The sequence below is a fragment of the Rutidosis leptorrhynchoides genome, chromosome 1, assembly GCF_046630445.1.
Source record: "Rutidosis leptorrhynchoides isolate AG116_Rl617_1_P2 chromosome 1, CSIRO_AGI_Rlap_v1, whole genome shotgun sequence".
NCBI classification, from domain to species: domain Eukaryota; kingdom Viridiplantae; phylum Streptophyta; class Magnoliopsida; order Asterales; family Asteraceae; genus Rutidosis; species Rutidosis leptorrhynchoides.
This window is the reverse complement of record NC_092333.1, coordinates 557738458-557799405: the sequence shown is the minus strand read 5'-3', so window position 1 is coordinate 557799405 and position 60948 is coordinate 557738458. Positions and strand designations below refer to the sequence as shown.

At 33.1% G+C, this 60948-nt stretch overlaps 2 protein-coding genes and 1 pseudogene across 2 annotated transcripts; all 3 read right to left on the bottom strand.

Annotated features, from left to right (window-relative positions):
- Positions 1-19697: 19697 nt before the first annotated feature.
- LOC139843903 (plasmodesmata-located protein 6-like) lies at positions 19698-21180 on the bottom strand (annotated as a pseudogene).
- A 1124-nt stretch (positions 21181-22304) lies between these two features.
- LOC139843896 (uncharacterized) lies at positions 22305-25117 on the bottom strand. The gene is made up of 8 exons (XM_071834083.1): positions 24965-25117; positions 24402-24491; positions 23853-24292; positions 23533-23701; positions 23241-23414; positions 23047-23147; positions 22475-22543; positions 22305-22368 (listed from the first exon to the last, which is right to left on the bottom strand). The coding sequence occupies exons 1-8, from the start codon at positions 25115-25117 to the stop codon at positions 22305-22307; spliced, it is 1260 nt and encodes a 419-aa protein (XP_071690184.1).
- A 2036-nt stretch (positions 25118-27153) lies between these two features.
- On the bottom strand, positions 27154-31856 carry LOC139843888 (probable inactive histone-lysine N-methyltransferase SUVR2). The gene is made up of 9 exons (XM_071834070.1): positions 31671-31856; positions 30428-30630; positions 30291-30326; positions 30158-30190; positions 28331-30051; positions 28158-28224; positions 27998-28048; positions 27567-27666; positions 27154-27269 (listed from the first exon to the last, which is right to left on the bottom strand). Exons 2-9 carry the CDS (start codon positions 30608-30610, stop codon positions 27244-27246), a joined length of 2217 nt encoding a protein of 738 aa, XP_071690171.1. The 5' UTR covers positions 30611-30630; positions 31671-31856; the 3' UTR covers positions 27154-27243.
- Positions 31857-60948: the final 29092 nt, after the last annotated feature.

The window sequence follows — 60948 nt, the reverse complement described above, 5'->3', positions numbered from 1 at the left end:
TTGGAAGGATATATGATGTTGGGTCGAGCTTGATCACAAAACAGAAAACAATTGAAGTTGCAACAGAAAATTTATAAGGTGATTCATGACTACAAAATAAGAGAGAGAACGAGGGAGATTATGAGAGAAAGAAGGTGGTCAATCGTTTGAGGTGGTGGTGATGCTAAATGTTTGTTTACGAAGAAGAACTAGAGAGAGAAAAGTGGTTGAACTGTAAATAAATTTGAGATCAAACGTCTGATTTATAGAAACATATGGATTGCAGTTTATTCTATCAGACAAAAAGAAATCACGGGTTTAATAGGAAAAGGAAGAAAAAAATGGCAGATAATGAAATCTAAATATCTATTTCCTTTAATATATATCAATATATATAATTACGCATATATATCTGTTTCAATCTAACGTTATATATATATATATATATATATATATATATATATATATATATATATATATATATATATATATATATATATATATATATATATATACATATATATATCTGTATTCATATAATGTAATTACTTTTATTAATTAATAATTATATTGTATTAATAATACTTTTAATAAAAATAATAACAATTTATAATAATATGTTAATAATAATACTATAAAATTTTTATATATTTCAAACTTTCTAGACTCAACATTACAGATTTTTCTTATCGTGTCGGAAATATATAGAGTTTAAGGTTTAAATTTGGTCGGAAATTTCCGGGTCATTACAGTACCCACCCGTTAAAGAAATTTCGTCCTCGAAATTTGATAGAAGTCGTTATGAATAACAATAAGAATGTTTTCATGACGGATATGTGGTAAATCATGGGGTTTTATCATTATTAAGAGATATAGATAAAACGATTCGATCATGTGAAGCGTACGAGTAGAGCTATTACAAAAGAGTGAAATGAGTAAATGTAGATTCGTTTTAATTGATGACGTAGTTATGATTAGCTTCCGGGATTTAAGGGATTTAAAGAAAATTGGTTCTTCGACGATCAGGATCTTCTTTGATTTAATGCGGCAATCTGTTTCGATTTCTCTGTCGGATACTTTATTATAAATCCACTCCTTCGTTTTCATTATTTTCCACAACTCATACCTTCTACTCTTTCTTCTTAATTCCTACTTTAAGGCATTCGTCAATATGCTCCATCCCATTCTGATCCTTGATATACTCTAAATTTTCACATCCGTCATTCTTCTCTTTCATCTACCATCAGAAGAATCTATTTACTTCTACTATACTCTTGTGTTTATAATGTTTCTAGTTCTCACGTGTCTCTATTATGCTATCTGCATTGATATACACGGTTTGAAATTTTGAGATTATTATTGAGCTTTATATCCTTCATTATTTTTCGGAGCTTCATGCTTTCGTTTCCTCCTCCCAACTTCGAGTCAAGCGAGTAATGGTTCGGAATTCGTAGGTATGAAGTTTGGAAGGAACATAGCTAATGCTCTTAGAAAGAAATGATAATAGCACGAGTTTGACTTGTCAAATTACCAGAATACCCTGGAAAAGATGGAACTATCAGGATGATATGTTCCTAATATGTTTGGGAATTGGATAGAATGTAAGAGCCGTGTAACATGGCACATGATAATGGTACTGTGAATCATCATGCTTCATTAGAAACTCAACATGACTTACTGTAATATAATGAAGTTGATCAAGTTTCATTATATTATACTAATTCATGCATCAGTTTCCAACACTGCTTCAGAGCATTCCTATTTTAATCTCGAAGGTTTTAGAACTTAGAAACTAACACAGTTTCTTTTATGTTGTAACGCAGATGTTACGGAGTGATAAATAATTTCAGATAACGATAGTTGTGAAAATATTTCCAGAAATATGGAGAACATGTATAACGGAAGATATGAAGATATCTTATAATATCTAAGATAAGATGATGATGAAGAATATCATCTGGAAAGGTTTAGAATAAGGAGTAGGGTCCTTACTAACTGTTTCAGCAGACACTGAATCGTTTAAATTCTTTGAAGTCGGGTTTAGTTTTCATGATTTGTCCATGGTCTCCTTCATACTTTGCTCAATCCGTTTTCCAGTTTCAACCCTTCTCTTTTTCTGGCCTTTTCCAACATACAGTACTTCATCGTAAACTTTTGACTATTAAGGTCGTTTACGGTTTTTGCTGCTTCATTAGCATTTCAAGAACTACTTCATAGTCCAGGGTGTTTTTCAGAAACTTCACATTCGAAATATGTAATTCTTAGGGATAGACGTTTTCGGTATAACTGGGAGAATTTCTACGAGATTTTCAAAATACTGATTGCGGATTTCGCCAAAGAGATAACGAGTTGCTGGTACATCTGCTGATGATGTTGTGAAATATAAAAGGTTCTCCGGTAACGACGGCGAAAGGACAAGGTATAAATATCGAGATTATAGTAGGAGTAGTCTCACTGAGAAGTCGAGTGGAGCTGTAACAAAATTAGCTTCTTGAAAAGGAATTGTAGGGTTGTTTTTGCTAATAAATGGCAAAGGATTCAACACATGTATGTGTTAAACTAGGAATTTGGGTTCGAGAGTTTCTCAGGTGCATAAATTTATGCAAAGATCTTTTCTTCCATAGATGAGATGCGATTAGTTCAACTTCTCGGTTGAGATGTTTTCAAGAATCATGAAAAGATTTGAACGCGGATTGTAATTGTCGAGGTACAAATGAGGTTTAAGACGAAATCAAGTGGCAAACTTGAAGAATTGTTTAGTTTCATATGTTATAATCAACATTTTTAATTCATTTTAATTGTCCAAAGTTAGCAGTCCAATAGTCCGATTGTCCAATGGTCCAATAAATTTCATATATAAATTAAATATATAATATTCGAATTAATTAATACGTATCGTTACCCATGTACCGGTCTCAGTGTCGATCACAACTCAAAGTATATATATATTTTGGAATCAACTCCGACCCTGTATAGCCAACTCCCACCTTCACATATAGAGTGTCTATGGTTGTTCCGAAATATATATATAGATGGGTCAATATGATAAGTCGAAACCTTGTATACGTGTCCCGTTATTTAAAGTGCGTAAAATAAATAAATATATATCATGACCCATTATACAACGTGTTGTCTCAGAATTAATCCGACGTATTGTTGTACATGTGTCCCGACGGTATGTAAAGTGCAGAAATTAAATAACAATAAATAAAATTGCGAGAATGTAAATTGCGATAAATTAAATGTTAGCCGGGAACAGTTAGCTAGGAACAGTTAGCGTGGATTCCTAACAATATTTCAATTAGTTAATTCGTCTGTTTCTAACCAATTTTATTTTGTCCAATGTTTTCTTCTTTATGCCACTTGTTGGATTCTGATAGGTCAAAATCCGAATATGGAATTTGAATGGAAATGGTTATTCTGGGGTGAGCGGATACGAATATCGGTAGTTGTAAGTAGGATAGTAATGATCGTTGAATCGGATTCGAAAAATGTACAATGTAACTTGTTAATGTGAAATCTAAATATTCCTCGGGTACTACCTACCCGTTAATATATTTTTCATCATTAACAGTTTGTACGAAAGAAATTTTAATTACAATCTTTATGAAAATATACTTGCATATATATTTTCTTCAGATGTAATCATGGATTTAATGAGTCAATAAGATATTAAACTCATTTGATTTATCATTAGTACTTGATTACATGATCTCTAAAACATTAGAGATTACATAATCGCCATGTCGAACGGAGATAAATGAGGTAGAATGATACGTAAAGCGAAGATAATCAATGTAGGATGATGTGTAGAACGAAGATCATACTCAAAGTACAGATGGTAATATTGAGGCGTGTGATGTTGATATCCGAGGTACAGATTGTGATGTTAAGGTTTATGACGTGGTTGAGTTCGGGGTGATAAAGGTACTGTCGGCGTTAATGATGGTGGTACGGATTATGCTGCTGGTGCTGCCGCTGGTGTTTGTAATCTTCGCACCATGTTTTCCAAAGCAGTCACACGAGCGTGAAGTTCGTTAACTTCTTCTAGTACACCGGGATGATTGGTGGTTGGAGCGAGTGAATGAACAAGATTCGTGATATGGGATATTATGTAATTGTGACGAGATAATCTAGAAATGAAAGAGAAAATGGGTTCTCGAACAGGTTTGCCGGTAAGTGCTTCAGGTTCATTGCCAAGAAAGTAATTTGGTGGATGGAAGGGATCTTCGTCGTGAAATAATTTTCGAATATAGGATGATATTCTAATTTCATAGAATATCTTTATATATAGTACTAAAGATTCCGTAGTCTACGAAGGAATTTACGACATGTGTCAGGCAATTCTATAGTAACAGGTACGCTAAGATATGAATTTTGTCTATACACTATCAATGCAGTAAATGCAGTAAGACGTGTCTAGACTTATGAATGATAAGCAGGTAATTCCCTAAAGATGATAAGCAGATGGTTTCCAACTAGAAATGATAAGCAAAACTTTTGACATGCAGACACGGTCAAAGTCCAGACTCATTAATGTATCCTAACAACTACTAGTCAGACACACTAATGCAAGACCTGGTTCACTAAGACCACCGCTCTAATACCAACTGTGACGACCCTGTCCTAATCCTCCCGGACAAAGTCTTCAACATTTGGTTCCTTTGCGATGATCGACTCCAGGTAATGTCTTTAGTATGAGCTAATGCACAGCGGAAGACTTAATTCGTACCTGACAATAACATGCTTTAAAACGTCAAAATAAAGTTGGTGAGATATAGGTTTGATGCTAGCAGCGATATAAATATAGACCACAAGATTTCATATGTAAACATTTTAATAAAAATATTCTAAGTTGTTGAGCACTTGGTAACCATACTTAACATTTAATCAACGTCGCATATTCCCTTTATTATGAAATCTCCCTACACCGTACCAAGTGTAGTAACGAAACGAAGTACTGTGCAACCGTTAAATACTGGTCGTCCAGTCCGGTTGGGGTTGTCAGGCCCGATAGATCTATCAACAGGATTCGCGTTTACAATACCCATGTAAATTGTAGTTACCAAGCTACAGGGAAAATATGCCAGTGGTACAACTCAACGTATAATATATATTTTTAGTCACTTGTGCCTATAACGTAAATCATAAAATGCATGTATTCTCATCCCGAAAAATTTAAAATTTAAAAGTGGGACTATATACTCACCTAATGTATTTTGTAGTAAAAATACATATAACATCATTGATCACTTATAAGGTTGGCCTCGGATTCACAAACCTATATCAAGTATATATATTAACACCTAATAATTAAACAAGTTTATATATTATTATATTTATTAATTTCTACTATATACTTTATTTATATGTATTTTTAATTTATATGTTATATTAATAAATAACTTAAATTTATTTATTTTCAATATTTGAAATAATTACTTAATTTTAATTTAAAAGGTAAATCATTAATGCTAATATATTAAAATATTTTAATAATAGTATTCATAATAATAATGATAATAAAAATAATAGTTTTAATAATAAAGGTAATTTTATTAGAAATGAGAATTTTTAATACAAACGATAATTTTAATACTTTTTAATAATAATAGTAGTTTTCAATAAAATAATAAGTTTAATAATAATGATAATGAAAATAATTAGTTTTGATAATAATAATAATAATAATAATAATAATAATAATAATAATAAATATATAATTAACTACCTCAAAGGAGTATCCCTTAATAATGCCCAAGTCCGGGTTTTGAACCCGCGATGTCCCGCTAACCCAATAACAACCCAAACCCTTCGTCCAATTTTATTCTTCTTCTACAAACTTAATCGTGTTTAACATTCTCGACCTCGTCTATTATCTCTACATCATCGTCATCATAATCCATCTCCGGCCCAACAAGCAATAGCCTGTTTAAGCAACCCACTTATTTTTAGTCCTATAAGTAATTTTAAAAAGTCCATGTATAAATAATCAGGCCCAAAATTGATGGATTCCATTAATTGATTCAATGGCTCAAGATATCAACCCATTTAATAGGTTAATCCAAGACTTAATGTATATCAACCAAACGTCCCAGTTTTCTACTGTCAAGATCATCACCAACATGTTATCACTGTCATCTTTCCTCATCTTCCATTATGATTATAATATATAATATATACATCGTATCATAATCATAATTCATTATCATATCGACATCATTAATATCATGTAATACTCGATCATTATCATTTAACAACATCACCAAAACATCATCTTCCACGGGCATCATCAATCCTCGTCTCATCAGCAATAAAAAAAAAATCAGTTTTTGGCCCAACCTTTAAACTCTTCTGTCCAATAACAGAACACGTTTGGCCACAGCCCAAATATAATAGCATAGGATGCGAAAGGCAGTTGGTAAAACAAAAAAAATCTTACGCATGATCTTTCAACACTTCTTTTAATCCATTATGGTAGCCCCACTCAAAAGAAAAGGAATATAAAAACAAAACGTCCCTAAATGTCCATTTTGGTCGGCTACTATCTTGCAACTAATCCACTTGGCTACTTTTCTCAAAAATCAACTAATAATGTATGTTAATATACTAGTTTATTCTCCCTCTTCGAACAGATACGAAAATGAAAAGAAACAAAAAAAAAACTTGCGGTAGAAACCGTAGCAACTGGGTGTAGGGCGACGGTTGGGCTGTAATGGTGTTTAAGTGGTGGTGTTCTTAGTGGTGCAATGGAAGGTGTTGTTTGATGGGTGGTTTGGTTGTAGGGTGGCGATTTATGTGACTTGTGGTGAATCGAAAAAAAAAAAAAAAAAACAGATAAGCTGATGGTTTCGAGCAACATGGGTGGTCATGGTTACTCTTAATAGTTCTCGAGCAGTAATAAGGTGGCGGTGATTGGTTTTTAATAGAAGTTGAGTAATTTGTGGTCATAAATAAAGCAAACAAGTAGGCTTCAATATGGTGTGGTGGTTTAGTGATTCAAAAAGAAACAGGAAACGAAGATGAGCCAAAGAAGTTACCAATTTGATGATGGTGGTGGCTCGTGATGATCTTGTAGTGGTTGACTAGAGTGCGTATTGATGTTGGTGATCGATTATAAAACATGAACAAAAAGAAGTAGAATGGAGACGAAATAGTAAATGGGTTTCATAATGGTGATGGAGATTGTTGTGTGGTTCGAACGAAGACACACATAAAATTATATATAACAACGTTTGTTTGTTATGGTGTCGTGGTGGTTGGAAGGATATATGATGTTGGGTCGAGCTTGATCACAAAACAGAAAACAATTGAAGTTGCAACAGAAAATTTATAAGGTGATTCATGACTACAAAATAAGAGAGAGAACGAGGGAGATTATGAGAGAAAGAAGGTGGTCAATCGTTTGAGGTGGTGGTGATGCTAAATGTTTGTTTACGAAGAAGAACTAGAGAGAGAAAAGTGGTTGAACTGTAAATAAATTTGAGATCAAACGTCTGATTTATAGAAACATATGGATTGCAGTTTATTCTATCAGACAAAAAGAAATCACGGGTTTAATAGGAAAAGGAAGAAAAAAATGGCAGATAATGAAATCTAAATATCTGTTTCCTTTAATATATATCAATATATCAATATATATAATTACGCATATATATCTGTTTCAATCTAACGTTATATATATATATATATATATATATATATATATATATATATATATATATATATATATATATATATATATATATCTGTATTCATATAATGTAATTACTTTTATTAATTAATAATTATATTGTATTAATAATACTTTTAATAAAAATAATAACAATTTATAATAATATGATAATAATAATACTATAAAAATTTTATATATTTCAAACTTTCTAGACTCAACATTACAGATTTTTCTTATCGTGTCGGAAATATATAGAGTTTAAGGTTTAAATTTGGTCGGAAATTTCCGGGTCATTACACGCGTGGGCAGATGTGACAGACTGGCACGTTTTCAAGGGGACACAGACTGTTGACATGACATTTATACGGCTTAAACACTCATTCTTCCCATTCAGCATTAAATGCATCAGATTTCATTTCAAACAAATTGATTTAAAACCTCAAAAATAATTTTTGCATTAAATACAAAATACTTTTGTTACATTTAATATGTCATGAGTTTAATTTAAATCATTGGAAGTAAATGAGTTTCCAGTTTTAAGGAATCATTAAATTTGGAGAGCTATTTATTATTTCATTGAAACCATTTAAGTAACCAAAATATAAAAGACCTTGCTGTGCTGGTTGTTTGACATGTAGGCAGTAAGTAAATAAATGTGACTTACTGGTTTTCCCTACACGTTGTAGAGCCAGCACACCAACAAAAGTTGTCTTTTATTTAAAGTTCAAGCATACCCCGCTCAGAGATGAGATAGTTAAAACGTTTCTCATCTAATGGCTTTGTAAATAGGTCTGCTAATTGCTGGTCGGTAGAAATAAAATGTAACTCAACGTCACCCTTTTGAACATGATCCCTTATGAAATGATACCGAACATCGATGTGCTTAGTCCTTGAGTGCATCACAGGATTGTTGGTGATAGCAATTGCACTGGTGTTGTCACAGTAGATTGGAGTTTTTGTAACATGAACACCATAGTCCTTTAGCTGGCTTTGCATCCACAGTACTTGAGCAGTACAACTACCAGCAGAGACATATTCTGCCTCAGCAGTAGATGTGGACACAGTATTTTGCTTTTTGCTTGTCCAGCTGACTAGCCTACTACCCAGTAACTGGCAACCACCAGTAGTACTTTTCCTGTCTATTTTACACCCTGCAAAGTCAGCATCTGAATACCCAATTAGTTCAAAATCCTGGTCTTTGGGATACCAAAGACCACGTTTAGCAGTACCTTTTAGGTATCTGAATATTCTTTTTACTGCCAGCAAGTGTGACTCTTTAGGATCAGCTTGATATCTGGCACAGAGACATGTGGCGAACATAATATCTGGTCTGCTGGCTGTGAGATAAAGTAGGGATCCAATCATACCTCTATATTCAGTGATATTGACTGGTTCACCATTTGGATCAGCATCTATTTTAATGGATGCTGCCATTGGAGTCCCTATGTCTTTTAAACAGGCCAGACCAAATTTCTTTAACATATCTTTGATATATTTATCTTGACTTATAAATATTCCATCATCAAGTTGTTTGATCTGCAATCCTAAAAAGTATTGCAGATCTCTTTGTAAACTCATTTCATATGCCTTTGACATACGTTTTGAAAAATCTTGACAATGTTTTTCATTTTTAGAACCATAAATAATATCATCAACATATATCTGTACCAACAAGAGATCACCATCTATCTCTTTTGAGAATAGAGTGGTATCAATTGTTCCAACTTTAAAACCTATACCAGTGAGATACACATGAAGTGTCTCATACCATGCTCTTGGAGCCTGTTTAAGGCCATAAAGAGCTTTGTCTAACTTGTAGACATGGTCTGGATATTTACTGCTTACAAAACCAGGAGGCTGTTTGACATAAACTTCTTCTTGCAGCTTCCCATTCAGAAATGCAGATTTAACATCCATCTGAAATACTCTAAAGTTCATCCTAGCAGCATATGCTAAGAACAATCTGATAGCTTCCATCCTGGCCACTGGTGCATAAGTTTCCCCATAATCCAATCCTTCTTCCTGTGTAAAACCTTGAGCAACCAATCTTGCTTTGTTTCTGATAACGACACCATCTTCATCCATCTTGTTTTTAAACACCCACTTAGTACCAATGATCTTCTTTGACTTATCCTCAGGTTCAGGTACCAATGTCCACACTTTGTTCCTATCAAACTGAGTAATTTCTTCTTGCATTGAACCAACCCAGCTAGGATCTTGAAGTGCTTCCTCAGGACACGTGGGCTCAATGGTAGACACAAAATTAACATGCATACAAAAGTTGCTGGTTGCATGCCTCCGTGTTTTAACACCACTCGCAAGATTACCAATAATCTGCTCAATCGGATGCTCCCTTGTCCATTTGGTGTTATGAACAGGTGAGCTGGTTGTAGAACACACAGCATCTTGATCATCAGCTGGTTCAGATGAGTGAGCAGCAACAGAAGGTTGCTGATCAATATCAGTAGAAACAGTACCAGCTTGTGATCTCTCAGAACCAGCAGACCTAGGCTCAAGTTGCAGCACTTCAGTAGAGCCAGTAGGTCCACTTGGTTTAGACACAGATGGAACAGAATGTTCCATTTCATCATCAGAGAACCCAGCAGCATGGTTTGGTGAGGGTTGTGCAGCTGGCTCTTCATCATCAAGAGCTTGCTGAGTAGGCTCTTCAAACAGTAACACTTCATCTTCACGATCAGTAGATGAAGCAGAGGCAGTTTCATCGAATGTTACATTAATGGATTCTTCAAAACAACCCCTTCTTTTGTTGTAGACCCTATATGCCTTTGACATGTTGGAATATCCAAGGAATATACCTTCATCAGCTTTAGCATCGAATTTGCCCAGCTGATCCCTATTATTTAGAATGTAACAGGGAGTGCCAAATACATGAAGAAATGAAATTGAGGGTCTTCTTCCTTTGAGAACTTCATAAGCAGTTTTCTGATGTCTTTTCACAATAAGAGATCTATTCTGGGTAAAACAGGCAGTATTCACAGCTTCTGCCCAGTAGGAATTCTTCAACCCAGACTCAGCCAACATAGATCTTGCTGCTTCAATGAGAGTTCTGTTTCTTCTTTCTGCAACACCATTTTGCTGAGGTGTTCTCACAGCAGAGAAATTTTGGGAAATACCTTTGTCAGCACAAAATTCTTCTAATGTAGCATTTCTGAATTCTGTACCATGATCACTTCTTAGTTGCTTCACCAGTTGCCCATTCAAAAGCTCCATTCTTTTGATAAAATTGATGATTTCTTCAGCAGCTTCACTCTTTTGCCTCAAAAAGAACACCCAAGTGTATCTCGAGTATTCATCAACAATAACCAGTGTATACTTCTTCCCACTACAGCTGGCCACATTCACTGGACCAAATAGATCCATATGAAGTAAGTGAAATGGTTTCTCAATAGATGAGATTTGCTTTGATTTGAACGAGGCATGGTGATGTTTCCCCTTTTCACAACCAGGACACAATCTGTCCTTCACATAAGACATTGTGGGTAGCCCAGACACCAAACTTCTACTGGATAATTTGTGAATGTCTTTGAAGTTGAGATGTGAGAGTCTCTTGTGCCATAACCACTTCAGGTTGTCTGCTGCCTTTGAATAGAAACAAGTATCAGTTGTTGTGACTGCTGTGTTCATGTCAATTTGATACATGTTTTCATGACGTTTTGCAGTCAGCAGTGGCTTCCCTGTCTTATCAAAAATAGTACCAATTTTCTTTCTGAATTGGACTATCTTATTCTTGCTTGTCAGTTGGCTTATGCTGAGTAAGTTATGTTTAAGCCCAACTACATATGCAACATTTGAGAACGTGACATTCCCATTTGTCAAAGTACCAAAACCCTTTGTGTAACCCAACGAATTATCTCCATACGAAACAACTGGACCATCCTTTTCCTGATAGTCCATCAGCAGGGACTTACTTCCGGTCATATGTCTCGAACAACCACTATCGAGATACCAGATTTGCTTGTTTTGAATGCCCTTATACATCATTTCAGTTTTCCATTGAGGAGAATCTCTGTTTTGATCAGCTTCCCTCATATCAGCCAAAAACGTACTACCACCATCATCCTCATCAGACTCCTCGACCTCTTTGGCCATCAAACACAGCTTTTTACCAGTAGCGTAACCAGCACCATCATCATCAGTATCACTATCAGAAGATGAAGACATGCTGGCTTCATCCCAGTCATGATGTTCAGCAACTAGAACCTTTTCTGGCTGTTTACCCTTCTTGTCAGTCTTTGCACTTTCCTTCATCTGAGCTTTCATAGCTTTGTACTTGTTTTTGTACTTATCAGCTTTTGAGAAAGAGTTAGCATGTGACGTGGAAGGTTTCTTGGACATGCATTCAGCAGCAAAATGTCCAACCTTCCCACAATTAAAGCACTCAGATTTAGGACCCTTGACTAACTTGATGTTGTACCTAGCACTTGGCTTTTTGCTCCCTTTGTATGACTTGCTGGTTCTACTACGATTGAACCTTTTGAACTGCCTAGCCAGCAGAGCCATACCTTCAGCAAACCCTTCTACATCACTTTCATCAGTACTGCTTTCTTCAGACCCAGTACCACTCTCCTCAACACTATCAGCTGACTCTTGTTCTGCCAGTAACTTTTGAACCAGTAAAGCTTTTTGAGCTTTCTTCCATTTAGCAGCAGCAATAAGAGCAGTATCATCATTTTTAGACGATTTTGAAATGGTGGGGGCAGACCTAAAGTTTTCTTTCATGTTAAGTTCAAACTTGGCTTCTGCCTTCTCATGATTCCAAAGGGAACTGTAGAGAGAAGACAGGTTAAAATTCTTTAGGGTCTGTGTGGTTCTTAATGGGTCAGTAACAGGTCTCCATTTACATGGCAGTGAATCAATGAATTTGTTCACTTGTTCAAATTCAGTGTAGGTCACATTTAAAGTGATCAGGTCTGCTATCAAAGAGTTAAACCTAATGAAGGTTTGCTTAAGAGTTTCATTCTTATAGGCAAAGAACATTTCATATTCTCTTTTAAGAGCAATCATCCTGTTCTGCCTAACTTCTCCCATACCCTCATAGGTGACATCTAGGTAGTCAAGCATAAGCTTAGCATTTTCTTTTCCCTTGATCAGTTTGAACAGTGGGTTAGGCAAAGTTATGGCTAACAGCGTTCTGATTTTAGGATCAAGACCAACTCGACGTTTATCCTCATCATCCCATCTAGAGGGAGTGAGAATAACCTCTCTGCCAGGGATGGCAGGAGTGTCAGCTGTTGCTGGTGCACTACCAACTGTCTCAGTGGGAACAAAAGGGCTATCTTTGGCAATTCCAGGCATGAGTGGGTCCACAGACTCAAGATGGAGCATGAACCTTGCCTTCCAGGTTTCATACTCATCTTCATCAAATTTAGGTGGTCTGTGAGACGAGCCATTCTCAAGGTAAGCTGAGTTTGAATACGAAGGCATAAGAGAATTCAGATCCAAGATATTAATTATCAAGACTGAAGCTCTGATACCAGTTGTTGGTCCCTTAATAACAACAGGAGTATTGTAGAGGGGGGGTGAATACAATTCTTTTCTTAATAAACTAGTCAGTTAAGCACGTTAAGTATTCTGTAGTAAATAAGATAGAGTCATAGGTAATTTTCAACGGTTATTCTTTATTGATTGAATCAGAAAGAATCACAACTATCCTTGGCGGAAATGATAGTTGGTTGATACAGATTACCTAGATTATAGCTAAGAGATAAACTAAAGCTATTACACGGTTTGGACTCTAACAGATAAACCCACACCACTAGTTTTTACAATAGTGGATACAACAATATATATAGTAGTTCTATTAACTGTGTAATTGATCTTTTGTCCACTGGTACATAGGATGTCTGTACTTGAGGGGACAATTGTGTAAGGAGGCGTGCTCCCCTTCTTTCCTCTTTAGTAGCTATTTGCAGGAACACCCCAATTCGGTTTGGCACCACTATTTGATTAAACAAATAGAATGTTGTGTTCCCTAGGTGTTGACAACGGATAACTTATGTCTGCACATAAGTTAAACTTCTGCATTCCCATGCGGTCTTGTAAGGTCACTTGTCAGCCGCCGACGCGTGTCCTTCTCTGTTCAACTTTGTCTTCGACTTAGGTTGAATAGTGCATTTGATGTAGACCACTCAGGGAAACTTACCATGCTTGTAATGGAGCATGGCTGTCTTGTGTTGTATGCTGATATCCAGACTTACTGGTCCTTCATATGCTGAGTCACTTGATATTCTTGATTTGCTGGGTGCACATCCTGTGCTGATTCGAAGAATACATTTCTACCTTGTGCTGATAGACTAGGCAGCATACTAAACACTCGACACAGCTATATTAGCTGACTATACATAAACAAACTTGTGCTGGCTGCACATAACACTTTAGTGCAAATAAATATTGTTTTGTCATAATTAAATCCTTAATTATTTTGGGGACTCAACATAGAAGGGGTAGACAAATTTGAGAGTGCATTATTAGCAAGATAAAAAATACCTGAAACAATTTCCCAAAAATAAACAGTCATACATATGTTATTTAAATTATGACAGATTCTTGAAGAAATATGAGATCATAGTATACCGAAGATGCTTTTGATAAAAAAAAAATATATGCATCTAAAGCTTCTACTGAAAATTAATGTGCAAGGTACAACATATAACTATATGGTCAAATTCATTTGAGCCTTCGGAGTCACACACATATACACCGAGACGTCAAATAAAATATATATATGATGTATATATATTACTCAATTAACAAAATAGTAAATCAAAATTAATTCATATGAATAGTTAAACGAAATTAATTAATTTACTATTCACATAAAAGACGCATATGATAAAAAACGCATATTATAAAAGCGCATGTGATGAAAAGCGCATGTGATGAAAAGCGCAACGCATATGATAAGCGCATATGATAAAAAGCGAATATGATGAAAAGCGCAGCGCATATGATGAAAAGCGCATATGATTAAAAGCGCATATGGTGAAAAAAAAAACATAGCGCATATGATTAAAAACGCATATGGTAAAAAGGATATATGATGAAAAAACACATATGGTGATTAATGGAAAGCACATATGGTGATTAATGGAAAGCACATATGGTGATTAATGAAAAGTATATTGAGAAAAGTAATCACAAATGTTAAAGAATTCAAGGTGAGATATGTGGATAGATTTATCCACCATGTGGACCATTTAGACATTTCATGGTTCTAATAGACGCATCTAACAGATGGTCTCATATTTGTTTATTATCAAATCGAAATGTGACATTAGGAAAGTTTCTTGCTCAAATTATTTAATTAAGAGCAATTTTCCGATTACACCACTAAAAGGGTGAGACTTGATAATGCTGGTGAGTTAACATCTCAAGCATTTAATGATTATTATATATCTATAGGGATTGTTGTTGAACATCCAGTGACTCTTGTGCATAAAAAGTAAAAATAAAAATTGGTTTAGCTGAATCAATGATTAAACGCTTTCAACTATTAGCTAGACAATTGATAATGAGTACAAAACTCCCAATATTTATATGGAGTCATGCAAATTCACATGCTACGACATTAATTCGCATTAGATCAAGTGCAAGTCATAAATATTCTCCTCTACAACTTGATCTTGGCCAAGAGCCAAATATTTCACACCATTAAGACATTTGATTGTGCAGTGTATGTTCTAGTTGCACAACCACAACGCACTAAAATGAGTCCTCAAAGGAGGATGGGAATATATGTTGGATATAAAACATATTTAATTATAAGATATATTGAACCCATGACGGGTGATGTTTTTACAGCGCGTTTTGCTGATTGTCATTGTTCCCTAGATTAGGGGGAGAAATGAAAAATAAAGAAAAAGATGTTTCATGGTGTAAATATAAATTAATGTATCTTGATCATTGCACAAAAGAATGCGAAAAGAAAGTTAAAAAAAAATAATGCATATGCAAGAACTTGCAAATAAATTACCTGATGCATTTACAGATACAAAAAGGAGTGACTAAATCATATATACCAGCAGTAATGCTTCAGCTAGAATTTAAATTCCAAAAGCTAGAAATAATGTCACTCATGAGTCGTTGACACGCCAGAAACGTGGTAGACCAATTGGTTCCAAAGATAAAAATTCTCGAAAAAGAAAATCAGCTGATAATGAGATAAAAGAAAGTGTTCAAGAAGAACCAAATTTCAATACTCCTTCTGCAGAGGATATTGATAAATGTAAATACATAAATTGCGATAAATTATGCAATATTATGGAACCGAAATGAAATGAAAAATCTTGATGAGATATTTTCATATAATATTACAATGACATCATGAATAAAGATGATGATCTAGAATCAAAATCTGTCATTTAATATCAAAATAGACATGATTGAGCTCAATGGAAAGGAGAAATACGAGCTGAATTAGAATCGCTCAATAAAAGAAAAGTTTTCGGATTAATCGTTATCACTTTTAAAGATGTGAAACGTATGGGATACAAATGAATTTTTATCCGAAAAAGAAATGTGCAAATGAAGTTACAAGACAAAACTAGACTTGTAACTCAAAATTTCCCACAAAGACCGAAAATGAATTATGAGAAAAACTTATCCTCCTGTAATGGATACAATTACTTATTAGATACTTAATCAACCTAGTAGTTACTTAAATGCATTTTATGGATGTTGTAACTACTTATCTGTATAGATCACTTGATAGTGATATACATGAATATACCTGAAGGGTTTAAGGTATCATAAGCATCTAATGCAAAATCTAAGGGAATGTATTCTATTAAATCACAAAGATTTTTATATGGGTCTATACAATTGGGACGTATGTGATATAACTGATTAAGTGATTACTTGATAAGAAAAGTGTATACATATAAACTTATTTGCACATTTGTTTTTATTATGAAAAACAATGATCGGATATATATCGTAGTTATTTATGTCAATGTTCTTAACATCATATGAACAAATAAAGAGATCTATGAAATCATTCAACTTCTAAAGAATTATTTTAAAATGAAAGATCTTGAAAAAACCAAGTATTACCTTGGATTGCAAATTAAGCATATGCCTAATGGTTAACTTGTACATCAAACAACTTATACCAAAAGATTTTAAAACATTTTTTTTTAAAACAAACTCATTGTTGTTAGATCACTCAATATTGACACTGATCTATTTCATCCCTGCGAAGATCATGAAAATCTTAACAGATCGGAAGTTCCATATTTTAGTGCAATTGAGGTTCTTATGTATCTTATAAATTATACAAGACCTGACATTTCTCTTGCAGTTAATTTGTTGGCAAGATTCAGCTCAACTTCTATAAAAAGACATTGAAATGGGATCAAGCAAATATTTTGATACCCTTGAGGAACTGCTGATTTAAAATTATTTTATTCTAACGCTTAAAAACAAGATTTGGTTAATTATGTATATGCAGGTCATTCATTAAATCCTCATAAAGATAAATCTCAAACTCAGTATGTATTCCTAAATGGAAGTACCACAAAATCATGGCGTTCTTAAAATAAACACTTGTTGCAACATCATCAAATCATGACGAAGTGATTGCATTATATGAAACTACTCGAAAATGTGTTTGGTTGAGATTAATGACACAAATCATTATTGATTCTTGTGGACTAGAACGCTATAAAAGACTAACAACTATCTTCACCAACAACTATATATGAAGATAATGCAGCTTGCATCATACAAATGAAAGAAGAGTATCAAAAGTGACTGAACAAAATATAAATACTGACGAGGCGCCAAAGCCATAGACGGTCTTAACGGTCATAAGTTTGATGGAAAAGAATGGTATGTTGATAAGGCTCAGAAAAGACTAAAAGGGAATAGGAATTGAAATAAGGGTTTAAGCAAACCATGAAGGAGACTGTAGACAAATCAGAGGGGCTAAACTTGTACATAAAAGATTTAGATGATAAAGTTTCAGATAAAAACCTCAGATTCTTCTCATATAAGACAACCAGATTAAAATGAGATACGTTCAATCAACAACTCTGCTGATCTTTATACCAAAGCACTGTCAATCGCCTTTTTCAGAACACACGTTCACAATATTGGCATGAAGCAAGTTCAAAATATGTGACGACTCAGCGATATCTACTTGAGGGGGAGTCAACTCTATACTGCACTCTTTTTCCCTTGACTAAAGTTTTTATCCCACTGGGTTTTTCTTTAAGCAAGGTTTTTAATGAGACAGTACTAGTTGCACTCTAATAAAATTGATCATCCAAGGGGGAGTGTTATAATATGAGTACAAAAAGTCATATGGATGATAAATTTTAGTCAACTTTGTATAGCTTGCATAGTAATATTTTACACTATAAATAGACATGTATGGTAGCCATTTTAGGTGTACCATTTCTCTTGAAATATCAATATCAATATTTCTTCTCTCTTTCTTCTCTCTTTTTTTCTCTCTTTGTTCTTATAACCACTAAAGGTAGTTATAAGCCTACTGAATTATAACAAAAATATATATATCACGGAGACATTTGAGCTGTTATGTTACTCAAAACAATCGCTTTATTTTAGAATTGAATTTATTTTTATTTGGTTTACATATGGATTATGTACAAGCTTGACATAAATATATACTAAGAAATCAACGAAGGGTAAACTAGTCATTTAAATCATTCAGATAATTAAATTATTCAGTAAAAAAAATAAACATTAATTTGTTATTTTCAGATTACTACGTATAGTGATCTATATCCATACAACCAGGGCTGGTCCCGAGGATTTTAGTGCCCCGAGCGAGATGGGAAAAAAATGCCATTAGACCATAACGAATTCGGGTTTTTTTCGGTTTTGAACCGGCTTTACGGTTCGTTTTCTTTACTTTTTTTCAGATTCGAGTCTTGATTTTTTCCCCCCTGAATTCGGCATATGGCAACATAATTATGCTTATATAAAAAGGTGTTTACAAAATGATATTTTAATAAAAGCTAATAAAGTTGTTATTTATTGTAGATGGACTAGTCATACTTTTCAAGTTCCAACTATAGTTCATTTGCATCTGACATCCCACATCGATGAACAAACAAGAATATTTATTCTATAAAATTCAAGGCCACTGGTTACAATTCAACAAGTCAAAAAGCTTAGCTTACTTTCGTTGGGCCTGATTTCACTTTGAATTTGAATGTATATGTATATATTCCGCCTGTATACTCACTTGTAGGAGGTTGCTATTTGTAGCTCCTAAGGGCTAATCCTTAAGACTCAAATTTATGTAATGACCATAACTAAGTTATTTAGTTATGAAAAGTTATACTAATACTAAAGTACAATTTATGTATATGTAAACTTTTAAAAAATAGCCCACAAAATATATTTAATTTTTTTTCTTGTATATAGTGAACAAGAAACCTACGGTTTAGCTTGCTTGTATATGTAGTAGTTTGCTTTTAGTCTTCTTTGATTGTGGTTGTTTGGCGTCGTTTTCGATTGTTAATTTTAGTTTCGCTCGGTGGTTTTGATAGTTTGTATGTTTAGGGGTTGCATTTTTTTATGAACTCATTTGATTATAAAAGTTCATTCGTTTCTTCGAAGAAAAAAATAACAAGTAACCTGGGAAAGTGAAAGTATGTTGTTTGGCTTCATGTGCAAAAAGTAGCTCATTTTTCATGTTGACTTCTTGAGCAATCAATTTTTTGCATCAAGTTAACATCAAAAGGAGTCACATACCTTCGTACTTTTATACAGAGCATAATGATCGTCAACATCAATATCAAGTATCGAATCAACTCCTCAATCGAAGTATCTAACATTGAAACTTCAACCCATTTACACATCGAAATACAAATATATCCACAACATGATAAACTGGCAAACTACGCTTATGTGATCAAGGACCACCTGAGTCGAAATTCTTCCTTTAATCCTTCAATTAGCTAAACTCCAAACATCCAGGCAATGTATACTCATAAGAATCAAAATTTGAGAACTAGACAAATAGGTACCATAAAGATCCAATATTTGATATTCAGTCGGAACCCACGTAATTACCAGCCAATGCACGTTCAGCTCTTGTAGAAGCTCGACAGGCTGCATCTGCTTTTTCACTCGCGGCTTGTGCTTTTTCACAGGCTGCGTTCGCTTTTTCACTGGCTACATGTGCTGTGATGCTGGCTGCTTCTGCTGTTTTATTGGCTTTCGCTGCTACTGATTTAACTACATCATATGTCATCCGTCCCACAAAATTATAAACATAACCAGCTTGTATCAGGCATAAATATATAACAATAACAAATCATGTATAGTATAAGTATCATACCTGGTTCTACTTTAGCTTCAGCAACTCTAGAAGATACTATTGCACTTATAAATGCTATTATAAGTGCACTTACAGAATTGCCAATTACTGTTATTATGATGGGTATAAAAACTTCTTCACGAGTACGATTATCCGAACTATTTTCGTTCTTACCTGCATTCATGGAAACATTCTATCTCATATATGATTTTTAATTGAAATCTAGTACTGCTGTGTTCCAAAATAACTATCTCATTTGACTTTTAACAGGTTTTCTTTGACAACTTTGACTTTAATTCTTTTGTTTGTTTTATATAATATCTGATGAAATTTATATAAATGGACTATGTTTCAAATTTGTTTTAATTGATATAATTTTCATCAAAATATTGGAGTATATAACACAAGCAAAAAATATATAAAGTCAAAGTTAAAAAAAAACTTCAAAAGTCAAACCAGGGCAGTAGATTTGGGACAGCATGAGTAATAACTAATGACAGACACTTACTATCACCAATATAGCGGATATAGCATTTTCCTAAGTACATATATCCCCAACTCGACTTGTCGCATTCAGATCCAACCGTCCACTTGTCACTGAAAGACAATCTTGACAATCGCCTACACTCAAATCTTGTATGCATTGCGCCACACCATGTATGCTCCCAAAATCACTCTTACGAAAGTATTGTCCATCTTCAACTATTAAATTTGTTTAAGTAGTATATATACTATTCAATACATCTACATTAGAAGCAATCGATGGCCCACATTTCTTCAACATCTCAGTCTTGTCATCAACCCCGAAAAATGACACATTGTTGTATTTCACAAAACATCCTTCTAACTGTATGGTTCCGCCTATTGACACTGGACAAATTGACTTGAGTTGACTTACATATGTGGCAACACAATCTTTGCATTGCTAGTTAAGGTCCCCTTGACATTGGAAGAGACCATAAACGACGTTGGATTGTTCGTTTCCGGGTAGGGAGACTTCAAATGTGTTGAAGTTGGAGATGGCGGCTGAGTTGACTATGGATGCAAATAGAGAGTTGACATTCAACTCGTAGGGTGTCGATAAGTCGAAATTTTGTTGAGAGCATTGGAAATATATATTGGAGGTTGTACCAGAAACTGACAATACTAACAACATTTGAGTAAATATAAAGGTAGAAACCTTTTGTTGTAGTAGCATCTTTAGATCAACCATATCTGATTTCATAACTTTGTTCTAGACTTTAGTTAGTTGGGTGACATGTGAGTTATAAATATACTCATACAGTTAGTTGTACACTTATTATCATATCAAAATCAAAAATTGTTGGTGGGGCTATCAGATGAGATAGATGAAAATATAGATCCAACTGTTTGTGTTACTCTGCTTTGAATTTAAAGATTGAGGCCATGTGGACAAGGAAAAAAGTTCACAAATATATCATAAATTTTGGAAATTAAATTCACATACAAATGCTAAGGAGATATAATAAAATAAGAGAAGGAGTGGTGACATCAGGCACGAATCATCGCTTTTTTGCATCTCGGTGACAAACTTGTTATGTTCCGACAAATGATCTGTCACCATGGCTTAAATTCTGAGTTGAGTTTCTAAGGTCTCGAAGTATTTCGTTCAGATCCAATTCGCCAAAGGGGACCGCATGTATACATATGTCGTCCTGTTGAGATGGGGGCGTTATAAGCTTTTCAAGATTATTGTATGTTGTAAAAGCACAATACTTATTGATTAATTGCTACATATCCAATAGTTCAATCACTGATATTAGTGAAAGAAGATATGGGATCAAACAAGGTACTGCAAGTCTGCAGGCCCAAGCCATAATTTAATGATAGAGTATAATAAATAGTACTGTACGTTATTATAACTACATTACAGATACTAATTGGTCCCACATATATAAATGAATGAAAATCAATGCTAGTCCCCTACCATGAGCTGATTATGGGTTTAATTTCAACTTGTTGATTCGTTCATGATTGAATTGGTCTAGTTCTTGTGTTTACCAGTACCAAATTTAAAATCTTTTTTAATTATCAGCAGCATCTATATGAACAAAATACAAGGATCTTTTAAATTAAATGTAATGTTTCTAATTTGAAAACACAAAATGTTTCATAATATAGAAAATAAGAGCTTACCGATCAACTTGACTGAATGTTTGATACATGAAAGATGTAAAGACACCAAATCCTCTCAGCAACCTCACCTACAAAAAGATTCAAACTTTATCGATTCACATCTATTGATTTGCTTGAGGGTATTTAAGACATTTTAAAAATAGTCTAGTCAAACATTACAAATTCACTACCAATGAATGATTACATTAGGATCAAGAACTCACATTCTGTGTGTTCCTTGTTATTGTCAATACAATTGCAGCAACTATTAAGTTTATTAAGACAAATCAAAAACAGATCAACTACTTAATAAAAATATATAAAACAAATCATATATGAACAAGAAAGAGGCTGAAGAAAAACAAAGATACCAAATCTTCGAAGTTTTCCCTTTGAATTGACTAAACAATTCACTTGCATACGCTTCAAAAAATCGAGACCTGCAAGTAGATATCAACCAAATCCCTTGGTTTTAACACACAAGAAAATAAGAGTAGAATTTAGCAGTGCACAAAAATCTACTCTTTTTGGCAAAACCTACTAGAAGTGGAAATTGATGTGAAAGAATGCCAAAAGCCCAAAAGAAGATTATGATTATCATGACACGAAAAGGTAGCAAACGGGCGGGTTTGGTCATGCTCATATGTCACTATTGTTTCTAATATGACTATAAATATATATAAAAAGCAATTAGAATTTGAATTATATAATTCAGAAATTTTTGAAGTTTAAATATTACTTTGGGCGACTTTTGACCCGTTTGATCTGCTAGTCGCTAGAGCAATTATCTTTTAATGTTATTTTCTTCTTTTCATCAAGTTTTACCTATTTGAGATAAAACATAACTTGAATCCACCCATTCCATCAGTAAAAAGATCAAATTTGCCACATCTATAAATTAGTGTACAACGAGTTGTAAGAACAAAAAGAATAAATAGTTTACCAAGGAGGAAGTGAGACTGCTGTAAGTATAGGCGAGAGTTCCCACAACACATGAAATTGATCACTTAACATTACTTCAAGATACTCTGCGATTTCTTGTTCCTTTTGAAAAATATCACAAAAGAATATGTTCATATTATACAAAAGAATTAAGCAATCGAAGTATCAACTTAAATTATGCAGCACAAAAACTACCTTCAAGTTCTTTGTTTCCTGCATAAAATTAAGATTTTGAAATCTTTCAAGAATCATATTGTGCACTCCTTCATATAGTGTTGAGATACTGAGAGGGTATTCATGAGAATTCAACATGAAATGTCGAATAACACGATTCCATCGGCTTGAAATACATCCTACCAGTAAGAGCTCCTGTGACAATGCAAATCGAATCATAACATTTTGTTTTTTTTTTTTGTTTTTTTTGCTGAAAATCGCTAAATATGATGGTTCACTATAAAAGTAATAAAGAAGATATCAGATGGCTCACAATTGTCTCACATAAGTTGGCATTGGCTTCTGTTGACATATTTAGGCGTTCAAAAACCTGCAGCCACTGAGCTTTTGGGGCAGAAAAAATCATGTTCGACCCTGAAACCAATCTAATAGTCCGCTTATCAAGTAGATAATTAAGGGCTCTTGTTCGCCAATTACTCCACCTGATTACAATAATCAATTAGTTTTTCATTATCAATAAAAGAAAAGTATGAAAACTAATGAAATCTATAAGACAAGACATTAAATTGCATCAAATGATAACAGATGCAACATTCTAATAAATAAATACCATAACAATAAAGCATCACTTACACAGATGTCCTTATCAGATTTTGTGGTTCTTGAAGTGTGTCATCAAGAAACTCGTTTGAGTTTCCTTGTGTCGTGATTTTAGCAACAATATCCACATTTGTCTCTATCGAAGAAACATGTGAAACTGCAAGTTGCCTTTTTTTAATCCCCTCAATAGCAAATGTTGTCAAATCGTTTTTACTCTTCTGATTTTGAATTTCACCAGGACATTGAATAGGCGAAAAGTCCATTAAATCGTCTTTATTTTGTAGTGTCAACTTGTCAAGATATACATCCAAGTAGTTGGTTTCCGTCCTCTGAAGTTCATCGATATCCATTTCAATTGTTGCTTGTAAAACAGCTTTTAAATGTGTATCCCTCATAGGTAAAGTGCTAATAAAATGTTCTAGTATAAAAACTCTCGCTTTACTAAGCGTAGCAGATGATATATGTGTAAGGCCCTGCTATACATTGTGGGTACTAAATAGTCAAGTAATTTTACATTTATCTCAAGCGAGTAACGCATAACAATAATAACAAAGTTTAAAGTATGTGAAATAAAGTTGTCACCTTTGGAAAATGGGGATCGGATTTCAGTTCAGATAATGCTGCATCAAGTTCATCCATATACTCCTGATTGCCATCTGTGTTCTTGAACACCTAAAAAAAGATTATCGTTAGCATATTTTTACCAACATTTTAATTTTAATAATCGGATAGTTCTTGCACAGTCAGAATCAGAATCAAATATTTACAAAATACAAAAATTAAAAATTAAAAAATCAAAAAAAAATTAAAAAAAATCTTGATGTTAGGTCATTTGACATTGATCTAATATATCAGTTTTCTTAGGTCAACTAACTACTGAAACACAAAATTCAACTTTTTACAGACGCACAAACAGGTTATAATAAACTTAAACACACACACACACACACTCCTTAATTGACTTGATTTGTCTTCAAATGACTTTAAAAAGCAGCAGGGGATAAAAAGTAACCATGAACCCTAAAGCAATCAAGAACGAAATTATGCATATTTATATTTATAAAAATCAAAGTAATTAAATTTATAGAACTAATATCAATCAATTTCGATGATAGAAAAGGGGGTGCAAAGTGTGGATTAGTTACATTTTCGAAGAAAAGTCCCCATTGGAAAGCTTTTTTAATGTTGAGTGGATCCCAGTGAGCAAAATGACCAGAGGATTGATACCCAGAAGCTAAAATCATGATATCAACAAACCCTTTTATCAATTTCATCACCTCTTGTACTGAAATCGACATCTTCTTCTTCGTCTGATTTTCCCTCCCGTTTTAGTTTTTACATTCCACATTCCGACCCGACCCGACCCGACCCTTTCACCAACGCTTGTACTATAAAATAAGTTTGTTGAGGTGGAAATGGATGAAAATACACTTTTTTGTTTTTTATTTTATTTTATAAGGCTTCAAACAAAATACATTTTTTTTAAAAAAATTGCCTTTTTACACCATTCGGTAGACGGGATTTCTGTCTACCACCTTTATCTGTCGTCTACTACCATTTTTACAAAGTAGTAGACAGTAACAACAAGTTAGTAGACAGTGAGAACAAAGCAGTAGACAGCCAATTACAAGGTAGCTGACCGTCTACTGCCTTGTTGTTACTGTCTACTACCTTGTTGTACGTGTCGACTGATATGTATTATTGGTGTCGACACTTACAACAAGGTAGTAGACAATAACAACAAGGCAGTAGACGGTCAGCTACCTTGTAATTGGCTGTCTACTGTTTTGTTCTCACTGTCTACTACCTTGTTGTTACTGTCTACTACTTTGTAAAAATAGTAGTAGACGACAGATAAAGGTGGTAGACAGAAATTCCGTCTACCGAATGGTGTAAAAAGACAATTTTTTTAAGGAAGTGTATTTTGTTTGAAGCCTTAAAAAAAAAGTGTAGTTTGAACAATTTCCCTTGTTGAGGGCCTGATTAATTAAACTTGGGCTTAAGTAAACTAGTTGGGCCAACTTTGTTGTGGTTCATTTTCTCCGGTTCTCCTTTATAGATCCAAAAAAGGTTTTTTTTTTTTTTTTTTTTTTTTTTTTTTTTTTTTTTTTTAGTTTTTCATTCCTTTATTTCCAAAGTTCTATTTGACACATCACAAATTCACAAGCTCTTGGCTTTTTTTTTTTTTTTTCTTTTGCTAAAAACTATAACTTTATAAAAACACGAGACCTTCGTCAAAAAAATGAAGGCTCGCTGATAGGTTACTTGGATGGCGTTTTGAACCAACCTTACATATGTATATATGGTAAATGAGTAATTTGATATTGAACACATTTTTAGTATCACTTACACATGTCATTGGAAGATTTTGTGGTTCTTGAGGCACGTCATCAAGAAACTCGTTTGAGTTTCCTTGTCGTGATCTTGGAAAGAGCATCAAAACTTGTCTCTATCAAAGAAAAACATGAAACCACAACTTTCCTTTTCGTAATTCCCTCAATAGCAAGTGCTGTCAAAATCGAGTGTCCTATCGTTTTTAGCCTTCAGATGTTTAGCCTCATTTTAACAGCATCAACCAATGTAGATATATACATCCAGGTAGTTGGTTTCTGTCTTCTGAAGTTCATCAATACCAATTTTAACAATTGCTCTTAAAACAGGTTTTAAATGTGCATTGGTACTTCGAAATAGATATTGGAGTTTGCGCCGGAAACCGATAACACTAACAGCATTTGAGTAAAAGTACAAGGGTTGAAACCTTCTACTGTAACATCTTTAGATCAACCATGTTTGATTTCGTACTTGTTAGTTGTGTGACATGTGAGTTATAAAGATAACCCATACCCTGTTAGTGAACCGTTTGGTTTGGTTAGTATAGTTGACTAGGGCTCGATTATTGGATTCTTTTGTTTCGGTTGTACTGTTTGATATTTGGATCCGTTTAATTCTCGCGTTCGCAACCTTCATCCACGCAGTCGCGAGGTTCCAGCTTCTAATTTGTTTCATTGTCTTCTTCACACTTAACAAATACATTCATCATTAAAACCTCAAACCATATTGTGTTACCAAAAGAAATGCCTCCATTGATTGCTTATCTGTATTAACGAAACGGAATATGCTTAACAATCACTTGTAAACTGTTAATTGCAACAAAAGACATGGTGACAGCATCCAAAAGTTCCATTGTACATACAATGCTAATCGTCAAGGTTTTGATTTGGTAGACATAATTAGTTAAACTAAAGACATAAATAAATATTATAATATTGGAAGCAAAGACAAGAGTTTGCAAAAGATATTTAGAACTACGCCATCACGGGTGCATATATACAAGAGGCATTATTATAACTTCAAAACAATCTGCTACAACCAAGTGAAATCATGGTGGACATAAGCGTTTTCAGCAGACCAGCAGACCTCAGTTTTAACTTGACCTTCTTTTACTAGATCCTGTAACAAAATATAAACCATCAGGTGAAGTAATAGCTTAACGATTTACTAATAAGAAAGGATTAGGATGTTCCATGTCACAATTTGTCAATTACATTTATAGCCCGAAATGGCGACATATTTATCATATTGTCACTAAAAATCTGGCCAGAACGAGCTCTACATGAAGAGATAGCTTACACAATTTATACCCGCATTTAACCCGTTATCCAACCCAAGATCAGCCCATATTGCCACCTATAAGCTCGAGTAACATATTTGCAGGGAAAAGGAAAAGAATACAAAGATCGCACTTACTAGTGGAACGTTGTTTTATGTTTCGGCAGAATTGGCTACCACATTTGCACTGAAACGCCCTAACAGGAAGAGTATCATCATCAAAATCAATACCATAATCCTGCAAGAATGTCAAATAGGTTCCATTAAGAATGATAAATGCTGTACATACAGAAGCAATCATAATATATCACCATTTACAACCAAAGGGTCCTAAAATTTACAAAGTCAATATCGATGATTTTACTTGTGGATGGGTTGATTCGGGTTATATTTCTTCTTTAATGGGCCAAACAGTTTAAGAGAAAACAATAGCTTTATGAATAATTAGTCAAACTGGTCAAATGTCATCCAAAATGCAGTTTTAATGCAAAACAATCCCTAAGTAACTTTATTAACTTTGTGTAATTATTTTTAAGACTATGTATTTATAAAAATGACAACGAGCTCACCCGAGTTAACTCTTCAAGGGCTTTCACTTCTCTTGTAGTGAACAAGGCAACCTGTTAATCAGGACCAGATATTAGATCTACTGATAAAGATAAAAGACCAGCTAACAAGAGCATTAATTACTATTATGTTTATTTAGACAAGCATGCATAAATTACATACACGATAGTAATGACGATCAGAATTCTCCACTTCCACTGATATCTCAATTAAATTTGCATCAAAACACCTACCAAAAACAATGATTTCAGGCCATTTAAGCCTCACAAAACAATAATAATCATATCAAACAGTTTAATAACTGCAATTATATAAGTATCAGCATGATACCAGACCTATGATTGATGAATCTAGCTACATTTCCATAATAGGTGGCATCCAAGCACAAAGCTTTTTCGTCTTTTATATCATTTTCATCACCCCACTCAGCATCAAGCAATACGGGATACGCGTATTCATTTTTCTTGGGAGATTGCGAAACTCGATTATAGAGTTCATAACAAGTCAACAGTTCTCCAACATACTCACAAACAAACGAACCTTTTGGAAGATCTTCAAGACTGCGTAGGCCCCACCCTGTTCCCCCAGACGTCATAAAAACCTGCAACTTACGTTTAATCCCACACTGCACAACTCGATTACCACACTTTTTGTTGCAGCCACATTTTAACCAACATTCTTTAATGAAACTTCTAGCTGAATGGCCTTTACATGGTTCTAAATCGCCCTCGGTTTTACATCTTTCTAATGGGCATTCTTTGCAATACGACAAACTATGCTTTTCCGGGTCACGGTTCATTTTTATACACTCGTCTAAAACGTCCTCCTTAACAAGACCCTCGGTTGTGTAAGCAAATTCACCATCACTTTGTACAACACAGAGACAAGGTGTGGATGATGTTAGACAATCACCGGAACAATTGGGACAACAATTGTCACTCGCAATACACGCTAGTGAAAAGTTAACATAAGCATTTTGGAAAACTGCGTTGCGAGTTATGTAATGGAAAGATGGAAGACGCTTTTTGTTAACTTCATTTACAACTGAAATTATCACACTTTCTTGTCCTTTAGCTATATCATGCACATCATCAATAGACCTTGTGACATCATCATAATCTAAATGACTGTTATTCTCAGTACCATTCTGCTCTACCTGTTTCTCAGAATCAGGTTTGACTGAACCGTTGACTTTGGATGGTGCATCACTTGGTGGTACAGCATGTTTAGATACCGGTGCTTCATTGGTGGATTCACATTGAAGATCCACAAGGCACTCACACATATCTTTCATAAATTTCTTCAGGGAAAAGTTAGGGTTGAGAACTTTGTATGATTTCATAGTTTTATCTTCGATTATTTTCAAAATGGTATCTACATTTGTGACAGAAAATTTAGGTTTTCCATGAGGAGAGGTACAGCTTACAGATATCTTTATGTCTCCATCAGATGAAGAAGCGATATCTAATTTATGATCGGTTGGTTCATCTAGAACATTCCTAGGGTCATCATCAGTTTGTTCATCAGGAACATTTTCAGGGTCATCATCAGTTTGTTCATCTAGAATATTTTTAGGGTCATGATCAGTTTGTTCATCTGGAATGTTTGTAGGGTCATGACCACTAGTTTCATTTGTTTGTGCTTGAACATAGTTGTTTACACCCATTGTCTCAGTGGGTTCGTTCACCAAAATATAATTAACCTCTGAACAAGGTGGTTCGTCTTCTGTAAGTGGCTCGTCTTTTGGTTTGATTAATGGCTTTGGTAAAATAGGTTGTTTCCCCTTGTTTTTGCTTCGTGTAAGGGGAGAATTGGGTTGTGAATCGGGTCTTAAAACAGGTTCGGTTACTACTGTTTTCACTGGTGAATGAAGCTTGGGTTGGGATTCAGGAGGTTCTTCAACCTCTAATTTTGGCTTTTTCAGTAAACTTCCACTTATACTAGTGCTTGGGTTAATACACGACGTTGAACTTTGACTTTCTTGATTTCTTGATCGTTTTAAAGGTCTTTCAGGCTCCTCTTGAATTTGTGTTTCCTCTTCAATAGCTTTCAGTATCTGGTGCAATAAAAAGTAGCACCCGAAAGGAAAAAAAAAAAAAAAAAAAAAAAAAAAAAATTGAGGATCAAGCAAAGAAATAAAGCAAATAGCAGATAAGTCTTACTTCAGCTTGTTCAAGTTTTTTTCTTGTTTCTTCCTGATGGTGGTCAATCATGAAAAAGAGAAAACTATCATTAGATAAAAAATTAACAATGATGCAAAATCAGAGCAAGTATAAGTGATAGAAAAAAACGTACTTCAGCATTATCCATTTTTTTCTTCTGCTCTGCTGCCTGAAAATTAAATACAATTTAGGAGCTTTAATACATAACAGATAATGACATATAAAAGATCAGTGAAGAATGAAATACAAATAAGGTATAGAAAAGCATACCTGTTCCTCTTCATAATCAAAAATAGCATCAGCAAGAACTCTATAATTTTCTTGTTCAATAAGCTCCCAGTTCCTGTCATAAAGTTTAACGAGTTTTTTTAAGACTGGTTTTGTTGTTTCTTCACGGATTCCGATGGCTCTCATAGCACGAAAGGCCTTGGCAACTTGTGGATTCGGAGCCATCACTACTTCTGCGCGTTTTCCTACAATATCAACCCGTTACAAAATAAAACCAAAACAAAGATTTAGACATTGTGTAATTGTTTTGTTATAAACACAAAATTGTTGTAACATAATTATGCTTTTTAGTGGTAACAATGTCATGCTACTGATTATAACTACGCATCTCAACTTCACAACTTGCTACTAGTATTTGATGATTTACAACTACAATGCATCAGTTAAGACTGGTAAACCGATACCATGCTACCATGTAAACCTCTAGTAACTTGGTCAATTCAGACTAGAACATTTAAAGATGACATCGTGTTAAGGCAGCATGCAATAAGTCTTCTAGTTGAAGAGAAACCATACATACATATAACATAATTATAAATACAAAAAAGGATCATGTGATGACACTTTCAAAATCAGGAACAATGAGAACACTTGAATTTGTACATCCAACTTCATATACGCTTTTATACAATATACTCCTAGATGTGTTTGATAGCATGTGAAGCATTAAAGTCAACAAAAGCTAAGTTTTTTTTATTTCTATCTACTATTTTTCAACTTATATGAATGTGAATCCATGGCATGCAGCTATAATAATGTTAAATTTGTGAAATTTTAGTTTATATAAATCAAGCTTAAGTAAAGCAGAACAAGTTAATGATACAGATTTACTGTATACTGATTAAATATTTGCAATTTCGCAACATATTTTTCCTACAGTTACTGCCTGCAATTTACAACCTAAGGACAAGAAACTAACTATCAATTTCAACAATGTGTTTAATAAATCAAAAATTATTTAGACTACAGCTATAACTTACCCTAACACAGCTTACACTCCATCTGTAAATACAATTGTTATGAAAATGTAAATGTCAGATGGTAAAAACAAGTGCATGTGAACAATGTGCGATTTATCAAAACCAGAAACCCTAAAAAAGTAAATTAGAAACAAAATCACGTTAGGAAACAATTTGTTATGCATAAAAAGGGAATTTTAACTACGATCAAAGAACAAAGCAAGAAGAAAAAGATGTAAGAAATGGAGAAGAATGTAGTTGCTTACCAACAATAATTTTAAACGATCTCAATTCAGAGCACCTGTCAATTTGTGAGTAAGAGTGATGAACAGATTTGGGGGAAAATGCGTTTGTGTATGGATTGTGACCTGCGAGTGTTCTTGAGGGGTTTACTGTTTTTAGAGCAAAGTCGCGTGTGTATCACGCGAGTTGTGGTGGGTTACTACCAACGCTTGTTTTTTTGTCCTTGCAACGTTTTCAAAAGAAATGATAAAGTAATTATAGAAATTGTTGGGTATCATACTTCGTGAATTCGATTTTGGATTTATTGAGTTTAGTTTGTTTAATTATAAAAATTTTTAAATACAAAATCGAAAAGCTAAGATATGATAAAGTGATGATTAGAAAATTTATACGAGTTTATTTTTTTTATTTGTATAAATTCGCTCACGATATTGTTAAGGTGAATAAAACTATAGCTACAAAATTAACGATTACTAAATTATACATGACTTTTGTGCAACTTTATAGTAACAATCTGATTGTCGTTAGAAAAAAAAAAATCATGTTTTAATTTAAATTAGTGTAATTTTCTTGTAACAATAACATCTAGTTAATCCATCCCTATTTTATTATAATATTATTTTTTTTACATTGTCTCAAATTAATCAATCATTTTCATTCTCATAAATGTATTATATAAAAGTACAAAATACTTGTGTAATAGTATACTATACGTATGTAAAACAAAAAGAATGTATTAAGAGTAAAATTACAATCTTAATAAAACCAGAGTATGATAATTATTTTATTCTTAACTCGTATTTTTTGTTTATAGATAACAAAATTATCTAATATATTAATTATGATGAGATAAACACTCTTCACAATGTCCAAACTGTAACTACCCGAACTTCAGAAATATTATGGCCTTTTTCCCTTTATTTACTTTTTATTATTCTGTTTTTAACGTCCAATTAACTAAACGCTAATTGACCAAAACCATCGATTGTTATCTGTTAACTCACCGATACCATTCTGCAGCGAAGCGCAGATTTATTTTTCTAGTTAGGACTAATGGATTTTTTTTAATAGATATTTGTATGTTTAAATAAAAAAGTAAATGGTCAAAGCGAAGGTCAATAAAGTAGAAGTAGATGCATAGATAGATGTCTTTAATACAATAAACTTATAGTAAAATTATTTCTTACCAATAAAAAAACTAAGAAAGTATACTACAGTAGTAGTATTAGTCAATATACTCCCATCTCTCTCCGTACAATGAATTCAAAATACCAACTGTCATCTTCAACCAAAAACCGAACTTCAACACCCATATGATGCGTGATTATGACTTTTTTTTTGGACGACAAACTTGCATCAGTGTATACTTTAAAAACGCAATTTAGAACAAACTTTCTTCACCCAACAGATCTGAACATGAAACCCTCAATTTGTAACAGTAACAGCCCCAAAATAGAGTATAAAACTCTGAAATAAGAACACAAAGGATAAAGAATCTAAACCCTTAATTGATAAAGATACCACCACAATTAGAGATCTAGAAACACTCCAAACCTTCAATTAGAGCTGATAAAGACTCCACCACAACTATAATATCAGATATGAAGATTTAGATTTCACCACAATGTTTGATAAAGTAACACCACAAACACTGATAAAGAAATCACTCTTAGCTACCGGAATCAAAGATTTGTAAAGACACAGAGATTTTGTAAATAGATAAGCTCTATCAAACTTTCATTCATTCATCAACTGAGTTTTACAATTACAAGAGCTCTCTATTTTAGGAGAAGCATAACAGCTACATTCTAGATAGGACAAAAACATAAAAAGGAAATGGAGACAAAAAGGACAAACAATTACAAATTAGCCAATAAGAATAAAGGACACAATCTGCATTAAGTCTGCCATTTGGTAGTGCTCCTCCCTTGATAAAAAGCATCCAATGATAGATAAGAATCTTCCTTGGACAACTAACATTCTTCTAGAACAGCCACGCACGTGTTAAGCACATGACCTGATCGGTTTATTGAAAAGCATAAGTAAACTTTGAATCGTATCAGCAAGTTGGCCCCTTAGAAAGAAAACAGTGTCGCGTGCTGGTTGTACTAGAGTTCATCTTGCTGGTTGTACTGAAGTTCGTCATGCTGGTTGAACTAGCTTTATCGGTTGAGTAAAACTTTGCTGGTTGAACTAAGAACATTCGCTGGTTGAACTAAAGTGCATTTGCTGGTCCGGGTAGCTGGTTCTTCTTCGTTGCTGGCTTGCCTTCAACTATCAAAAACTTTATTCATGAAAACATAACTACTTCAGTTTAATGACTGAAGTAGGGTAACCCCTGAGCCTCTTGAACCAGCTCCAAAAAACTTAGGTGATACGAAAGAGATGGCAACACAACCATTGCTTGACTTGACTCGGGAGTAACATCTTTTGAGCTTGTGCTGGTTGTGTTGCTGGTTACATTGCCCAGCTCACCCGCATCACCATCAATCCACCCCCACCATTGACTCAATCATTCGCTGAAGCGTTGGTGGGAAGTCCGGTGACACATTTCGATGATTCTGCTAAACCTAAGGTAGATCAATTTGGGCAAAAACAGAGTCGTGAAGAACATAAGCAACATCTCTTGATTTCCACGGTCTATGTTGGTAATATATCGAGAAATACTACTCCTATGGTGATTAGCAACGCTTTTAGGAGATTTGGGTGGATTCAAAACATTGCTTGGAGGAGTGGCCGTAATTATGCTTTTATCAAATACGCCAATGTTGAGCAAGCTTCTAAGGCTATTCAATATATGAATGGCAGATTTCTTTTGGGGAACAAGATACATGTGGGCCTGGCTAAATTTGATAAGGGACCGGCGTGGAAGAATGAGAGTAAGAGCAATGGGAATCCTCCTCAAAATAACTTTGGTGCAAGTAAAAAAGGTCCCTATGCTTCATATGGTGATAAGCCGATTAAACTTCAGCTGAATGAAGATGTGTGTGAAGGTTTGGACAGAACTGTGATTATCACTGATAAGGTGGAATTTTCGACGAACAAGCTAGCTGTATGGCTAATTAGTCGAGAGGTCTTTATTGATAAATGCTCATTGTGGGGTAAATATGGTTGCTTAGTTAGGTGTGCTGATATGGCTATCTTCCACAATATATGTCATGGGGTAGACAGGTTAGTAACAATGGTGATTTCTTGAGCATCTGTCCACTAAAGGAGAAACGGGGAAAACATTTCAGAGCCACATGGATCGAAGTTAGGGAAATACCACCGGAGTATAGATAAATGGAGAGTGTCATGGCGTCGGTTAAGAAGTTAGGAGACATATTGTTTTATTCGAAATCCTCATACAATCTAATACAAGCAGATTCGTTAATGGTATTCATGGAAGTACATGAATCAAAACACATTGATTGTGTGGTATCGGCTGAACTAAATAATCATGAAATTATTAAACTATGGGTACATGAAGTCGATTTAGATTTTGATCCCTTAAAGCGTGTTGAAGGGGATGGTAATGAAGACTTTATTCAAGGGGTTAATAATTCTATTAGGAATGGGGCTAATGTAAAGGAAGATGGGAATGGGGTTAAGTCACCAAAACACAGTCTGGTACCGGAGAAAATGGAAAGATCATCTGAGCAGGCCTTTAAAATTACAAATCTGGGTATTCCTGAAAAACAAACGGATAACTTCTTTGATCCAGTGTATAATAGAGGTACCCCTATTTCAAATTTGAATTTACGAGTGTATGAGAAATATAAGGGAAGTGTGTTAAAGAAAAAGGCTGCATCTGTACCAGCAAAGAATACGGAGCAGAGCTGTTTTTTGGAGAAAATTTCAAAGGTAACTAAAGTCAACCTAGAAAGTACTTTTACGGCTTCCAAATGTAATGAGGTTCCTGTCACACAACCAATTCTTGTACGGTTCCCCACAAATACACTGTTTAAGCAAGCAACCCATTAATGTGGGTAATGGGCCTACAAGTGAAAAGCCCAATACTTGTACACAATCACAAAAAGAATCTGCTTCTGATATTGAACGTACAGACATTGCTACTTTCATTCATTCAGCAAGGTTTTCACACAAGAAGTTAGATGATCATCGATGCCCAACTGTCGATTGTAGATCGTCGTGTGTGTTGGCAAAGAAGAAGGCAAAAAAAAAAAACTAAAGGTATAACTCAAGAACTTCCTGTGTTGTCGTCTCATCGAAGCCCTGTTAAGGGTCATAAGAAGAAGAATGGTACTGTTAGATCTTTGTCTGAAGATATTGAAGGTGGTGAGGTTGAATTTTCGGATGTTGTCGTCTCATCGAAGCCCTGTTAAGGGTCATAAGAAGAAGAATGGTACTGTTAGATCTTTGTCTGAAGAATGGTACTGTTAGATCTTTGTCGTCTCATTGAAGCCCTGTTAAGGGTCATAAGAAGAAGAATGGTACTGTTAGATCTTTGTCTTAAGTAAAGCAGAACAAGTTAATGATTATAGATTTATAGTATACTGATTAAATATTTGCAATTTCGCAACATATTTTTCCTACAGTTACTGCCTGCAATTTACAACCTAAGGAGAAGAAACTAAGTATCAATTTCAACAATGTGCTTAATAAATTAAACATTCTAAAAAAAAAAAAAAAATTAGACTGTAGTCTATAGCTATAGCTTACCCTAACATAGCTTAAACTCCATCTGTAAATACAAATGTTATGAAATGTAAATGTCAGATGGTAAAAACAAGTGCATGTGAACAATGTGCGATTTACCAAAACCAGTAACCCTAAAAAAGTAAATTAGAAACAAAATCACGTTAGGAAACAATTTGTTATGCGTAAAAAGGGAATTTTAACTACGATCAAGGAAGAAAACAAGAAGAAAAAGATGTACGAAATGGAGAAGAATGTAGTTGCTTACCAACAATAATTTTAAACGATCTCAATTTAGAGCACCTGTCAATTTGTGCGAAAGAGTGACGAACAGATTTGGGGGAAAATGCGTTTGTGTATGGATTGTGACCTGCGAGTGTTCTTGAGGGGTTTACTGTTTAGAGCAAAGTCGCGTGTGTATCACACGAGTTGTGGTGGGTTACTACTTACTACAACCGCTTGTTTTTTGTCCTTGCAACGTTTCAAGAGAAATGATAAAGTAATTATAGAAATTGTTGGGTATCAAATATCATACTTCGTGAATTCGATTTTCGATTTATTGAGTTTAGTTTGTTTAATTATACAAAAAAAAAAAAAAAATTTTAAGACAAAATCGAAAAGCTATTTTATGATAAAGTGATTAGAAAATTTTTACGAGTTTATTTTTGTATTTGTAAAAATTAATCAATCATCCTTATAAATATATTATATAAAGTAATAAAGTATGGAGTACATATTTATACACTGATAGTGTATGTATGTAAAACAAAAAAATGTAATAAGAATAAAACGACAATCTTAATAAAGGCAGAGTATGATAATGATCTTATTCTTAGCTCGTATTTTTTGTATATAAATAACAAAATTTTCTATATATAGTATACTAATTTATGATGAGATGAGCACCGTTTACAATGTCAAAATTGTAATTACCCCAACTTCGAGGGAATTTTGGCCTTTTTTTTCTTCTTTTTTTACAACCTTTTTTCACTTCCTTTTTATTCTGTTTTTTTAACGTCTGATAAATTGAATGCTAACTGACTAAAGTCATCGAGTGTTAATTAACCGATACCACCATGCAGCGAAGTGCAAGTTTGTTTATCTCGATAAATGAAATTTTTTTTGTTAAGATATTTGTATGTTTAAATAAAGAAATAAATGGTCAAGCTAAGGTCAATAAAGTTGAAGTAGGTGCATAGATGTCTTTAAGAATGATACAGAGTAATATCTTTAGCATTTAATTTAATGTAATTTTTTTTTTTGAAAAGCAACTATAATTTATATTATGAACAATAGTACAAGGGTGGAACGAATGGGTCAAAATAAAGACCCAGACATCCAAGCACGAGAACAACCAAGTGCTTTTACAAAGCTTTACACATGCACTTTTGAAATGTCCCATTCATATTGATTATAAACGTTCCATATTAATTGATTTCGTTGCGAGGTTTTGACCTCTATATGAGACGTTTTTCAAAGACTGCATTCATTTTTAAAACAACCATAACCTTTATTTTATCGATAAAGGTTTAAAAAGCATTACGTAGATTATCAAATAATGATAATCTAAAATATACCGTTTACACACGACCATTACATAATGGTTTACAATATGAATATATTACATCAAAAATAAGTTTCTTGAATACAGTTTTACATAATATCATACAAGCATGGACTCCAAATCTTGTTCTTATTTTAGTATGCAACAGTGGAAGCTCTTAATAATCACCTGAGAATAAACATGCTTAAAACGTCAACAAAAATGTTGGTGAGTTATAGGTTTAACCTATATATTATCAAATCATAATAATAGACCACAAGATTTCATATTTCAATACATCCCATACATAGAGATAAAAATCATTCATACGGTGAACACCTGGTAACCGACATTAACAAGATGCATATAAGAATATCCCCTATCATTCCAGGAAATCCTTCGGACATGATAAAAATGAATTCAAAGTACTAAAGCATCCGGTACTTTGGATGAGGTTCGTTAGGCCCAATAGATCTATCTTTAGGATTCGCGTCAATTAGTAGATCGGTTTACTAATTCTTAGGCTACCAAGCAAAAGGGGCATATTCGGCTTCGATCGTTCACCCATATAATGTAGTTTCATTTACTTGTGTCTATTTCGTAAAACATTTAAAAAACTGCATGCATTCTCATCCCAAAATATTAGATTTTAAAAGTGGAACTATAACTCACTTTCACAGATTTTTACTTCGTCGGGAAGTAAGACTTGGCCACTGGTCGATTCACGAACCTATAACAAATATGTACATATATATCAAAGTATGTTCAAAATATATTTATAACATTTCTAATACGTTTTAATATTTTAAGTTTATTAAGTCAGCTGTCCTCGTTAGTAACCTACAACTAGTTGTCCATAGTTAGATGTACAGAAATAAATTGATATATATTATCTTGAATCAATCCACGACCCAGTGTATACACGTCTCAGGCTAGATCACAACTCAAAGTATATATATTTTTGGAATCAACCTCAACCCTGTATAGCTAACTCAAACATTACTGCATATAGAGTGTCTATGGTTGTTCCAAATAATATATATACATGGGTCGATATGATATGTCAAAACATTTGCATACGTGTCTATGGTATCCCAAGATTACATAATATATTAGAATACATGTATAATACAATATAAGTTAGCTAGGATATGATTTGTATAGAATTGTTACAATATTTCCCGTAGCTACAACAATTAAAAAATATCCAATCTTGTTTTATGAAAGGACCCGTTCATATACATTATAAACGATTCACAATAGTTGATTACATCGCGAGGTATTTGACCTCTATATGATACATATTACAAACATTGCATTCATTTTTAAAACACAAACTTTCTTTACATCGAAAATTGACAGGCATGCATACCATTTCATAATATCCACTATCCAATTATAAATTAACTTAATAGTAATCTTTGATGAACTCAATGACTCGAATGCAACGTTCTTCGAAATATGCCATGAAATACTCCAAGTAATATCTTTAAAACAAGCAAATGCACAGCGGAAGATTTCTTTTATACCATACTGTATTTTGTAGTAAAAATACATATAACGTCATTGAACAAGTGCAAGGTTGGCCTCGGATTCACGAACGTATCAATATTGAGATTCAATATTGCAGGAAAGGTACGTAGACGCAACGGAGACGATAAACACTAGATTGACCTTACAAGCATATCCATGAACCATACCCATCACCTCCATAGATATAACCCATGTTTTCCTTAGCTCTATCCCGCTCGAAAAATCCATTTTGAAATAATACGCTCATGACCTCGTCGTAGTATTTTATGTATACTAATAATATCTTGAAATAATACTGAGTAAATATATATATGTAAGTCGATTGAGAGAGTTTAGAGAAATATATTTCAAGTTTCTATGAAATAATGAAACCTATTGAATTCTATTTATAATAGATTTTTGAATTATTAAAGTGAATTATTAAAGTATGAATTATTAAAGTGAATTATTAAAGTATGAATTATTAAAGTGAATTATTAAAGTATGAATTATTAAAGTGAATTTATTAAAGTATGAATTATTAAAGTGAATTATTAAAGTATGAATTATTAAAGTAAATTATTAAAGTTAAAGTAAAGTAAAAGTAAAGTAAAGGTAAAGTTAAAGTATAGTAAAAGTATAAAACTATGTACGTATAATACGCGTATAAATATATATAAAATTAATTTAAATCATTATTTATATTTAATAAAATAAAATATAAATATCGTTATCTTTATCATACTGGTTAAGTAATGAGTTGTCAAAAGTGGTTCTAGATATTTATAAAAGTTATATACGTTTTAATAATAAAGTTCTTTTTAAACTAAAAACGTTTTTGTATGTTTGAAAATAAATCAAATAAATATGATAATTTTGTTTTCCAAAACTAAATATATTTAAGAATCATTTTGTTAAAAGGTTAAAATAATGGAAATCGTTATATCATAAAACGTTTTAGAAAAGTAGAATCATATATATTCATAATAGGTTTCAAGTTTTTAAATTACGGTCTGTTGGTGAAGCATGGGATAAAGTCCAAAGGTTAAATAAACGTATGAAAAATGACGATTTACTTAACTTGTCGATATCCAACATCTAAGTTATTTACACTCCACGTTCTTACTTATAAATCACTTTACCATTTTCCGAATGTTGTCAAAAAGAATAGATTTCTTAAATCACAGTGGACCTCATAACATAGACCCGTAATCATATCACAATGTATCTGATAAATCAATCATTTGATATTATCTTCTAATTCCATCGATAAACATATTGAAACAAATGCGTTCGTGTAAAGTAATATACGTTTAATACTTTATTAATATTCTCAAGTTATAATACATATATATATATATATATATATATATATATATATATATATATATATATATATATATATATATATATATATATATATACATATATATACATATCTATTTATATATAACGGTTCATGAATCGTCGGAATTTGGTCGAGGTTATAATGAATGTATGAACACAGTTTAAAATTCTTGAGATTTAACTTAACAAACTTTGCTTATCGTGTCGGAATAATATAAAGATAAAGTTTAAATTTGATTGGAAATTTCCGGGTTGTCACAGTACCTACCCGTTAAAGAAATTTCGTCCCGAAATTTGAATGGAATGGTCATGGCTGACAATAAGTATGTTTTCATGATGTATACGAGTTGAAAATTAGAGTTTTACTATCATCAAGTAATATAGATAAAGCAATTTGATTTTTGTGAAGGGTACGAGTGAAGTTATCACAAAAGAATGAAATGAGTAAATGCACGTTCTTTTTAACCAATGACATAGTCACGGTTGATTTTCGAAATTCAAGGAATTTAGAGAAAATCTTCGTAATAAGATTTGGTTCTTCAAAAATTAAGGAAGTTAAGATCAGCTTTGATTAAATGCGATAATATGTTTTGATTGCTCTGTCGGATATTTTACTATATATCCACCCCATTCGTTTCCTTATTTCCACAACTCACACCTTTTATTCACTAATATGCTCCATCCAGTTCTGATTCTTGATATACTCCTAACTTTCATATCTGTCATTCTTTTCTTTCATCTGCCACCGGAAGAATCTATTTACTTTTACTATACTCTTAGTTTTATAGTGTTTTTAGTTCTCCCATGTCTTTATATTGCTATATGCATCGATATATATGGTTTATAATTTCTGGGTCGTCGTTGGGCTTTATATCCTCCTTTATATTTCGAAGTCCCTGCTTCTGTCTTCTATAATTATTGTCATCCACAGTTAATGCTCCCTTCTATTTGCTGCGATTTATACTCCTATTTCTATTTCGGAGCTTCATTCTTTCGTTTCCTCTTCTTGAGATTAAGCACCGTATGTAATGGTCCAGAATTCGTAGATATGAATTTCTGAATGAACATAGTTAATGTTCTAAGAAGGAAATTGTAATGGCACGATCTTGATTTGTTAAATTACCAGAATACCCTAGAAAAGACCGAATCATCAAGAAATATTTTCTTGATATTTTAGAGATTAAATAGAATATAGGAGTCGTGTAACATGGCACATGATGACGTTATGATCTGTGAATCATCACGTTCCATTTAGAAACTCAGCATGAATTACTGTAATATAATCACGTTGATCAAGTGTCATTATATTATACTAACTCATGCTTCAGCTCCCAACACTACTTCAAAAAAAAAAAAAATATATTCCTATTTTAAACTCGAATGTTTCAGAATTTAGAAACTAAAATAGTTTCTTTTATGATGTAATACAGATAGCGCGAAGAGGTAAATGATTTCGGATAAGAATAATTAAGAAAATATCTTCAGAAATATGGAGGATATTTATAATGAAAGATATGATGATATCTTAGAATTTCTAATAACAGAGGATGATGAAGAATATTGTCCGCAGGGGTTTAGAGTCAAGAGCAAGGTATTCCTTTAATGACTTCAGCAGGTACTGAATCATTTAGATTCTTTGAAGGCACGTTTCGCCCTTGTGATTTGTCCACAGCCTCTTTCATACTTTGCTCAATCCGTTTTCCAGTTCCAAAACTTCTCTTTTTCTGAGCTTTGCCAATACACTATTCTTTATCATCAAACTTTTTACTGTTAAGATCGTTTACAGTTGTTGCTGCTTCGTCAGCATTTCAAGAACTAGTTCACAGTTCAAGGTGTTTTTCAGAAACTTCACATTCAAAGTATGTAAGTCCAGGAGATAGACGTTGTACGTACACATATAACTGTTGGCGTAGACATGCTGCGAGATTTCAAATTAATGATTGCTAATTCCCGATGATTCGTATGGCAATTCTTGTTACAAGATGCGAATGAGTAAATGGTGGGGTTTCAATGAATAACTATAATGACTTTTTGGAGAGGTTAAAGTCAAAGGGTAATGAAGTTGTTGGTACATCTGCTAATAATGTGGTGGGATGTAAAAGGTTCCCTGGTAACGATGGTGTATATCTCAAGGTTATAATAAGGTTAGTCTGACTGAAAAGTCGAAGTTGACTTGTTGGAGCTGTGACAAAATTGGCTACTTTGAAAAGGAATTGCAAAGTTATTTTTGCTAATAAATGCCAAAGAATCTGACACAGATATGTGTGGAATTATGACTTTGGTTTCGAGTGCTTTTTAAGTACCTAACTGTGGGTAATATGTGGTTGGATCATCATCTCGATTGCTCATTATTTGAAGTGTCTTCAGATATTTTCGAAGGGTTTGAACACAGATTGTAATCGTTAATATACATTTGATGTTCTAACACAGTTTTGAAGTCAAAGTATAGCTTTGAAAGATGTAGGAATCTAAAAGTGATGATACCGGTTATATCTCGAATTGAATTCTGAGGTTTCAAAATCAAAATTTGTAATTGGGTTTGAATGAGTATGGTTGTTTTGATCTCTATGAAAGAATGTATATTATTGTGAAAGTAGGAAGTATAGTTGATAATTTGCTTGATCAGATTCGAAGAATGTAACATATTAATTGTGAATATATATATCTCTCGGGTATTACCTACCCGTTAAAAAATTTCACAATTAATATTTTGTACATAAGAATTTTATTACAGTCTTTGTGAAAATATATATGTATATATTCTCCTCAGACATAACATAAATTTTAATGAGTTAATACTAAATTAAACTCATTTGATTTACGGTTGAAACTAGAATTGAATAATCCCTTGAAGGCTTTAGAGATTACATAAGTATTTCTTCAATAATATTGAAATTACGAGTCAATACTTTGTTATTTGTTGAGGCGTGATGTTGATTTTTGTTAAATTCTTGTGAACTTCGCAAAGTACGAGTGATGGTATCTGAGAAGTTTCGGTTACATCGATGATGAAAGTGTAAAATCAAATATATACTTGATTTATTATGAATTGGAATTTGTTGAATTGAGACAGAGATTGTAGTTAACGATGGTTAAGTTGCGGGTGAAGGACGTACATTATTGCATATTTGTAAGATGAATTAACCGAGTAGTTAAGATTCACACACAATAACTTAGCACGGAAAGATTTATTTTTATTTCAAAATATGTATATATAAAATATACATATAATTTCTTCAGAGGGAATGAGTTAACTCTTCATAACTCCTTGATACAATATACGCGTTATTGATTTGTAATGATGTCCACAGTGATTCTTGAACTGACGGAGTTTGTGATGTTATAGGTGTTGTTGATTCTGATGTTGACTGTACTGACGATGCTGGTGACGCTGACGGTACTGTTGATGCTGTTGGTAAAACAAGTTTAGCTTGTTAATCACACACCATTTTTGTCAGGGTTTCTACTCTTCCTTCTATCATTTTGGTTCGCTTAACTGATTTATGGTTAGGGCTAGATTAGATAATCTCTAAGATTTTAGAGATTACATAATCTCAGTGGAATGTTTCTCCAAAGAAGTTATGAATTAATACATCGTCAGTTATTGTTGCTGGTATTCCTTGATATCTATGGTGCGTATGACGTTGATGCTCGTGGGACAGATTGTGAAGTTGAGGTTTACGACGCGGTTGTGGTTGGAGGTGGTAATGGTATTGTTGGCGTTGATGATGGTGGTACTGGTTATGCTGCTGGTGTTGCTGCTGGTGCTGCTACTGGTGTTTGTAATTTTTGCACCATATTCTCCAAAGCCACTACCCGAGCGCGAAGCTCGTTGACTTCTTCTATTACACCGGGGTGATTATCGGTTCGGACGAGCGGATAAATAAAATCTAGAATTTGATGGAGTATATAATCGTGACGAGATACTCTGGAAATGAGAGAGAAAATGGTGTTTCGGACAGGTTCGCCGGTAAGTGCTTCAGGTTCTTCGTCAAGAGGGCAATGTGGTGGATGAAAAGGATCGCCTTCTTCTTGTCTCCAATGATTGAGGAGACTACGAACCCATCCCCAATTCATCCAGAATAGATGATGACTGATTGGTTGATCCATTCCGGTCACACTGCTTTCGGAGCTTGAGTGAGATTCCATTTCAGAATCCGAGTGACTTGAACTGATGACAACTTCCATTTCGTACGATTGGATAAAGGATTTTTCGATATAAAATGATTTTCCGGCTATCGGGTGGTATTCTATTTACATAGGATATCCATATATGTATATAGATCAAAAGATTTCGTAGATTACAGAGGAATTTATGGAATATGTCAGGCAAAGTTTACAGTAATAGATACGATAAGATATGATTTAGCAGGTACGCTAAGATATGAATTTTGTCTATACACTACTCATGCAATTAATGTAGCAAGACGTGTCTAGACTAATAATGATAAGTAGGTAATTTCCTAAGGATGATAAGCAGATGATTTCCGACTAGAAATGATAAGCAAAACTTTTGACATGCAGACACGGTCGAAGTCCAGACTCACTAATGCATCCTAACGACTTATCAGTTAGACACACTAATGCAGACCTGGTTCGCTAAGACCACCGCTCTGATACCAACTGAAAGGACCCGTTCATATACATTATAAACGATTCACAATAGTTGATTACATCGCGAGGTATTTGACCTCTATATGATACATATTACAAACATTGCATTCGTTTTTAAAACACAAACTTTCTTTACATCGAAAATTGACAGGCATGCATACCATTTCATAATATCCACTATCCAATTATAAATTAACTTAATAGTAATCTTTGATGAACTCAATGACTCGAATGCAACGTTCTTCGAAATATGCCATGAAATACTCCAAGTAATATCTTTAAAACAAGCAAATGCACAGCGGAAGATTTCTTTTATACCATACTGTATTTTGTAGTAAAAATACATATAACGTCATTGAACAAGTGCAAGGTTGGCCTCGGATTCACGAACGTATCAATATTGAGATTCAATATTGCAGGAAAGGTACGTAGACGCAACGGAGACGATAAACACTAGATTGACCTTACAAGCATATCCATGAACCATACCCATCACCTCCATAGATATAACCCATGTTTTCCTTAGCTCTATCCCGCTCGAAAAATCCATTTTGAAATAATACGCTCATGACCTCGTCGTAGTATTTTATGTATACTAATAATATCTTGAAATAATACTGAGTAAATATATATATGTAAGTCGATTGAGAGAGTTTAGAGAAATATATTTCAAGTTTCTATGAAATAATGAAACCTATTGAATTCTATTTATAATAGATTTTTGAATTATTAAAGTGAATTATTAAAGTATGAATTATTAAAGTGAATTATTAAAGTATGAATTATTAAAGTGAATTATTAAAGTATGAATTATTAAAGTGAATTTATTAAAGTATGAATTATTAAAGTGAATTATTAAAGTATGAATTATTAAAGTAAATTATTAAAGTTAAAGTAAAGTAAAAGTAAAGTAAAGGTAAAGTTAAAGTATAGTAAAAGTATAAAACTATGTACGTATAATACGCGTATAAATATATATAAAATTAATTTAAATCATTATTTATATTTAATAAAATAAAATATAAATATCGTTATCTTTATCATACTGGTTAAGTAATGAGTTGTCAAAAGTGGTTCTAGATATTTATAAAAGTTATATACGTTTTAATAATAAAGTTCTTTTTAAACTAAAAACGTTTTTGTACGTTTGAAAATAAATCAAATAAATATGATAATTTTGTTTTCCAAAACTAAATATATTTAAGAATCATTTTGTTAAAAGGTTAAAATAATGGAAATCGTTATATCATAAAACGTTTTAGAAAAGTAGAATCATATATATTCATAATAGGTTTCAAGTTTTTAAATTACGGTCTGTTGGTGAAGCATGGGATAAAGTCCAAAGGTTAAATAAACGTATGAAAAATGACGATTTACTTAACTTGTCGATATCCAACATCTAAGTTATTTACACTCCACGTTCTTACTTATAAATCACTTTACCATTTTCCGAATGTTGTCAAAAAGAATAGATTTCTTAAATCACAGTGGACCTCATAACATAGACCCGTAATCATATCACAATGTATCTGATAAATCAATCATTTGATATTATCTTCTAATTCCATCGATAAACATATTGAAACAAATGCGTTCGTGTAAAGTAATATACGTTTAATACTTTATTAATATTCTCAAGTTATAATACATATATATATATATATATATATATATATATATATATATATATATATATATATATACATATATATACATATCTATTTATATATAACGGTTCATGAATCGTCGGAATTTGGTCGAGGTTATAATGAATGTATGAACACAGTTTAAAATTCTTGAGATTTAACTTAACAAACTTTGCTTATCGTGTCGGAATAATATAAAGATAAAGTTTAAATTTGATTGGAAATTTCCGGGTTGTCACATTTTACCCATAACTTCTTCGTTTTAAATCCGTTTTGAGTGTTTCAAGTTGCTATGGTTTCATATTGAACTTAAGTTTATGAATCTAAACAGAAAAAGTATAAGTTTATAGTCGGGAATACAGGTTACAAGTCGTTTTTGTAAAGGTAGTCATTTCAGTCGAAAGAACGACGTCTAGATGACCATTTTGGAAAACATACTTCCACTTTGAGTTTAACCATGATTTTTGGATATAGTTTGATGTTCATAAGAAAAATTATTTTCCCATAAGAACAACTTTTAAATCAAAGTTTATCATAGTTTTTAATTAACTAACCCAAAACAGCCCGCGGTATTACTACGACGGCGTATATCCGGTTTTACGGTGTTTTTCATGTTTTCAGGTTTTAAATCATTAAGTTAGCATATCATATAGATATAGAACATGTGTCTAGTTGATTTTAAAAGTCAAGTTATAAGGATTAACTTTTGTTTGCGAACAAGTTTAGAATTAACTAAACTATGTTCTAGTGATTTCAAGTTTAAACATTCCAATAAGGTAGTTTTATATATATGAATCGAATGATGTTATGAACATTATTACTACCTCAGGTTTTGTGGATAAACCTACTGGAAATGAGAAAAATAGATCTAGCTTCAAAGGATCCTTGGATGGCTTGAAAGTTCTTGAAGCATAATCATGACACGAAAACAAGTTCAAGTAAGATTTCCACTCGAAATAAGATTGTTATAGTTATAGAAATTGAATCAAAGTTTGAATATAAGTATTACCTTGTATTAGAAAGATATCTTACTGTAAATAAGAAAGATTTCTTGAGGTTGGATGATCACTTTACAAGATTGGAAGTAAGTTAGCAAACTTGGAAGTATTCTTGATTTTATGAAAGTAGAACTTATAGAATTTATGAAGATCACTTAGAACTTGAAGATAGAACTTGAGAGAGATAAATTAGATGAAGAAAATTGAAGAATTAAAGTGTTTGTAGGTGTTTTTGGTCGTTGGTATGTGGATTAGATATAAAGGATGTGTAATTTTGTTTACATGTAAATAAGTCATGAATGATTACTAATATTTTTGTAATTTTATGAGATATTTCATGCTAGTTGCCAAATTATGGTTCCCACATGTGTTAGGTGACTCACATGGGCTGCTAAGAGCTTATCATTGGAGTGTATATACCAATAGTACATACATCTAAAAGCTGTGTATTGTACGAGTACGAATACGGGTGCATACGAGTAGAATTGTTGATGAAACTGAACGAGGATGTAATTGTAAGCATTTTTGTTAAGTAGAAGTATTTTGATAAGTGTCTTGAAGTCTTTCAAAAGTGTATGAATACATATTAAAACACTACCTGTATATACATTTTAACTGAGTCGTTAAGTCATCGTTAGTCGTTACATGTAAATGTTGTTTTGAAACCTTTAGATTAACGATCTTGTTAAATGTTGTTAACCCATTGTTTATTATATCTAAAGAGATGTTAAATTATTACATTATCATGATATTATGATATATTAATATATCTTAGTATGATTTATATACAGTTAAATGTTGTTATAACGATAATCGTTACATATATGTCTCGTTTCGCAATCATTAAGTTAGTAGTCTTGTTTTTACATATGTAGTTCATTGTTAATACACTTAATGACATGTTTACTTATCATTTATCATGATTAAACATAGTGTATCAATATCTTAATATGATTCATATGTATTTAGTAAGACGTTGTTATAACGATAATCGTTATATATATCGTTTCGAGTTTCTTAATTCAATAAACTCAATTTTATGTATATAACTCATTGTTAAAATACCTAATGAGATACTTACTTATCATAATATAATGTTAACTATATATATAATCATATATATGTCATCATATAGTTTTTACAAGTTTTAACGTTCGTGAATCACCGCTCTACTTGGGTGGTCAATTGTCTATATGAAACCTATTTCAATTAATCACGTCTTAACAAGTTTGATTGCTTAACATGTTGGAAACACTTTGATGTCGAACGAGGTGTATATAAAATAGTTTATATTTTACTAGAAAATACTATTAAATACGATACAATTTTACACAAGATATTTATTTATTTATAGAATGGATATACTTAAACCTTGCTACAACACTTATAGGCAGTGTACCTAATCGTACAGTAGTGTAGTTTTTAGTAAGTCCGGTTCGTTCCACAGGGAGATCTTTAAGCAAAGCTCAACGCTATATTAGTTTACTTTTATACAAATATATATATAAGTAATATTATTATTATAAAGGGGGGTTTTTACCGTTTAATGACCGGTTTGTCGATTTTAAAACTTTAGTCGCAGTTAAAACCTAATGTAAAATATAAAATAAATACAAGACTTAAAATTAAAGCGTAAAGTAAATAACGATAATGAAATTGCGAATAAAAATGCGATAAAATAAAATTGCGATAATTAAAAGGTACGATAATTAAAAGTGCGATTAAATAACAATAAATAAAATGCGATAATTAGAAGTGTAATTAAATATAAAATAAAGGAAATAAAATATGAAATAAAAGAATTATGCTTATTTAAACTTCCGTAATCATGATGTTTGACGTGTTGATTTTAGTTTTATGCCCATGGGTTAATTGTCCTTTGTCCTGGATTATTCAATATGTCCGTCTGGTTTTTGTCCATAACAGTCCATCAGTCATAAATATAAATTGCAAGTGTCCTTGTCAAATTATTATTATACCCGAAGATAAATATTCCAACTAATTGGGGATTCGAATTGTAACAAGGTTTTAATACTTTGTTTAATGAATACACCAGGTTATCGACTGCGTGTAAACCAAGGTTTTACTACTTTGTTAACAATTACACCAATTACCCTTGAATGTAATTTCACCCCTGTTTTGATTATTCTAGTGGCTATTAATCCATTCCCGTGTCCGGTTAAATGAACGATTATTCGTACATATAAATACCCCGCCCATCGTGTCCGATCGAGTGTATATGGTAATTTATAGGGACGCCCAATTGTAAATCTTTATATTAACATTAACAAACTTTCATTTAGTTAAACAAATATAAAGCCCATTAATAGCCCATAGTCTAGTTTCCACAAGTGTCGTTCTTTTGTTCAAACCCCAATTATGGTACAAAGCCCAATTACCCAATTTTAGTAATTAGCCCAACATCATGATTACTTCGTTTTAAATAAGCATAATAATTAACTTAGCTACGAGACATTAATATAAAAAGGTTGAACATAACTTACAATGATTAAAAATAGCGTAGCGTTACACGGACAGAATTTCGACTTACACCCTTACAACATTCGCTAACATACCCTTATTATTAGAATTATAATTAAAATTAAAATATAAATTATAAATATAAATATATTACTTCGTATGAAGAGAAGAAAAAAATGATGATGATTTTGATCAGAATTCGGGTTGATTTATAGCCAGGAATGATTTTTGGGGCTCCGCGACTCGCGGCAAAAAGCCCTTCAAACTCCGCGAGTCGCGGAGAGGTATTTTCATTTCACACCCTTGGAGTTTCCTGCTGCCGACGGTTTTAAATATATATATATATAATATATATATAATTAATATAATTAATTATATATTATATTATATTTATATACATAGTTAACTTGTAATTTTTAGTCCGTTGCGTCGAGCGTTAAGAGTTGACTCTGGTCCCGGTTCCGGATTTTCGAACGTCCTCGCGTACAATTTAATATCTTGTACTTTGCGTTTTGAATCTTGTACTCTTGTGATTTCGAGACGTTTCTTATCAATAATTGGAACCTTTTTGATTGTCTTTTGTTCTTTTGAGCTTTTTGGTCGTTTGCGTCTTCAAATCGCCGAATCTGTCTTTTGTCTTCACCTTTTATTATTTAAACGAATATCACTTGTAAATAGAACAATTGCAACTAAAAGCTTGTCTTTCTTGAGGAATAATGCTATGAAATATATGTTCGTTTTTAGCATTATCAAATATTCCCACACTTGAGCGTTGCTTGTCCTCAAGCAATATCGTCTTGAACTACTAGAATCACTTCTTTATTCTTCACACTTTGTACATCAGTGATTTCTATATGGCGGTATAAACAATGGTAGTAACGATATGGTTTACAGTCCCACATGACTATAAAAATGTAGATCCATTAAGGAAATTGGATCTTTATGAAAACATTTGATCTTTTGAAAATTAAATCTAGTTTTTACCCTAGATAAGTTTTCCGGAATAACCCTTTACCGGTGTTTGCAAAATATTTTTGTGGGTTTGGTGGGTTTCAGATTTGAAAATTTTAGCTCAAAACTTGCGGTTTTGTGTCACCCACTTGCTAACCTTGTATTTGGAAAGCAACACGTCCAGTTTACTTGTTCCGTATATTACCTTTCGGCAAACTACCGTCCGGTTGTAAAGGAAAGCGTTGAACAAGCAACTGTTTAAGGCAATGTCCCGTGACATGCTTTTGATTATGGTCTATAACGTGTCGGACGCAATTACTATCCTTGGTAGGAGCAATAGTAAAGCTCACCCTTATAATTTGTCGTTCTGGCACAAAGTCCTGTCTTTGACCATGCTATGCAACCACCGTTCTTACGGTTGACACCCGATTTGATTTAGGTGACCTAATGAATTCTAGGTGAATTCCTAGGATTTTACGTTCAATGGTAATGAACGCATTGAAAATAGGGTTTTCAGAAAACAAATCGGTTTATAATTTTGATCAAAATATTTTCTCGTTCAAGCTCGAGTTTAGATATCATTGAATTCCATGAGTTTGTAATTCTCAATCTTTAAGGTCAATCTCTAGGATTGAGTAATATCAGTCTTAAAAGCTGATTTTTAATCTTTAAGGAGATTATCCTTTCTGGGGATCTGATTCATTAGTCTTATCCTGCTAATTTGCACGGTGCCCCCCCATTGTACGAGATAAATCCTTCTCATGGTTAGGATAAATCTGACCACTTGACGACCCTGTTTAATGCTGAGGTCCGTGGATTTCCTGCTGATTTTAGTGATGACTTTTCTAGATTTTTCGTCAACCTACAGCTGGTCTGGACGACAACTTCATGACCTAAATCAAAAAGCGCGTGTCTTTTTCGGAAGACTTTACTTCCTTTTAATGATGGAATTGATTCATCGTGTAGATCCATCTCTTCTTTTCTTTCATTGGGTAAAACAGTTTAGTTTAGTTCAAAGCAAAAGTATTTTCAGTTATTTGTTACAAATATATGTGGCATATGTTTAAAATAACTTGGTAAATTTTCCCACACTTGGCTTTTTATTTTTCTTTTTATCGTCCTCTATTCCATTTTAAATGAATTTTAACATTTTAGTTTGTTTCTCAATTTATGTCCTTTCCGAGGTAACAATAATTTCGGTGTTAAAACCTAGTTTTATCGTTCATAAATATGTATAAACATGATTTTAATTCATTTAATTGAAAATTTCGAAAAATTTTACTAGAATTGGGTAGTCAGTATATAAGACCAGGGCTGTTCTTTATTATCAGAGAGCACTAGATTCTAATACAACTACTGCTTTACTAGTAACCAAGTGTTTAATATAAAAATTTTAAAATCCGAAAGAATTTAATCCCTTCCCACACTTAAGATCTTGCAATGCCCTCATTTGCAAGAAATCAGTAACAATTTAAATTATTGAGGGTGATTTGTGTGAAAATGATTAAATTTTTACCAAAGTTTCCAAATATATTGGCGTTTGTTTGCTGAATGATAAATGGTGCACATCATTTGTTCATTCCGTCTTGTTGTTATTTCACATATATTTTGCATCTTTGTCGTCAAAATTACTTGCTTTTGCTGAACTTAATGCCAGTCTTTGAAAATGCGTTGTTTTACCCTGTTGTGTACATAAGATAAACTGCAAACATATATACATATTTTTGAAGTTTGGTTTATTACCCCACATTCAAAAATTATTAAAATCTAAGAATAAAAGTTAGATAAATATAAAAATGATTACAATATTAACAAAAAATATTAAACATATCAATAATTACAAATTACAAAATAAAAATAAAAATAAGTAAACTAAGGATGATATTGGTACCAATAGGGGTTCCACGCATAACCATAAGTGCTATAGAATGCCTCGGCAGGGTCATACGTAGGATATGGTGGCTGCATCTCTATCGACCAAGGAGGGAAGACGGGTTTCGGTGTAGGAATATAGTTTCTACCTATGTGTTGGCAATGCGCTATGATCTGGTTCTGATGAACTTGCCAATCTTCAAATGCTCTCTGTCTAGCATTTTCGTATTCCTGAGAAGCTATAAACCTATGAATTTCTTGCCCCCCTCCTACATTACCTTGTTCCTGGTTTCTCTCTACCTGTGGATGTCTACCATTGTATCGTACTGCGGCGTTATTTCGCCGCTTCAACACTTTCGCACCATGGTATACATTTAAACCTATAGTGTCGCGGGGTTCTGGCTCTTCTACTAATAATCCCCCCCGACTTATATCCACACCGAGATATTCACCAATCAAAGTAATAAAAATACCACCTCCTATTATGCTATGTGGACGCATCCCTCGAACCATAGCTGATAAATAATAACCCACACAATATGGTATACTTACAGCGCTGTGTGGGTCTCGAATACACATATGGTAAAACAAATCTTGTTCATTTACCTTTTCTTTGTTTTTACCCCTTTGTGTAATCGAGTTAGCTAAAAACCTATGTATTACTCTTAATTCGGCTCTATCTATATCCAAATAAGAGTAGTTTCCCCCTTTAAAACGGTGGTGGCTTGTCATTTGACTCCACACACCGTGTGTATCAAAATTCTCATCTATTTTCCTACCGTTTAGTATCAATCCTCTACAATCGGCAGACGCTAATTCCTCAGGCGTATATATACGTAAAGCCTGAGCCATGTCCAGTAAAGACATGTGGCGCATCGAACCGCCTAACAAAAATCTAATAAAAGAACGATCGGTCAAACTGGCTACCCGATCATTCAACTCTATACTACATAACAACTCTTCACACCATACTTTATATACAGGTCTGCGTATGGTGAATAAACATATCCAGTCATTAAAAGAAGAATTACCATACCTCTGTACCAGTAATTCCCTAATTGGCCCGGCCAATTCTACAGCTTCCAAGGGTCCCCATTCTATGACCCTCGGTACCTCAACAACCTTAGAGTGAAGAGTATGCAAACCCCGTTGATATTTTGGATAATCTATCCAAAGTCTGTCAACTCGCAGGTTCGGGTGTAACTGTTCCAAGTGCATATCTGAAAAGGTCATGACTGGATGAGGTACATCCTGCTTGTAGTAATTATCTACCTCCTGTTGTTCCAAGTTCTCAGCAGGAGCGTGGCGGGCTTGGGATGAAGATTCACCCCTTTCAGTCTGCAAAACACATCAAACACAAATTTTGTGCATCCAAATATGCATTAGTGTCAGCAAAATCATCAATCAAAATAATTACAATGACATTATCAATTTATATCAAACTTAAGCTTATTTCCATATTTTTATCAAATCTACACTTTTTCAAATAAGCATATACGAAAATTTTCGCCAAGTTCATAAGCATTCAACTCAAATAACATGTCAAAATAATCATTACTAGCAAATAAACAAGTCTCAAATGGCATTATCTTTCAAAAATCAAGTTCATGAATTTTGGACTTGAAAAAGTCCACTTTAATTCTCAAAATCATGTTTAGGCTCAAAGTTTGGATCTTTTAACTACCTAGACATGTTACACTACTCAATTTAGCAACAATTCATGACAAAAATCGGCCATAACCTGTTTATATCAAAAAGCCCCAAATTGCTCAAGAACACAAACCCTAGATTCTAAAAATTTTGAAGTTTTTGGCTTCAAATCATGTTAACAAGCATCAATCTAGGTTATACATGCATAATATACTAACAATTTAACACTAATTACACTAAAAATTAACAAAATTCAAATTATGAAAATATGCTCAAGAACACACTAAAATTCGGATTTAAAGGTGATTTGGGGTGTAATTGTACCTGTTTTCTTGAGTAGTTCCTAGATATCATCCTTCTCAACATGATTGTAGTGAAAAATTTGAAGATTAACGGTGAAAAATCGAGTTTTTGGGATGATTTTCGTGGGTTTTCTCGGGTTTTTTCGAGCTGTATTTGGGTGTTTTTGTGTGTGTGTGAGTGATCAGTCGCGGAGTTATTTTTTTTTTTTTTTTTTTTTTTTAAAATCTTTAACTTATAAAACAATTAAGAAATTAATTTTAAAATTTTGTTTCCCTTGTTATTTAGGACGAGGTCGTTTCGGATCGATGTCCTAGTCCGTCCCTCGACAAAAATTTAAAATTTGTCTTTTTGTAGCGATTGTTTTAAAAGCTAAGATTTTTGGGTTTTTTTTAATGTTTTTGGCATACTTTAAATCAATAAGATTGAAAATAATGATAATAAAAGTTCTCGTCCCTCCCTCGGGTAAAGCAATTTCGGTTCAAAGACCTAGTCTTCAACTTACGACGAATTTTAAAAATCATATTTTTAACTTAATGAGATAAAGTAAATTTTTGTTTTTAAATTCACACAACTTAAATATAAAATTCAAAATTAATATTAAAAATTCAAAATTCACACCAAACTTAAAATTTGAAATGCATAAAATTAAAATTTCATATTTTAAACTTAAAAATTCACACCAAACTTAATTTAAAAATTTATAAATTCATACCAAACTTATATTAATTTTTCAAATATTTACAATTTTAAAAATATTGTTTTTACAAAGTTTACAATATTAATTTAAGATTTAAATATTAATTTTAAAAACATGGTAAAAATAAAATTAAAAATCTTTTTGTCTTTTTATCCCACTTTAATCAATCAAATATTATCAAAAATATGCGCCCCTCTTTTCGGTAAAGTAATTTCGGTTCCAAGACCTAATTTTACTCATGACGAATTTTTAAAATATTTTGGGTTGATTGATTAAAGATATTTATACCTTAAGAATAAACGTTAAATTTCGCAGTGATGTAATAAATTTTTGAATGATATCAATAATTTCGGTCGCCAAACCTAATTTTATTTAATACCAATTTAATACTTTTTAGCGAAAAAATTAGCGTTTATTATCAAAAGGTTAAAAATAAAAATAAAAATAAAAACTGTACAGACATACCTGTGAAATAGATTTCTTAGTTATATGATCTATTATATTCATAAGATAGTCGGTTTAATTGGTCTTCCATGGCTGCATAGGCGTAACCTCGAGCATTCATTGTCTTTTCTTCTAAACATATGAACGGTCCGTCTCTGCATAAAGTAACAAATTCGGTATTTGAATAGGTTTGATTATTTGAACATTTACCTCCATGTGACCATTTTCCGCATTTGTGACATTTTTCTAGGTGTCGTGCTCTTCTTTTTGCTGCGGATTTTGATTTTCCTTTACCAAATTGTAACTTATTATCTTCGCATCTGGATCCTTTTCTAACTCCGTCCATTCTTTCTCTGATTACTGATACTAATTCACTCGGTAGTATGTCATTATTACGTTTAGTGATCAAAGCGTGTAGCATTAGACCATGGTTTAGTTCACAGGCAGTCTTCATTTTGTAAAAACCTAAAAAAATAAAAATTCAGAATGGGGGGAGAAGACTAGTTCTTTAGGGTCTGCTAGGGAAAGACCATACTTGTTCCATTTTCGAGAACTACACGAAAACAGACAATCTAACTCTAACAGAAATACATATTTATCCTTTAAAGACTTGATTCTCCCCACACTTAGTTAGCTGTGGTATCGAAATTGTGATTAACTTCGTTGTCGACTTCCATCGGACCCTGTATGTAATGTTTAACTCTGTGACCATTAACTTTAAATTCAATCCCATTTGAATTTATTAATTCTATCGTTCCGTATGGGAAAACTCTTTTGACTATGAATGGTCCAGACCATCTTGATTTCAATTTTCCAGGAAATAGCTTGAATCGTGAATTGAAAAGAAGAACTCTGTCTCCTTCTTTAAATTCTTTTGAACTTCTGATTCTTTTATCATGCCATTTCTTCGTTCTTTCTTTATAGATTAACGAATTTTCGTATGCTTCATGTCTTAATTCTTCTAATTCGTTTAGTTGACTTAATCGTAGACGTCCGGCTTCATGTAAATCAAGATTACATGTCTTCAAAGCCCAAAATGCTTTGTGTTCAATTTCTACTGGAAGATGACACGCTTTTCCATAAACAAGTCTAAAAGGTGTGGTTCCAATTGGAGTTTTGTAGGCTGTTCTAAAAGCCCAGAGTGCATCCTCCAATTTAATGGACCATTCCTTCGGATTTGATCCTACGGTTTTCTCTAGAATACGTTTTAAAGCTCGGTTGGTATTTTCAACTTGTCCACTTGTTTGTGGATGATATGCGGTGGAGATTTTATGAGTTACTCCATATCTTTTAAGAACTTTCTCAAGTTGATTATTACAGAAATGAGTACCCCGATCACTTATTAAAGCTTTCGGTGTTCCAAACCTTGCAAAAAGACGTTTTAAAAAATTGACTACAACTCGTGCATCGTTAGTTGGGAGAGCTTGTGCTTCCGCCCATTTAGATACATAATCAATGGCTACGAGTATATATAAATTATTATGAGATTTTGGAAATGGACCCATAAAGTCAATACCCCAAATGTCAAATACTTCACATACTTGGATGACATTTTGTGGCATTTCATCACGTTGACTTATTCTTCCGGCCCTTTGACATGCATCACAGGATTTGCAAAGAAGGTGCGCGTCTTTGTAAATTGTAGGCCAATAGAATCCAGCTTCATAAACTTTTCTTGCTGTTAGTTGAGGCCCATAATGCCCTCCTGTTGGTCCTGTGTGACAATTGTTTAATATTTTACTAGCTTCATCTCCAAATACACATCGGCGTATTATTCCATCGGGACAACTTTTAAACAGATGTGGATCTTCCCAGAAATAGTGTTTTATATCACTGAAAAATTTCTTTCGTCTTTGGTACGATAATCCTTTTTCAAGGAATCCACAAACTAAGTAGTTTGCATAGTCTGCAAACCATGGGATTTCTTTATAATCTATCTTCAATAGATATTCATCAGGAAAGTTGTCTTGTATGGCCGATTCATTCAGAACTTCTAATTCGGGATTTTCAAGACGAGAAAGATGATCAGCGGCGAGATTTTCTGCTCCTTTTTTATCTCGGATTTCAATATCAAACTCTTGTAAGAGTAAGATCCAACGGATTAATCTTGGTTTAGCATCTTGTTTTGAAAATAGGTATCTAAGAGCAGAATGGTCGGTATAGACCACCGTTTTTGCTAGAACTAGATATGATCGAAATTTGTCAAAAGCAAAGACAATAGCAAGGAGTTCTTTTTCAGTAGTTGTATAGTTCGTTTGTGCTCCTTGTAATGTCTTACTAGCATAATATATAGGTTGAAATCGTTTTTCAATCCTTTGTCCTAAAACGGCTCCCATTGCAAAATCACTTGCATCGCACATTAGTTCAAATGGTAGATTCCAATTTGGTGTTATCATGATCGGTGCATTAGTGAGTTTTTCTTTAAGAATATTAAAAGATTTGATACATTCATCTGAAAAGATGAATGGCGCATCCTTTTCTAGGAGTTTATTCATAGGAGTGGCAATTTTAGAAAAATCTTTTATGAAACGTCGGTAAAAACCGGCATGCCCTAGAAAACTCCTAACTCCTCTTACATTGGTGGGATGTGGAAGTTTAGCAATTACATCTACTTTAGCTCTATCCACTTCAATTCCTTCTTTTGAAATTTTATGTCCAAGAACGATGCCTTCTTTAACCATGAAATGGCATTTCTCCCAATTAAGTACTAGATTTGATTTTTCGCATCTAATTAGCATTCGTTCCAGATTAACTAGACATGATTTAAATGTATCACCGAAGACTGAAAAGTCATCCATGAATACTTCCATGCATTCTTCTATCATGTCGTGAAAAATCGCCATCATACACCTTTGAAAGGTTGCAGGGGCGTTACAAAGTCCAAATGGCATGCGTTTGTAAGCAAAAGTACCATAAGGGCACGTGAATGTGGTTTTCTCTTGGTCTTCGGGTGCTATTGGAATTTGAAAATATCCGGAAAATCCATCTAGAAAACAATAGTAACTATTTCCGGCTAATCTTTCCAACATTTGATCTATGAAAGGTAAGGGAAAGTGATCTTTTCTGGTGGCGTCATTTAATTTTCTATAATCAATACATACACGCCATCCTGTTACAGTCCTAGTAGGAATAAGCTCATTTTTCTCATTTGTAATGACAGTCATGCCACCCTTCTTAGGTACGCATTGAACTGGGCTTACCCATGGACTATCAGAAATTGGATATATCAAACCTGCATCTAGCAGTTTAATAATCTCTTTCTTAACTACATCTTGCATATTAGGATTTAGTCTTCGTTGGCGTTGCACATACGTTTTATGACCTTCTTCCATAAGGATTTTATGTGTGCAATACGAAGGACTTATTCCTTTAATATCATGAATCTTCCATGCAATGGCTGGTTTATGAGCTTTCAACACAGAAATGAGTTGTGATTTCTCATTTTCAGTAAGAGAAGACGATATTATTACAGGTAATTCAGATTCACCATGTAAATAAGCGTATTCCAAATGGTTTGGAAGTGGCTTTAACTCTAATTTCGGAGGTTCTTCTATCGATGATTTATATCGATATCTGTCTTCTTCTTTTAGCATTTGAATTTCTTCTGTTGTTGGTTCATATCCATTAGCTATAAGTGTAGCTAACATTTCGGCTTCATCAATTGGTTCATTACCTTCTCCTAAAGAACATTCTCCTGTTCCTTGTAATTCTGGAAATTCTTTTAATAATTCTGCATGTGCATCTATAGTTTGAATATAATAACATGTATCATCTGCAGATTGTGGTTGTTGCATTGCTCTATCAACTGAAAAGGTAACACTCTCATCCTCTATACTTAGGGTCAGTTTCTTACCGAACACGTCTATCATTGCTTTAGCCGTGTTTAAGAATGGTCTTCCTAATATGAGAGGAACTTGAGAATCTTCTTCCATGTCCAAAACAACAAAATCTACTGGAAATACTAAAGTACCAACTTTAACTAGCATGTTCTCCATTATCCCTCTAGGATATTTTATTGATCTATCGGCTAGTTGTATGCTTATTCTGGTTGGTTTCAATTCTCCAAGGTCTAGTTTAGCGTATAGTGAATACGGCATTAGATTTATACTAGCACCTAAATCTGCTAATGCTTCTATTGAACTAAGACTACCCAGAAAACATGGAATTGTGAAACTTCCTGGATCAGATAGTTTTTCTGGTATCTTATTCAACAGCACTGCTGAACAATTTTCATTCATAGTAACAGCCGAGAGTTCTTCCATTTTCTTTCTATTCGTGATTAGATCTTTCAAGAATTTAGCATACCTTGGCATTCCTGAAATTACATCAATGAAAGGAAGATTTACATTTATCTGTTTAAACATATCCAAGAATTTGGATTGCTCGGCTTCAAGTTTCTCTTTTTTCATTTTACTCGGATAAGGAAGTGGTGGTTGGTATGGTTTAACATAAGGTTTATCCTTAACTGTGTTATCTTCATTAACCTTTTCAACTACCGGTTCTTTTTCCTTATCCTGATCAGGTTGTGGTTCTTGTGTAGTAGGAATAGTTTCATCAGAAGTTACAGGTATTTCAGGTGGTTTAAGTGTTGTACCACTTCTTGTG

Coding starts and splice junctions, on each gene's coding strand:
- LOC139843896 (XM_071834083.1), bottom strand. CDS start 25,117: ATGTCGATTTCAGTACAAGAGGTGATGAAATTGATAAAAGGGTTTGTT. Junction 23,415..23,532: donor CCAACTTATGTGAGACAATT/GTGAGCCATCTG, acceptor GCATTGTCACAG/GAGCTCTTACTGGTAGGATG. Junction 22,544..23,046: donor GCAGTCTCACTTCCTCCTTG/GTAAACTATTTA, acceptor ATCTACTTGCAG/GTCTCGATTTTTTGAAGCGT.
- LOC139843888 (XM_071834070.1), bottom strand. CDS start 30,610: ATGGCTCCGAATCCACAAGTTGCCAAGGCCTTTCGTGCTATGAGAGCC. Junction 30,327..30,427: donor TTGATTATGAAGAGGAACAG/GTATGCTTTTCT, acceptor TTTAATTTTCAG/GCAGCAGAGCAGAAGAAAAA. Junction 30,052..30,157: donor AAAAACTTGAACAAGCTGAA/GTAAGACTTATC, acceptor TTATTGCACCAG/ATACTGAAAGCTATTGAAGA.